The following is a 72,089-nucleotide window of genomic DNA, read 5'->3' on the forward strand; positions in this document are numbered from 1 at the left end:
GTGCTGAGGATCGAGCCCAGGGCCTCACACGTGCTAGGCAAGCAAGCACTCTACCGTTGAGCCACATCCCCAGCCCCAGAAAGTTCTTATGATAAGAAATATATCATAGAATATGCAGAATTATAAGAATAAGACAGAAAGATGGGTTTGAATTCTGAATTGCTACTTAAAAGCTTAGTAAACTTGGAGGGAAATATTCAATCTCTCTTTGTGCCTCAGTTTCTTTATGATAAAATGGTGTTGTAATTATCTTCATGTCATACAGATTTTGCAAGGATTAAGTAAATTAATACTGAGAATGTAATAAATGCTATCTTTTATTATGTGTCATAGAATAATAATAGACAGAAGTACAGTAGGACATTAGGGGACAGAATCTATCCCTTTCCAGCTGTGTGACCTTAGGTAAATTAATCTTGATAAATTTCAATTTACTCATGGGTACAGTGAGAATAATTAATCTTACTTCTGAGGGTGGTAGACAATATGGATAAAGCCAGTTCCTCACATGAAGCATTCAACAAATTGGAACTGTGTTTCTCTTCTTTAATGCCTGAAGATACAAACTTTAAGGCCTACTAACATGCAGTTGCTATAAAGGGGTAACCTTAACTTTATTCAACTCAATGTTCAAATATTTCTATTTAGAACTGAATTTTAAAAGCCTTATTTTCAGTCCTCCAATTTGAATTCACTTAGAAATGTGTTATATGATTCTGTAAGTGTCAAATGGAATTCAGCAGGATACCAGACCTGAAAGAGCCAGCATTCCTTTATTAGACTGCAGCAGTTGAATGAAGCAGGTGAAGCCCTCACAAGCTGTCTGACTTAATACAAATAAATGACAAATGGCAATACTCTTTCCTTTTCCTGAGAAATCTCAGCTAAACACGAAAAAGTGTTTGTTGGCTAAGTGTGGTGGTGTGCATCTGTAATCCTTGCAACTCCGGATGCTGAGGTAGGAGGATTGCAAATTCAAGGCCAGCCCCGGTTAAAAAAAAAAAGAAGTTATATGTTGGAATCCTCTGATCTGTAAATGAACCTAAGTTTTGTTGGTACTCTAGTGTCTATGTTGTGTCAGTAGAAATAAGGCCCCCAAAGCTAGAACTTGCAAAATTTAAATAGGTTGAATGGAATCAGACTTAGAGAAAGAAACTGTCAGAAGGACTTCTTAGAAATATAAAAGTTCAATGATTACTAAGCAGCAACCCCCCTGCACTTTGTGCCTGGGGTGAGGGCTTCTCCATCTGTCTCAGAGATGCTATACAACTGTTCCCCTGCACAGAAGTCTCTTCCCTCTAAAAACAAAGTTCATTTCTTGGTAGAATAAATTCCAAAAAATTAAACTGCAGTAATTTCTTCTAGTCTGTAGGTTGAGTTCCCAGATGGCCTCCAGGAATTAACACAACTTCCTAATTATCAAAAGCCATAAGAACTGCATACATTCCTGCTGTACAGATATCATCTAAGACAACTGAGAAAAATGCACTTTTATAAGTTCTAAAAAAATCTCCGAAGTATACACAATTTTAACAATTTATATGGGACCTAAAATCTAAGGTTTATAATGGTACCATTCATTACTCAAAGTAATGATACCAGGAGAATTGTGATTATTTTCTTAAGTCAGGTTATGCTAAAAATCGGTTTACTTGGGGAATTCTTCCTTTTGAAAATGGCCTGATTTAATCTTAGTCTCCATCAAATTTCACTAGAAAACCTTGGTGTAAGGGTCCCACTGAGATCTAAAAATTATACTTTGAATTTTCAATTGACTTCAAGGTTCTCATCTTTGAGCAATAGGGCAGTTGATTTCTCTCCAGAATCATGTAGATGAATCTGTCCCTTTTGACATTTGTGGCTCTCAACAATTAGAATGGTGGGAGGGAGCTGCAGGGATTTTCCCTCCATACATTGATCTCTGGGGCTCAGCATCTGCAACTTAACCCACTGCCCTGGCACAACTAGATTTGGGATATGACACAGTTCAGGCTCACTGGAAGGGTTAAAGTTCTGAACAATGATTGAAAAATTCTCTGCTACAATTTCAATGTAGTTTTTAAATTTTTTTAATTTGTTCTAATTAGTTATACATGACAACAGAATGCATTTTGATTCATTGTACACAAAAGGAGCACAATTTTTCATTTCTCTGGTTGTACATAGAGTCATACTATTTGTACAATCATACATGTACCTAGGGTAATGATGTCCATCTCATTCCACCATCTTTCCTACCCTACCCTCACTGCCTTCTTCTCAATCCAAAGTTCCTCCATTCTTCCCATGTCCCCTCCCTGCCAATAATGGATCATCATCCACATATCAGAGAAAACATTTGGCCTTTGTTTTTTGGGGAATGGCTTATTTTGCTTAGCATGATATTCTCCAACTTCATCCTCAGTGTATTTAGAAATAGGGCATCCTCTTCAATGTTTCTGTTAACACTGAAGTAGACTGAGGTGCTGTCATTGTGAAAAACACATAGACTTCTCAAACCATTTTGCAATCTTCAGCAAATGATTTTACTTCTCCAAGTGCTGGTTTTCTCATTTACAAAATGGAAGTAATGGCAGAAACCTTCTGGTGGCTGTGAGATTTCAACAAGACAATTGGTAGGAAGTCTACTACCTGATAACACAGTAGATGCTCAATACATGGTACTGTGCTATTTTCCATCATTTTTTTAATCAGTTGAGATCATCCTTATTTAGTACCATAGAAACAAAAGACAGCTGAGGGGCCCCCCAAAATAATGAGATGACTAGGAATGTGACCAAGATTGTCTTATTAGGTTTACCATTGCTTTTTTAGCTTTGTAAATTATCTATCTAATTTGAACTTTAATTCTCAAGGCTGTGTCATTTGGAAGACATTCAGGCTAAAAAGCGAACTGTGGACTGAGATGATCAAATCAAGTGAAAGATTTGGGAAAGAACAAAGATGAAGTTTCAGTTTGGCCTTGGGGGAAGCAGAGCAGAGCAGAGCAAGAACAAGAGAACTGAAGCAAGACCTCCTCCATGAGTTGGTCTGATCCCAGGTAATAAGCTAAGATCAGGTCAGTCTGTCCTGCAGGATCCCTTGTGATCACTCCCAAGATACAAAGGGTAATTAGCACTGTAGCTCTATAGAAGAGGATGGGAGAGTCTTCTGTCATTGACCAGGGGTCAAAGACCAGGATAGAAACAAGATCCCTAACTCTTCCCTTCTCAGAACAATCCAGATTCCTTTTTCAAAACAAACAAAAAATTACCTGCTCTCTTTTCATGTCACTCACCATGTCACTGATGCCAAAGGAGATAACTACAGCCAAGAAGCAAACTCCTTCAGAGGACGGTAACCAGCAAATCAGATACAACAATCAGATACAATAGGCATAATTCCCTTTTACCTCTAGACACAAATATGATATGTGACATTGAGGAAAGAACACAAGCCTTACCCATACACACACAGAATTGATACCAAGGGCCAGGCTAAGCAAAAGGATGGCTCATGGACTCTGACCATAACTAGCTGCATGGCCTTAAAAAGTTACTTAACCTACCTGTTCCTTGGTATTTCCAACTTTATTTACAATGTTTACAATACTTGTTCCTAAACAAATAAATGAGTCCATTCTTTTTCTTTTTCTTTTTTTTTTTTTTTTTTTTTTTAAGAGACAGGCACTGAGTTGCTTCAGACTAAGTTGCTGAGGCTGGCTTTCAACACTTGATCCTCCTGCCTCAGCCTCCTAAGCTGTTGGGATTACAGGTTTGTGCCACCTCACCTGGTCAATTCATGAGTGAGTCTATGCATAATGTGCTCAGTGTGCTATTGGTTGCTGTCACTATATATTCAATACTGAAAACCTCTATTTCACGTATCCATCTGCCTGAACCTTGTAATATTTTGAATTCTAATTCTGTCACTTACTAGCCAGTGTGCTCTGGGAAAAGTTACTTAATCTCTGTGAGCCTTGGTTTCCCTTTTTTAAAATTGGGAGCAATAAAGTTTACTCCCAAAAGTAATTGTGAGGATTAAATAAACATGTTTAAAATACCTACCATGTCAGTTAGTACATGGCCATTTTTATCATCTATAAACAACAACAACAACAAAATGGGATAGCAGCATCTGTCCTGTCTTAAAGATTGTTTTGAGAACAATGTACATGAAAAAGCAGTGTAAAGCATTATCCTAATGTTATTAACCAATTAGTCTGAATTGCAGTTGTCCTGAAATTTCAGAAAGTTAAACACTGAGGATAATAGTAGAGTGCAGGATGCAATTGTAAATAAGTTGCTACTTTTACCATTACAAAAATCCAACACTGGTTAATATAAACAAATCCTCAGGAAGTACTTCACACTGAATCCCATTGATGTTCCTACCCATATAAATAAAGAGCTCCATTTTATTGTTAAATCCAGTTTCTACTAGAAATGGCCCCACTGGATCCTGCTGTTCAGCTGTTTTTGTGTCTTTTGTCTTATTTCTGAATATTTCTTTAGACTTTTATTTTCTCAGCTTGCTCATAGCTTGCTCATATGGAGAACTGGTGCTGCACGGGTCATGTAGCACAATGCTATTCAAGTTTCCCAAGTAATAATCTTTCTACTAGAAGTTAACATACCTCTCCACAATAGGAACAATGTAAGGACATGTCTCTTCACTGCAACAGATGCTAAAATACTTATGTCTGACCTAGAAGTGAACAAAGTTAGACACAAAAGTGTTTAGATTTTCTCTGGGAAACATTTCCCTCCTTATTAGTACAATTCCGCTCCCTGTTTTCTCTCCTACATTAGACTTGGTATTTTTATTAGTCAGGGTTCTCTAGAAGAACAGAATTAACAGGAAGTATGATTATGAAAAGTGGACTTGTTAGATTGTCTTACATTACCAGAAGCTAGATAGTCAGTCCACAGACCGTCTGCAGGCTGGAGATCTCAAAACCAGTAGCTGTGCTGTCCAAGAGGCTGAAGCCCCAGAACAAGAGGGTTAACTGTGCTACCCTAGTCTGAGACTGAACACTTCTGGAAACTCCCTGGACAATCAGTGGCAGAGTCTGCTTTGGAAGAGTGAAGAATAAAAGTCCAATATCCTCAGGCGATCACAGCAGTAATCAAGAACATGTTCAAAAAGGATTGAGGGACACCAGCCCGCACAGGACCCAGACTCAAAGTAGGCCCTGGTCCATCCCTCCAGACACCTGCCAGGGCCTAGCCTCTGGCATAGGACCTCCCATTCAGTCCAGCAAACTACTGCAAGAGTCAGGCAGGACCAGATCTGTCCACACTGACTTGTGCAGAACCCAGGTCCAGGGTGGATCTGAGTTCATCCCCCCCACCCCCACCTGAGAGCCTAAGCCTAATCCACTTCCATCTTGGGACACTGCAGTCATCGCCACAGCCTTCCCCACATAGTAACCCCTAACTTTTGGACAACAGACAGGGCCTACAAGCAGCTGCATCTCAGAGCAGGCATCCCAAAGGGAGTGTGAGGCCCAGTCTTGCAGCCCCTTCTCTGTAAGACATTGCTTCCATCTTGGGGCACCTTAACTATTATCTTGAGTTACCTCTGCTATTGCCACCACCAACCTTAGATGCAGTAGCATATACTGAGGGACACCTGCAGGATCTGGAAGCCCAACATCAAAGTGCGGTAGAGACAATCTGCATGGGTACTATAAGAATATAGGAAAGAAACTGTAATATCTCATATCCACACTGCAAGAAAGGAAGACACTAGACAACATGAAAAAACAAGGGAAGAAAGTGCCCCAAACAAACCAGGATACTACAATAACAGAAGCCATGTATAGTGAAGTTGATGAAATGTCAGAGAAGGAGTTCAGAAGGTTCATAATTAAAATGATCTGTGAATTAAAGAATGACCTAAATGAACAAATACTGGCAAAAATTAATCATTCCAACAATGAGATAAGAGAGCAAATAAGGTAGTAAAAGATTACTTCAAGAGAGATATAGAGACTCTGAAAAAAAAAACAAATTCTTGAAATGAACCATACAATAAACCAAATAAAAAACTCAATAGAAAGCATAACCAACAGATTAGATCACTTGGAAGAAAGAATGTCAGATAATGAAGACAAAGTATACAACCTGGAAAATAAAGTTGATCAGTGCTGATAGTAAGAAACCATGAACAGAACATACAAGAATTATGGGACAGCATCAAAAGTCCAAATCTAAGAGTTATTAGGATAGAGGAAGGCACAGAGTTTCAAACCAAAGGAATGCACAATCTCTTCTATGAGATAATATCAGAAAATTTCCCAAGCATGAAGAATGAATTGGAAAACCAAATACAAGAGGCTTACAGGACACCAAATGTACAAAATTACAACAGATCTACACCAGGGCACATTGTAATGAAAATGAATAGCACACAGAATAAGGGTAGAATCTTAAAAGCCACAAGAGAGGAATCAGATCACGTATAGGGGGAGACCATATCTCAGCAGATTTTTCAACCCAGACTCTCAAAGCCAGGAGATCATGGAACAACATATACCAAGCTCTGAAAGGAAATGGATGCCAACCAAGAATCTTATATTCAGTAAAACTAAGCTTTAGATTTAATGATGAAATAAAAACTTTCCATGATAAACAAAAGTTAAAAGAATTTACAACTAGAAAGTCTGCACTATAGAACATCCTCAGCAAAATATTAAAGGATGTGGGGCTTTTGTACACTCATATGGTGCTGGTGGGACTGCAAACTGGTGCAGTCAATATGGAAAGCAGTATGGAGATTTCTTGGAAAATTGGGAATGAAACTACCATTTGACCCAACTATCCATCTCCTTGGTCAATTCCAAAAGGACTTATAAAAACCATACTACAGGGACACAGCCACATCAAAGTTTATAGCAGCACAATTCATAATAGCTAAACTGTGGAACCAACCTAGATGCTCTTCAATAGACGAACAGATAAAAAAAAAATGGGATCTATATACACAATGAAATTTTACTCAGCAATAAAAGAGAATGAAATCATGGCATTTGCAGGTTAAATGGATGAAGTTAGAGAAGATAATGCTAAGTGAAGTTAGCAATCTCAAATAACCAAATGTCCAATGTTTTCTTTGATACAAGGAGGCTGATTCATAGTGGGATAGGGAGAGGAACATGAGAGGAATAGATGAACTCTAGATAGGGCAGAGGGGCTGGAGGGGAAGGGGTGGTTAGAAATGATGGTGGAACGTGATGATCACTGTTATCCAAAGTACATGTATGAAAACATGAATTGGTGTGAATATACTTTATATGCAACCAGAGATACGAAAAATTGTGCTCTATATGTGTAATAAGAATTGTAATGTATAAATAAATAAAAACAAGACAAAAAAAGAAAGGATTGAGAGCTGGGGTTGTAGTTCAGTGGTAGAGTGCTTACATGTGAAAGGCACTGGGTTCAATCCTTAGCACCACATAAAAATAAAGGTATTGTGTCTTAAAAAAAAAAAATAAGAAGACGACTTGAGCTTGCATCTGCTGCTGCTTCCTTGTTCTTCCAACTTTTATTTTGTCCAAGTCACCATCCTCTGGGTCTCCGCTTCAGTTGGCTATTCCATATGCCAATCATACCTAGAAACACCCTCAATGACACACTCAGAAACCTCTTTATCATTGGCATCTCTTAATCTAATCAAGTTGACATTTCAAATTAACAAGTCCCCTCTTTGTCAACTTGATATCCAAATATGACTTTTTACATCATACTTAATCTCCAAATAAACAAAATAACAAGGTCATAATTCCACCTAGCATAACTATTCTGACAACAGAAAACACACTAGTTATTTTCCCAGAATAGAAAAAAAAGCAAAAACATTACTGATGTTAAGCCAATTAATATTACATTACATGATGAGTAACAGGAAAGTAACAATCAATTCCTCTTAATGCATGTGTAAGTATGCACAAACATATTCTTAATGGAATAGGAAAGAAATATCAATGGCAATTACAATCCTGGTTTCTGTAACTGGTCATATGGCCATAGTTGGTATTTATGACTCTTCTACTAGCCATTTTGTATTCTCTCTACCTTCAGCAAGCACCTCAGCAGGTCTTGGTTCTTTACCTGGAGGTGTGACCCATATCTTAATTCCTGAAAGGCCTGAGACATTTGTTGTCTTGCCTGGATTGGGTTATGGTAGTTTCCCATTGACAGGGTAATATAAAGAGACACCCTAAGGGATCTCTTGCACTCCGGGAGTATGCTTCCTTACCTCTATTGTGAAATAACAGTCCAATGTCCCCTTGGTAATCTGGCTCAATCACCAGTACCATAACTCCCTTATTAGCCTGTTGACTCAGAGACATGAGGAGCTCAAAGTGGCCAGGGGGGAAGTCTTAACTTCAGTTTAATGAAATCATTGTTGTATTTCCTGGCAGAAGCATTCCTTCTTCTGGAACTAAGACTTCTAGGCCCAAAGAGCAGGGACAGGAAGCAATAACTTTCCTAGTGGGTGACTCGGGTTAAGGGTGAGTAGTACCATTCCTGTCTCCACTCCTTGATTCCTGGACCCATGAATTCTAGCAATAGGAGAGACAGTACTATATAGTGGATGCTGATTCAGAGTACAGACAGCCTTCTGAAGAACCTTGCACCAGCCCTGCAATGTACTGCCACCTAGCTGGCACTGTAACTGCATCTTCAAGAGTCCATTCCATAGTTCTATCAAATCAGCTCCTTCAGGATGGTGGGGAACATGGCAAGACCAATGAATCCCATGAGCATGAGCCATTGCCTCATTCTTTGGATGTGAAGTAAGTTCCTTGGTCCAAAGCAATGCTATGTGGAATACCATGACTATGGATAGGCATTCTGTAAATCCACAGATGGTGGTTTTGGCTGAAGCACTACATGCAGGAAAGGCATAGCCATACCCAGAATAAGGACAACAGCTGCCCCTTCCATGATGGAAGTGGTCCAATATAATCAACCTGCCACCAGGTTGCTGGCTAATCTCCCCAGGGAATGATGCCATATTAGGGGTTTAGCATCAGTCTCTGCTGCTGGCAAATTGAACACTCAGAACCAGCCTTGGTGAGTGGAAGTCCATGCTGCTGAGCTGCCGCAGTCTGGCTGGGCACAATTCAGGAGCCACTTGTCAAAAGAAACTAACTTTATTTTTAGAACCACTCAAGATAAACAAAACAGCTCCTCAGGAAAAAACCCTCAGAGCCCAACTGCCACCACCGGCTTCCCACAAGCCACACACCCCAACAACCTCTTCCTCCCACAATCCTCCTGCTCTTGAGGCCGATTGGCTGGGTCGCATGGGCGGAGCCAAAAAAGTCCCCCAATGAGCAGCTCCGTGGTCTGAAAGGGCAGGGAAACAGCCCAATGAGCATCACCGCAGAGGAGCCAATCAGCTAGATGTTGCTAGATATTGCTGGGGCTGCTGTGAGCCAATCATCAGCTGGTAGTCTGAAAGTTTGCTGGAGCCCCTTCGGCTGTGGCTCTCAACATCTCCCCCTCTCTGTTTAAACAAGAAGCATGTGGCTTAGGGACCGTGTCTGCCTTAGGTTGTCCAATAGTACATATGGTCCTTACCCGTTATTGGATGAGCTGACCTCAAGGCGTCAGCCTCCTGTCTTAGGTTGGTACCATAGTAATTGGATCTTACCCGTCATTGACTACCAGTCCAGTATACAGCCACACCTGTGTAGAGGTCTTCGTACCAGCGGGGGGGTGAGGTTCTTTGCCTCACCTCTGTTGGCCCCCAAATTTTAGCTGAACGATCATGACAAACAGAAGGGAGGAAGATACACCAAGCCAGCTGACGGCTCCTTTTGGAAAAATTGTACCACCGATGACACCATCAGCATAAATACCCCAACACTACCAGAAGTTGCTGCACCAACAGATAGTTCACAATGCATACAAGTGAGTTCACAATGCATATAAGTGATATATAGTCCAGGCAAGTTCTGCAAGCAGTTCAGTGATGGCTATTGCAGAAGCTGTAGATTGGTTTTATCTTTGTCTTCATGCACTGGGATGAAGATAGGAATTCTGGCAATAATGGCTAAAGAAAAATTATATAACATTATATAACATTCCAGAAGGCACTAAAAGAAAACAATTTTCTTAACAATTTACATTGTCTTCACTGAAGATAGGAATTCTGGCAATAATGGCTAAAGAAAAAATTATGTAACGTTCCAGAAGGCATTAAAAGAAAACAATTTTCTTAACAATTTACATTATCTTTAAGAGAATTATTAAATATAGTGAAAAGGAAAGGTGAAAGTAAACAAACAGATCTGTTAACCTCCTTTTTTGTTCACATTTTAAAACAATCTTCAACAGCTGTTTACCCAATTTAAATTAAACCATTTAAATCACGTGAATAAAAAAAAAATTATTTGGATCCATTTTTTCATGAGCGCTCATCATATATGACATATGGACATACGTACGTTCAAACACAAAACACAAGTGTGCACACATAATACATATGACACATAACATAATAGTAAAGGCCTTATAACTTTTTACAGGTGAAATCTCCATTGCAATGTTTAAAAACTCTATAGTCAAAAAATAGAACTGATCAGCAAAACATTAACCTAGGTCTGTATGAGCTCAAAAAAAAAAAATATATGGGAAAGGGCAATAATAAAATAGATATTGAAAAAAGCATTCTGGTTCTGTCGTAGATGTAAGAATAACCAAACTGGAGTTCTGGATATCATATCTTCTTTTTGGTCTGTAGAAATCGCTTTAGTTAATCTGTCTGGAATCCAAATCAGCTGCTGTTCTCCCTGTGGAAACACATAAACAGACCCCCGATTCCAGGCAATCACTGGGTCAGGACCTTAGTTAATCTCTCTGGAATCCAAATCGGCTGCTGTTCTCCCTGTGGAAACACACAAACAGACCCCCGACTCCAGACAATTACTGGGTCAGGACCTTTCCATTGTCCTGTTAGAATATCCTTCCAAAGTACCTTGGGCTTATATACATTTTTTGGACACATGTGCCTTTCCGCAGCACTAAGCCCTGATGAATCCAAATTTAAAAAGTTTAGAGTAAAAAGGGTTATTTTTAAGTTTATCTTTGGGGAATATATACCCCTTCCCAATTCCTTCTTTTTGCTTTAATAAGTACATTTTAATAGTTTGATGAGCTCTTTCAACTATGCCTTGTCCCTGTGGATTGTATGGGATTCCTGTTATATGAGTAATGCCAAATGATGAGCAAAATTGTTTAAAAGAGGTAGAAGTATAACCAGGGGCATTATCTGTTTTTAACTGTTTTGGAACTCCCACAGTGGCAAAATTTTGTAAGCAATGAGCTATAACATCTTTAGTTTTTTCTCCGGCATGAAGGGAGCCCATCAAAAATCCAGAAGAAGTATCAACTGTAACATGCAAATATTTTAATTTTCCAAATTCTGGCAAGTGTGTGACGTCCATCTGCCAAATATGGTTAGGTATCAATCCTTTAGGATTGACTCCAAGATTAACTTGTGGTAAAAAGGTCACACAATTTTGACATTGTTTTATTATTTGTCTAGCTTGTTCCTTAGTTATTTTAAAACGCTTTTGTAAAGTATTAGCATTGACATGGAACTTTTTATGAAAATTTATAGCTTCTTCTAGTGTAGAGAAAATATGTATGTCATGTGTAGTTTTATCTGCTAAATCATTGCCCAAACTAAGGGCTCCAGGCAATCCTGTATGTGCCCTGATATGTCCTATAAAGAATGAATCTTTTCTGTCCCAGATTAGACTTTGTATAGTGGAAAGCAAAAAGAAAATAGTAGAGGAAGGGGAAATCCTACCAGCATCTTCAAGGGATACTATAGCATTAACTATATACTGACTATCGGAAAATAAATTAAATACAGAATTTTTAAACATCACAAAAGCCTGTAATACTGCCTTAAGCTCTACCTTTTGAGCTGATTGTTTGGGTACTAAAAATGTAAAAGTTTGATCAGTCCTACAGCCTCAGGATACCTAGTAAGAATAGTGTTAGGAGAATAAGATAAATGTATCCATAATAATGGGCCTTCTTGCCAAAATACTCCTGTAGGAATATTTTTTGTTGGTAGTACAATAAATAATAAAGGCAAACTTATATCAATTCTATCCAAATGCATATTTTCCATATATGTTTCAATGATTTTTAATGCCTTTCTTGCTTCAGGCGTTAACATTCGGGGTGAATTTGGATCTGATGGACCTTTTAGGATATCAAATAAAGGTCCCAACTCTCCTGTTGGTATACCTAGATAAGGCCTTATCCAATTTATGTCTCCTAATAACTTTTGAAAGTCATTAAGTGATTTGAGTTGATCTACTCGTATTTGAATTTTTGGTGGACGGACCATGGTTGAGGATAATAGAACTCCTAAATAATTAATTGGAAAATTTAATTGTACTTTATCTACTGCTATCTCTAGATTATAATTTTTTAATAAGTTTGTAAGTGTGGCATAACAGTCTAGCAATGTTTTTTTAGCTTTGTGTGCTAATAATACATCATCCATATAGTGAAATATTTGTAGTTCAGGATTTTGATTTCTGAGTGGCTGGATTGCTTTGTTAACATAAATTTGACACATAGTTGGGCTGTTAGCCATCCCTTGAGGGAGTACTTTCCATTCATATCTCTGATCAGGACCTTCATGATTCAGTGCAGGGATAGTAAATGCAAAACGTGGACTATCCTCAGGATGAATTGGAATTGAAAAAAACAATCTTTAATATCTATAACTAAAACATACCAAGTTTTTGGCAAAGCAGACAATTGAGGAATCCCCGATTGAGCAGGTCCCATAATAACCATCTCATTATTAATGGCTCTTAAATCTTGCAATAATCTCCATTTACCAGATTTCTTTTTGATGACAAAAATGGGAGTATTATGGGGAGATACAGAAGGTTGTATATGTCCTTCTGCTAATTGTTGTTTGACCAGATCATGGGCTGCTAGTATCTTTTCTTTAGTCAGGGGCCACTGAGGAACCCATACTGGTCTTTCTGATTTCCAAGTAATTTTTATTGTCTCAGTGGCCCTTTCTGAAAATCCAACCCATGTCTGTCTGTTCCTTGATCTATTTGTATTGGTGCTGCTATACCTTGTTCTTGTTTTCCTAATCTTTTTCCTTTCCTAAAACCTTGTCTAGTCATAATAGTGGGTGCATTTTGGTTGATGTTATTTGTTAATGTCAAACCTAATTGATCTAGGACATCTCGTCCCCATAAATTTATAGGAAGATGATCCAATACATATGGCTGTATAGTTCCTTCACATCCTTCAGGATCCTTCCAATCTAATACCATTGCACTTCATGGGGATTAATCGCCACTCCTAGGCCTCGAAGCGTTTGAGTGGCTTGTTGTAATGGCCAATGTTTTGGCCATTCTTGATGAGAGATGATGCTAAGGTCTGCACCTGTATCCAGTAGCCCATTAAATTCATGTCCTTGAATATTTAGTTTTAGCATGGGGCGAGAATCTAAATTTAAAGACAGCATAGCCCAATCTACACCTGTGGAGCCTAATCCCTTGGAACCTCTTTCTATAGCACGACTGGAAAATTTATCATGTAGGCTTGGTATTATTAGTAACTGTGCTATTCTATCTCCTGGTGAAATTACTGATATACCATTTGGAGAACTGGCTATAATTTTTATTTCACCTTCATAATCGGGATCAATTACCCCAGGACTTATCATAAGTCCTTTTAGAGTAGAAGAGCTGCGTCCCAATAATAAGCCTACTGTTCCTTTGGGAAGAGGTCCTTTCACCCCTGTGGGAATGATTTGAACTCCCATCTCTGGAGTTAGTACTGATCTGGCGGAGGCGCAGATGTCCAACCCTGCGCTCCCTCTGGTTTGTCTGATGAGGGATCTGATGGACAATGTGTCCTGGGCACTACCCTGATGGGGTTTCTGGGTTCCTCCAGTGCTCCGTATATTTGTGGTTTTGGGCCCCGGAGCATTGGGCCCCCCTGTCCATTTTTTGGCAATGGAGCCCAATGCCTTTCTCCACGATATCGTGGATAAACACTTGGTCCTTGTTCGTTTTTTGATAATGGAGTACCCTCTATGGTGGTTTGAGAACGGCATTCATTAGCCCAATGTCTCCCTCTACGGCATCGTGGGCAAATACCCGGTATTCTACTCCTTTGATACCTAGTTTTGTTAAACCCTCCTCCTATGGGGCAATTCCTTTTAAAATGTCCTGTTTGTTCACAATTGTAGCATGTTCTTGGCCTGGAATCTAAAGCCTGTTTTACTGCAGCTGCCACAATTTTCCCTTGTTCATTAATGTCTCTGGCATCTAAAGCCTGTTTTACTGCAGCTGCCACAATTTTCCCTTGTTCATTAATGTCTCTGGCATCTAAAGCCTGTTTTACTGCAGCTGCCATGACTTGCTCTTGTTCATTAATGTCTCTACATAATTTAATATATGTGTTTAAATCTTCATGTTTCCATGGTCTAATGATATCTCTGCACCAACGATTCGCTTGGTCATAAGCCAGTTGTTTTATTAATGGCATTGCTTGTTCTGTATTCCCAAAAACTCTGGTAGCTGTTTGAATAAGCCTATCTACAAATTCAGCATAAGATTCATTAGTTCCTTGTATTATCTTAGATAATTGACCTTGTAAACCTCCATGTCCTTGTAAAGTCTTCCATGCCTTAACTGCATCTACAGCAATTTGTAAATATACACCAGGATCATATGCAATTTGTTGCTGCTGATCCTCATAAGGTCCCTTTCCTAACAACATATCTAGATTTCTCTGAGGATAACCAGCTGCTGCATTTCGCCTAGCCGTCTCCTTGCAAAATTCCTCATTGGCAACCTTCCATAACAGGTATTGTCCTCCATTTAGCACAGCTTTACACATATTAGCCCAGTCTGCTGGCGTCATGTTCAAGTTGGTAATGGATTCGACCAAGCTTACAGTGAAGGGTGCTTGAGGACCATAGGTTGTTACAGCCTCTTTTAGCTGCTTCACTGTTTTGAAATTTAAAGTATGGTAAATTCGCTGCCCTCCTACCTCAAATACAGGGCATGTTAACACTTGAGATCCTGTCTCAGGATCTGAACTATCCACTGCAGGGGTTGGGGGCCTCTCAGCATATGAAGGTGGCCTTGTCAGTTGGACACTTACGTCCTCTGGTGATAGAAAGGTGTTAGTAGCAGTCTCCTGTAGAGGTGGTGCTGTTGGTTGGACACTTAAGCCCTCTGGTGATAGAAAGGTTTTAGTAGCAGTCTCCTTTTGTAACTTTCCCCCTGATGGCTTTTTCTGTTCTAAACTTTCTTTCTCTGTCTGATTAGCTCGAAAGACCTTCTCTTTTACTTGAATCTTTTCCTCTTTCTGACTAACTTGAGAGACCTCCTCATTTACTTGAATCAATATGTCTTCTCCTTCCTCTACCTTTGTCTGAATTGAAGGTTTTGGACTAAGAAAACCAGATACCAATGCCCACAATGCCAATGTGCCAGCTGGCAGAGTTCCTGGGCTGTTCTTTTCTATTCTTTTTAAATCTTCACCATGATGGTTCCATTGTGATATATTTAACAATTCCACCTTAAAAAGCCATGGGCTACATTTTTGCATTGTATCAACGTATGCCCTGACTGCTCTTGATTTTACTGGGATGCCTTCTTCCTCTAACAATTTACTTAACACTCTTTCAGTTTGTTTTTTACTAGTTTCTGATCCCGTATTTCTACTATAATACAACCCAACAAGATGACGCCAAACAAAACCGAGACAGAATGAAATAAAAATGGAACAACAAAAATTCATTATAGCCTTTCTATCCTCCTGACATGTGCATCCGTCCTTTCTCCCTATCTGTTCCTCAGACGTAAATAGTTTTTCCTCAGAAGTGAGCGGTTTTTCTTCCGTCTCACTCATCTCCAGGGACAGGCAACTTAAAACAAAAATGAAGCAAAACAAAAGAGGAATCTTAAAATGGCTCCCCATCTTCTCACCCTGCCCTCAGGGGCGAGCGGTTTACTTACCCTCAGTCGCTCCCCGTGCGAGCCACCAAATGCCGCAGTCTGGCTGGGCACAATTCAGGAGCCACTTGTCAAAAGAAACTAACTCTATTTTTAGAACCACTCAAGATAAACAAAACAGCTCCTCAGGAAAAAACCCTCAGAGCCCAACTGCCACCACCAGCTTCCCACAAGCCACACACCCCAACAACCTCTTCCTCCCACAATCCTCCTGCTCTTGAGGCCGATTGGCTGGGTCGCATGGGCGGAGCCAAAAAAGTCCCCCAATGAGCAGCTCCGTGGTCTGAAAGGGCAGGGAAACAGCCCAATGAGCATCACCGCAGAGGAGCCAATCAGCTAGATGTTGCTAGATATTGCTGGGGCTGCTGTGAGCCAATCATCAGCTGGTAGTCTGAAAGTTTGCTGGAGCCCCTTCGGCTGTGGCTCTCAACACTGAGCCTATGCATAACTGCCACATCTGAAGATGATGGCAGGGCCTTGTTCCAAAATCCCAATGGCCTCTTCTGTGATTCACCGATGTGGGCCTGACAAAGGTTCCAGACAATGCCACTGACACTTCAAATACCATTGAGTCAGCTGGGTCATATGGTCTAAGTGGCAGAGCAGCCTGCATAGGAGTCTGGTCCTGTTCTGGACCCCAGTCAAAACAAGAAGTTTTTCTAGTCACTTGGTAGATGGGCTGAAATAACACCCATGTATGGAATCTGCTGCTTCCCAAATCTACCAGGTGTTGTGCTTCTTTTTTATTTGTAGGAGAGGCCAGATGCAATAACTTATCCTCTACCTTAGAAAAAATATCTCGGTAGGCCCCACCACTGGACTCCTAGAAACTTTACTGAAGTTGAAGGCCCTTGAATTTTAGTGGGATTTATTTCCCACCCTCTGATACACAAATGCTCCACTAGCAAGTTCAAAGTGATTGCTACCTCCTGCTCAGTAATCAACATAATGTCATCGATATAATGGACCAGTGTAATAGTGGAAGAGAAAGATGAACAAGTCTCTGTGAACTAAGCTGTGACACAGTGCTGGAGCTGACATACCCCTGAGGAAGGACAGTTGAAGGTGTATTGCTGGCCTTGCCAGCTGAAAGCAAATCATTTCTTGTGGTCCTTATGCACTGAGATGGAGGAAAAAAGCACATGCCAAATCAATAGCCACATACCAGGTACCAGGAGATGTATTAATCTGCTCAAGTGAAGAAACCACATCTGGTACGGCAGCTGCAACTGGAGTCACCACCTGATTAAGCTTATGATAATCAACTGTCTCCAAGACCCATCTATCTTCTGCACAGGCCAAACAGGAGAGTTACATGGGGATGTTGTGGGAATCACCAGCCCCGCATCCTTCAAGTCCTTGATGGTGGCACCAATCTCTGCAATCCCTCCAGTGATGCGATGTTGCTTTTGATTCACTATTTTCCCAGGTATAGGAAACTCCAGAGGCTTCCATTTAGCTTTTTCCACCATAACAGTCCTCACTCCACAGGTTAGAGAACCAGTGTGGGAGTTTTGCCAAGTGCTAAGAATATCTATCCTGATTACACATTCTGGGACTAGGAAATAAACACAGGATGAGTTTGGGGGCCCACTGGACCCATTGTGAGTCAGACCTTGGCCAAAACGCCATTGATCACCTGACCTCCATAAGCCCCTACTTTTATTGGAGAGCCACAATGATGTTTTGGATCTCCTGAAATCAATTCAGAGCTGTCTAGTAGTCCCTGAAAGTTCTGATCATTGCCTTTTCCCCAATACACAGTTACCCTGGTAAAAGGCCTTAGGTCCCTTTGGGGAAGGATGGGAGAAAGATTAACAGTAAAAAACCAGATTTTTGGTACTATACCAGGGTCCTTCCACAAGGGGACCTGGCCTCCCCTTAATTCAAGGGGTTCTAAATCTGTAATTGACTCATATCTGGGAAGTGGTTGAGGGGTCATGATTCTCTGTTGTTATGATCTAGGGCAGACTTTTGTAAATTTGCCCTGGAATTTTCCTCCTTATATTAGTCAAGTAAGAATTTGGTGGGTTTTCCATCTATTTGGCTTCTAGAGACACTATGATTAATTAGACAATGCCAGAGATCTATACTATACAAGTCAGAACATTGCATCCACTTCTTCCCCTTTGCTGTCCATTATGGTAACTATGATCACCCTGTCTTTGGCAACTGAGGGCTGCCACTTGGCCCCTTCCTCCCCGAGACCACAGTTCCCACAGTAATGTCTGGCATGCAAAGAAAAGCAACCACAGAGCTCTTCAAGGATGCTGATGACACCTCACAAATTTGTTTCTTATAGTTTTGATGAAGGGTACAACTTCTGGACCCTCCAAGTATGGGGAGAAAGGTTGTACATGACAGATTTATTCTAGCATTCCAATCTCTCTGAGCCTCTGAATTCCCTCATTAACAGTAAATCAAAGGATGTCAGGCATTTCCAGCTCGTTTATAATAGGCCATCTTTGAACCCATACTTCAGCCAACCAGCCACACAAACTATTAGTACCCTTTTAAACACTGAGCTATTACTTTACATCTAGAATCTCTGCTAAATGGGCCAATATCAATAATTTAGCCTGATCTAAGTTTATGTTCCTTCCATTCAGAACTCTTTTAATCATTGGCATCTCTTAATCCAATCAAGTTGACAATTCAAATTAACCATTCATCATAACCTGGAATGTGCTTTTAAGTATTTTGGTTTTCCATGCAATGTATATAGCCCAATAGTACCCTGTACAATACCAGGGGTTAATAGTGGTTTTAAATAAATTTATTAAGCCTTTTGAATGCTGTTTATGTGGAGACATTTCAGCTAAAGACCTCTATTCAAGAGTTGCTTCATTGTCCATAAGAAGATTGGAAGGTGTTTTCCTTCTTTCTGGCATAATAAAATCGGCTTGTCCTGGTGAAAGCTGAGGAAACGTATAATCGATGTATTTTTGAAATGCTGCTCTGGTTTCCTGTAGTTCCTCCTCCAGAAAATCTTTCCAGTTTGTCATGATTCCCAGTTGGTTTACTATGGACAGCAGCTCCCCCTGAGTGTTAACCAGCTTATCCATCACATTACCAAGAGTGGCCTGGTGTGTTTTCTCAGCTTCTTGAAGCACTTCCTGTGCCTCTTCTTGCTTTTGTTTCTGAGCTATGCCATAGTAGATGTTCATTTCATGTTCCTTTTCTCTTATTATCTGGTTAAAGTTCATCCTCTGGTCCTTAATGATGGATGCACCAGTATTCAGGAGTTCATCCATGGCCTTGCTACAAAAAAAATGATACAGTTTATTATTAATTAGATAGATTACCTACTAAAAACAGACTGATTTTCACTATATCCACAGATGTATAAGAAATCATTACATTACTGAGATGAGACAGGCTGCTGTAGAGAGCATTAGCAATGAATCAAAAAAAAATTTCATAACAAGGAGGCTATTCAGCTTCTTTGCTGTGGGATAGAGCAAGGCCTCTAGTCTAATGTCTCATGGTACATTTGGGGACCTGCATTCACTTTAGCCAGAAAAAATATGAATGAGTTTTGCTTAAAAATGAAGAAATAGTGACTGGGGTTGTGGCTCAGTGGTAGAGCGCTTGCCTAGCATGTGTGAGGCACTGGGTTTAATTCTAAGGACAATAAATAAATAAACAAATAAATAAATATCCTTCGACAAATAAAAAATAATAATTTTTTAAATGAAGAAATAGTTTCAAACTTACATACCCCTAGAGAAAATATATCAACCCAGCTACTTGATTTTAGCCAAAGGGAAGAAAACTCTATACCTATGGGCTAGATTTAGCTTTAACCCTGATTTTATCTGAGAGGTGTTCAAGGACAGCCATTTTAGATTTATTTGGTCTCAGGATCCTTTTTATACTCAGTTACATTTTTACACTTGAAGTTACTAAGGGCCCAGAGATCTTTTGTTTATATGAGTTGTATCTATTGACAGTACTAGAAGCTAAATGTAGACATTTAAAAATATTTATTAATGTAAAAATAACAAATCAATTACAAATGAACTTAAATATTTTTGTGAAAACCATCTCTTCTAAAACAATAAAATATTTGGTGAGAAGAGTGGCATAATTTTTTTAACATTGTTTAAAGTCTGGCTACATCAAAGCTACGCTTTCATATTATTTCAATCTATTGTGATATATTACACCATAAAACCTCTGGAAAATTTCACTAAACACTCATTAAAAAATGAGAGTGAAAAAAGCAGAATCATCAAGAAAGTATTGTTGATTTCATGGATACTCCCCAAATGTCTCAAAGACCCTGAGGGTCCTTGGACTATGTTTTCAGAAGCACTGTTGAATGATTCAGATGTCTGGTTATAATATATATAGTTATATATAATTTATAGCAGCCAACCCTTTGATCTCTTACCAGGTGCCAAACTTTTGTGCATGTCAACTCACTGACTTCTCAAAAACAATTCTGTGAGATAGTTCTGTTATTATGTTCAATTTAAATAACTTGTCCATCTTTACTTTTAGTAAAAGTGGCAAAATCAGCATCACAACCCATGCAGTCTGAATTCAGGGCAAAAACTCGAAGTCACTGTTATACATCTCTAGTGGATTTCTATAGTTTACCTAGTCTGAGAAGAACCTCTGAAGATCTGAGAATAAATAAATCTGCAAATGTTGGATTCAAATACTTACAATTGTTAATAAAATCCCTCCTGCTTCCCAATTTAACATAGCCTTTCCAAGATTTACCACTTACTCTATTGTCCAAATTCCTTCCTCCAAGATGCAATTAATCCTCTTATCTCTTATTGTTCCATCTTGACTTTTAAATTTGACAGACTTGAACTAAACATCATTTGTCCTTAGCCTCTCTAGTTACTAGACTATTTTTCTTCCTTTTCCCACCAACTAAGCTATATCCATTATTGATAGCAAGTGCTATCATTGGGCACTAACTGTGTCCCAGGGACTTTGCTAAGCATTTTATATTTATTATATCTCATTTAATTTTCATAAGAACACAATGAAGCTGGTATTATTTTATTTATTATTATTCACATGTGATAGGTGAGAAAATTGAGCCTTAGAGAGATTAAGTTATTTTTCAATGTCACACAATTGAGCAAGGGGAAGAGATCCTACCCTTAACCAATACCTGCTTCAATCTCATGAGACATCACTATAAATTTTTCATTGAGAGGGTAATACAGTGAATGTAACATTTTAGGATTGTTATTCCAGTAACAACGAGTGAACTAAATATTAGTGGGGTGAGTCAGAGAGACCAAACAGTACCATTTTGTAACATTCTGGAGGTGCAATGACAAGAGAGAGGGAGAGGAGACATAAACAAAGAAATATCAGAGTCACAACTGCTAGCAATCAACTACTGCTAGGATATAAGGAATGCACAAAAAAGAGGAATTTAACCCAACTTCCTGGCTTTCAACTCGGGCCCCAGTGGAATGGAGGTGGCATTAGTAGAAGTGACATTGTACGTACAGTTGAAATTGCACATCCACACACATCCTTAGGGTTTAGTCTGATATTTTATAAAATCCTTGGGTTGTTGGTAAGACTGTGAACGTGATGACAGGAGCCATGGAGCTTAGTTCAGAAAGAGCCAGAAGGAGCCTTCCTCGATCAGGTTTTAAGTCCCCAAGGAAGAAACTCTGCTCTTCTAAAGTCACAGCTCTGTAACAGGCAGGGTGATTTTCTTTCTGGGTTGCCCCCACACAGGAGGTGTTCAGGGGGGTGCCACTGCAAGTCTCCATAGAGCTGACTTTAGGTAAATCTGGTTTCAATGAAGTCTATATTAGATGACTCCTAATTTCACCTTCAATATTTTTTATTTTTATTTTATTTTTTAGAATTTTTTGTTGTAGATGGACACAATACCTTTTTATTTATTTATTTGTATGTGGTTCTGAGGATCGAACCCAGTGCCTCACAACTGGTAGGCAAGCGCTCCACCACTGAACTACAGCCCCAGGCATGAACATTTTTTTGTTGTTGTTGTTTTTGTTTTTTAAACTCCCTGAAATCAAAGTCTCTTCTCAGAAAGTTCTGGTATTTTCTGAATGTCCTTTCCAACTTCTTCTAGCCTACCTCAGGGCCCAGATTTTTTACCTTTGGGATTTACTCCTTTTTATTTTAGTCAGGATGTCTCTGAATTTTATTCTGATGATTTCCTGAAGGTATGGAGTTGAAGCCAGGAATGGGGTGGGGCATAGTGCATAGAGGCTGTGATCTACAGTGCCATTCATCTTTATGTTTTCGCTCTTTAACGTGGTAGTTGGAGTGGATATATTTTTGTGTGTGTGCCAAATAATATCGAATTTTAAAATAGCTAAGTTGAAGTATTGCAAAAGCTTAAAAGAATTTATGCTTTAAAATTTTTCTAAACATAAGCAAATCATTTGCCAGAAAAATAGTCAATTCTTATGATTATATATATAAAATATGTTTCCTCTAAAAGAGAGGCCTAGAAAGCACATTATATAAGGACTGAAGGAAATGGGCATATTAGTGCTCTCTGGTTTTTTTCCTTTCCTTCTTCAAAGTAAATCTTGGAATAATCTCTCCACAAATAATTTTTTTTAGCTTTTTACAATATTCTTCTTTATTTGTAATTATAAAACTTTACAATGATGTTATTGTAATTTTTTTTCTCCACAAATATTTTGAAGGATTGCTATGCAGAGTGGAGGACGGAGCCAGAAGCCAAGGGTGGAAATGAAGGTGAGGCTTAACATTTTGGATCAACGTTAGGAAAAACAAGACAAGTGGCAATGTTTAACGCTTGAACCAACAGCCTCCAATAGCACGTAACACTCCTGTCACTGGAGGAGATGGCTCACCAGCTGCTGGTTCAGCTCCATAACCTCCAATATCCATTCTGATTAAATGAATATCTATGCTCCTTCTCTAAGCAGTGAGGTCCATTTCCGTCTTTATCTCATAGACTCATAGTCTCATAGACTATAGACTTGAAATTCTGAAATTCACACATTTCAGAATGGTGCTGGTTAGAAACGTATTTTCAAAACAGTTGCAGTAAGTGTCCACACATCTGTAGAATTCAGTTTGATGTTTTATTTATTTATTTTTTTTAATTAATTTTTATTGTTGGTTGTTCAAAACATTACATAGTTCTTGATATATCATATTTCACACTTTGATTCAAGTGGGATATGAACTCCCATTTTTACCCCGTATACAGATTGCAGAATCACATCAGTTGCACAACCATTGATTTACATATTGCCATTCTGGTGTCTGTTGTATTCTGCTGCCTTTCCTATCCTCTACTATCCCTCAGTTTGATGTTTTAAAGATATCTCTCTCTCTCTCTCTCTCTCTCTCTCTCTCAAGAATGGACTCTTGAAGAATGAAAAAAAAAGTTATTTCTTTAAATTGATAAACACAAAGTCTTTATTTGTTTATTTTTATGTGGTGCTGAGGATTAAACCCAGTGCCTCACGTGTGCTAGTAAGTGCTTTACCACTGAGCTACCCCGGCCCTGAAAAAATAAAAATATAATAATTCAAACTTACTAAGCTATTGGGGAAAAAATAAAGCATAGAAAATTTGTAATAACAATTTATTTGTCTTCTGCTCTCTTTAGGGTCTCTTTTAGTTCTCTTCATTATTTTTAGAAGGCTGTTGACATGGTACAAGATATTTTGCTCATACATTTAAAGAAATATATCAATAAGCATTTCTTCTCTTCTACTCATTAAGCAAATTTTTAAAAAACTTTTCTTATACATGTTTTTGTTATGGTTTTGATCTGGATTGTTCCCCAAAGTTTCATGTGTTGAAGCTTGGTCCCCAGTGTAGCAGTGTTCATAAATGGGTCCACTTGGGAAATGACTGAATCATGAGGGCTCTGACCTCATCTGTAGATTAATCCACTGAGAGATTCAGAATTTGAATGTACTATTCAGAAGTGGTAGGAAGTGGGGCTGGGGTGGTGGCTCAGTGGTAGAGCACTTGCCTAGCGTGTGTGAGGCACTGGGTTCAATTCTCAGCACTGTGTATAAATAAATAAAATAAAGGTCAATTGACAATTAAAAGATATTTTGAAGAAGAAGAAGGGGGGGGGGGGGGAGAAAGCACAGAACCTAGTAGAAGGGAGTGGATCCTTGGGGGCATGCCCTTGGGAACTATATCTTGTCCCTGGTTCCAATCTCTCTCTCTCTCTTCCCCCACGCACTCCCTGGCACCCTCTGGTTCCAGGCTGCCATGAGCTGAGAAGCTTCCTTTGCCTTGTTCTTCTGCCATGATATTCTGCCTTACCTCAGCCCAAAGCAATGGAGTCAACTAAGCATGGACTTGAAATCTCTGAAACTTTGAACCAAAATAAACTTTTCCCAGCTGGGGATATAGCTCAGTTGATAGAGTGCTTGCCTCACATGCAAAAGACTCTGGGCTCAATCCTCAACACCACCAAAACAAAACAACAAAAAACAAACAAACAAACAAAAACAAGCAAAATAAACTTTTCCTGCTTTAAGTTGTTTTATGTCAGGTTTTTGGGTCACAGTGATGAAAAGCTGACTAACACATTTCTACTGTTCAACCTCCTTTCTACATCTACCAGTAAAAATCCTGGATCTTATTTTTTTTTTTAATATTTATTTTTCAGTTTTCGGCGGACACAACATCTTTTGTTTTGTATGTGGTGCTGAGGATCGAACCTGGGTCGCACGCATGCCAGGCGAGCGTGCTACTGCTTGAGCCACATCCCCAGCCCCAAAATCCTGGATCTTAAAACACTAAGAACCAGTATTTCATTTCCCCCATAGGGTATTTCTAAATTATGATGAGATTTGTTCCCAAAAGTCATTTGTACATATAATAGTAGAGCAAAGTATAACATATTAGATAATTTGCCTAATTAGGCAATGAATCCATTTTTCATTTGAACTACAACTTTTAACTCTACTTCAATCAAGTATAAAAATTGTGCTTGCAATTTTTCAATTCTGATTTTCTACCCTGGACATAAGGAACCTATGGCTTTCTGGTTTGATAGGAGAATTAATGATACCCTCAAGCTGGTGCTTTAGGTATTATAGAAGATATGGGCAGGTGGGGAACGTCTCTAGAGGCCAGCCTTCTGCAGCACATTTGGATCTTAGGGTTATTAATACCCTTGAACTTTTCCATTGGCTCTGCCTCATTATACACCAAACCTTCTCCTTCCATGTTTTTGTTCTTTCTGTTCTTATTCTTTTGCTTCTCTCAAAGTGGGATCTTCCATCTTCTAAGGACCAACCCAAGACCAACTTTCTCAAAAAAAAACCTACCTTTCTACTACCCCATCCACACTTTATCTTTCCAGGACTTCAAACTCTTCCAGAATCTAAACGTTACCTATGCCAGTACATCCAGGCTTGCTCATCTAATTACTTCACCTAATGTGCCAGAACTTCAGTGCCACATCCACAGAAAGCATCTAACTAGCTCTGAAGAAGAATACAAATCCCCTAGATAACTCATATAACTTCATGTAGATCAAGGTAGCCTAATGGAAGGTCACAAACTTTGGCCTCATACAGGCCAGGGTTCAAATCAGGCCCTATCATCTCCTCTCCATGTGACCTTTGGGAGTTTGCTTAGTTTCTTTGTAAGACTTGGGGATCTTAATCTGATGATATACAGGATGACAGAATCCCCCAGGAAGGGATATGAGAATTCAATGAGAAGTACACAAAGGGCTTTTGTATACTGAGTACTGAATAAAGGGTAGCTGTCACTAGGAATTACATGACCACAAAAATTCCTGAGCAGTTCCTTCATTCATGTCTTGCCTTAGATTATAATATAATTAGAAACTACCCACGCTGAGATATTAAAAAAAAAAAACTTTAAAAGTCTCATGTCTCCTGAGTAATATGTTTAGAATCTAATCACCGTAATTCACAAAAAAAGTTGTCTGTGCATTTAACAAATTTCTCAAAATATGTATGTGTTCTGAATCCTTAAGTCTTACATGAAAATTTATAGTCAAATAAAGAATCTATGATAGAATTCTAATTAGTGGTCTCTTTACATACATTAATTTCTATAAATGTTTTAAACAACACTGGAATCCAACAATATCTAGAAATTAGATCTGGTATGGATGCAGGGTTCATTTGAGCAGAACAAATTTGAATAATTTGTTAAATAAATATTTAAAGAATACTAGCCATTTATCAGGTTTTCTTTCAGACACTTGGAAAACACCAGTGAACAAAACAGACATTTCAGTTGGATATAAACAACAGATATAGCAGTTCCCTAGGCTCAGTCTATTAATTCAGTAGAAGATGGACACTGAAAATCTTATTTCAGTTAAACACAGGAAAGTGGTGGAAAGAGGCAAAAGCAATAGAGCAAGGGAGAGATCAGGAGACTGCAGGTGTGTATATGTGTGTGAGGAGTGGACCCAGAGGCTCCTCAGGAGGAAAACCCCCCGCACATGGAAAGGGAACAGAAAAGAGGAGAAGAGAGTCCATTTTCCACTGCATTGGACCACAACTCATTCTCTAACTCCCTCCTCAAATCCTTTCTCACTCTCCTCTTCTACATCCACAATGATTTACAATCTATGCAGAAAGGGAGATACCCCTGAAACTGCACAACTGTATCCCTCATTCTTGTTTATCTGTCCCTCCTTCAGGATTTTACCTTTAGTGCTGTTCTAATAGTTCTAATGCAAAAGATTTCACTGATCAACTATATACAAATGCATGTGCTTGTTAACTCAAATGGCAAAACAAAAGTGACAGGCCACAGTCTAGGAGGCCATACAGGGAGGTCTCAGTCTCAGTTCTATGCTGCAGCTCTATGATCTTGGGCAGGTCACTTGTATCCGGAAACTGTTTTTCACTTGACAATTCCTGTGCTCCTCACTGCTGTCCTATTTCACCAAATGTTCATTATGTACCTAGAAAGGTTCCCTTGATGCACATTCATACACAAACACATGCACACATATATTGTGATGGGTATAAAATGATTTTTATTATGTACATATATGTGATTATCACAAGCATGTGATTATATACATATTTACATCAAGAGGGTATGGAAGGATACAAAGTATAATTTAAAATGATTTTCTCTGTAAGGAGGGATGAGGAAGCATTAAGCTGGGATATGCAAATTTTGCTCTATACAGGTCCACAAAGTCAATTTTTTTTTTTTTTTTTTTTTTTTTTTGCTAAAGCAAGAAGTAATATAACCACATAGGAACTAGGATAGAGGATGTAAAGATTGACTTAGGTATTTAAGGGGAAATGTTTCTTGATTTCCTCTCCTCAGCTTCTTAAAACTGGAGATCCAGAGTGAAAAACATAATATTTAAGTGTAGTTATCTCTTGAGAAGGGAGATGGATATGGAGAACATATGGAAGCTTCTTAAGTGTTGGTGATTTTCAGTCCCTTTATAAGATGGGTAACAGGTCCTTCAGTATTTGTTTCTACTTTGCTTTAAAACACACACACACACACACACACACACACACACACACCCCTTCTGTAAGATATGTTTGCTATATTTCATAATAAAAATGTAAAAATTCCCCAAATGGGGAACATCCACCCATGTACCTTAACCTTATCCCTTTCTTCAGGTAGATTTTTGATAACAGTCAAATACTAATTTGCAAATGTAATCAGTGGAATACCTTTTTTGGGCTTCTAAAAGATCCTGAGCGATCCGTCTTTCTTCTTCCCTGGCTTTCTCCACAGCCTCCATCTTCTCCCTGTGGCACTCCATCATAATTCTTTGGATTCTGTGCACCATGCGTTGTTCTGCAGCCATGTTTTCTCTCTTCATTTCGTTACTCATGTTTCGAAACATTTCTGTCTTGGTTTTAGCTTCCATGTCCTTAAGCAATAGAATGCTTGGTTTAGATGTTACAGCCTTGATGTTTTAAAATATTTTAACTTTTTTTTTTTTTTTTTTTTTGTGTGTGTGTGTGTGTGTTTTAAAGTGCTAGGGATTGAACGGGGTTCTCACACAAGTTAAAAAAGTGTTCTACCTCTGAGTTATAATCCCCAATCCCTTAAAATGAATCCTAAGAGGTAATCTAAATCATAGATTTATCCACCTGAAGAAGTGTGCACCTGTTAACACTGATAATTTAAAAGAATATGGTGCATGATATGTAAAACTTTCATTTATGTGATGTTAAATAAAATCAGGAAACTATAAACTATGTACATAGATACATATACTGTGAACATATTGAAATGGAATATGCAAAAAGGAGGGGTGAGAATAAAGGTCTTTTTTTCTTAACTGTCATATTTTCATTACAACTTTTTAGAAAGACAATAAACAATTCTGCTTTAGTAAGTCCTGGGAAATGGTGCAATAATTATTGTACTCAGTGACTTCTGTGTAGGAGAAAACCTGAGACTCAAGCAGAAAACAGTTGTACATTACTGTAGTCAAAGGAACCTGCCTTCCAGTCCCCACTGCTGTTGGAATATTCAAGCTCATTTGTGTTGGGAGGTACTTTCTCTTTCATAAAGGAGACAGAAACAAGTGTTTCATTACTCTGTGGTTAGGAGAACTTGTGAATGGCTTTCAGACAAACAAAGAAAGGAAGCACTAGTCAAACCAAGATTTGTGGGGAAAAAATAAAACCTCATATATAGTTATAGAGGAAAATTCTGTTAGTAGACATTTTAGAAATGTGGCCGAATATTATGGTTTGGATATGAGGTCTCCCCAAAAGTTCCTGTATTAATTCAGGAATATTCAGAGGTAAAATGATTGGATTATGAGAGCTGTAACCTAAGCAGTCCATACTTGTTTGAATAAACTGACTGGATGGTAACTATATGCGGTAGAATGTGGATGGAGGAGATGGGGGCAGGTAGGGTATGTCCTGGAAATGTACAGCTTCTCTGCAGTCCCTACACTCTCTTTCTTTCTGCTTCTTGGCCCCACCAAAAACTGAACAGCTTTCCTTGGGCCCTTCTCCTAAAGATGCGTTGCCTCACTTAAGGCCAACAACAATGGAGTCAGCCATCTATGGACTGAGATCTCTGAAACTGTGTTCCCCAAATAAATTTTTCCTCCTCTAAGTTGTTCTTGTCGGGTATTCTGGTCACAGTGATGAAAAGCTGAGTAAAACACTTGTTCTCAGAGTATTCACTATCAGTGGAAGAGACCAACAAACTAATTTTGCAATGAGTCTTGTAGTAGGAATACATGCAAGAAAGGAGCAGTTGGTTCTGTCCAAGAGTTTCAAAACTTTCATTTAATGGTAAACTTTTATCTCTACTTTAGGGAAGATATCAAGAGAACATAAATAAAATTATTTCACACAAGTCAGTGGAAGAATTAGGAATGAAAACCAAGGTTCTCAATGACCAGTTTCTCCCTTGCTGGTTATATTGGACTTTTTCAAGAAATTTATCCGTTTATTCATTCAAGAAACACTGCAAAATCTTATGATATAGTAGCCTCCCTGTCTCCACCTGCCTATCTGGCCGCCTGCCTTCTTTCCTTCCTCACTTTTCTTTACTGCAGAATATCTTCTCCAAATGAAATATCACCCAAAGTTGAAAGGAATAAAACCAATAAAGTTTTCCTGGTTCACTTTTGCCTAACACCCTTCAAAACACTTTCTGTAGGGGGCTCCTAGGAAGCTGGTTCCATTTACTATGTATCCAGACAGAATCCTCAGCAGAAGTTGAAAGTTTTCAGAAAAACGAAATTCCTCTTAGTTTATTAGAAAATATTTTAACAATTAACATATTTGTTAGACAACAGCTTTTTCAAGAGAAGAAAAGTTTTCAACTTCTTACTTTGGCTACTCCAAGGTGAATATTTTTAAGAGAAAAGAAAAACCAACTTGAAGAATTTCTCCTGAGTGACCTTAGTTGATGGATTTTGAAAAATCTTTATAGGGAAATATTGGCCACTTAGGAATGTAAGCTACATTTTCTATATAGCAAAAGGCTTTGTCTCTAAAACTGCTTGAAAATTAAATATTTTGAGTGAAAATGTCTTTAACCACTCAGTTTACTCATAAAAAGACTATAATAAAACACTAATGTTTTCTTGGTCATCTGGGCTCAGTAGACAAAGATGAATGATTGTACTAGGGTAAAAATTTCATATGGTACTCAATAATTGTTCAAGTTCATAGAGCCATTTGTCTCTGCCATAAATGACTTCAGAATGAACTGCTGTTTGAGACTTGATAACTGCTCTTTGTAATTTTTCTTACTCTTCTCATGCCTCCTTGGGTTGAGGACTGTCTGTTCTAACTATCGGTGAGCCCCCTTTTGTCTAGTTTCCAGCATTTAATCTATTTTGGGTTTAAAATAGCAAACCACCAAGGTTGTTGGGTTCAGGATGTCAAGTAAGTATAATGACATCTGAATGAGGATGGAGGAGTTCTACTACAGGAAATAAGCCTGAGTTTTTCTCTTGTTGTTAGGGGTGTTATTAAACTTGTAGAGGATATCTTAACTTATTTCTTTGTTTTCAAGTATGTGTGTGTGTGTGTGTGTATATATATATATATATATTATTTATTTATTTATTTATGATACCAGGGATTGAACTCAGGGGTACTTGACCACTGAGCCACATCCCTGACCCTGTTTTGTATTTTATTTATTTTTGTGGTATGGAGGATTGAGCCTAGGGCTTGTGCATGCAAGGCAAGCACTCTACCAACTAAGCTATATCCCCCCAGCCCTTAAGTATATTTTCAATAATTGAGACTGCAAGATGGTAGAGCTTTAAATAGGTGAGCTATCATATTACCATAACATATTTCTCCTTAAATCACTGAATTTAAAAAATAACATCTCAGCCCTTTATTTTGGCTGAGTTCTGAACTAGGATTTGGAGAATTAAGCCTCAGTCTCTCTTTTATGTAATGACCTAGAAAAATCCAAATCATTGTCAGTAAGCCCCCTTTTGTCTAGTTTCCAGCATTTAATCTATTTGCTACTGCCTCACTTAGCATATAGAGTACATATTATGTACTATTGTTTCATTCAGCAACCTATTGTTTGACAGTGTTCTTATCCAGTGTAAGATTTCCAGATAAAACTGCTTTTACTGAAATATATCTTGAATGAGTCAGCCCACATTTTGAAGATATTATAGGAAACAAACTTCATGAATCCCACTGTGTTTACAGTACAAATATCTGTTTATGTACAAATATCTGACAAGCATTTTTACACAGTGTCTCTCAGAAACTTCCTCAGGTTTCATGACAATGAATATCTGGGCCTCTCTTGAGTGTCTGATTTGTTTTTACCTTATGGACATGGTGGTCCATGGCATTTTCCTATTTGAACTGGGCATGGGCAGTGAGATGTTGCAGCCCGTGCCAAGACTGGTGGTATTGGGCCACTGGAGCCAAACAGAGAGCATTCTATTATTAGAACCCAGGGGAAGAGCTCTTTTCTCTGTTAGCCCCCTGAGGGCAAGGACAGTCCATTTAATCTCAACTAGTACAGAGATAACATTTGGTAGATGCTCACTGTCAGATCAATGAAAACATGGGCCCACAGACCTTGAACTGTTCATATGTTATGTTTTTTCTTTTCTTTTTTGGTGTGTGTGTATGTGTGGGGAATCAGGGGTTGAACTCAGGGGCACTTGACCACTGAGCCACATCCCCAGCCCTATTTTGTATTTTATTTAGAGCCAGGGTCTCACTGAGTTGCTTAGCACCTCACTTTTGGCTAAGGCTGGCTTTGAACTTGCAATCCTCCTGTTTCAGCCTCCCAAATTACTGGGATTACAGCCGTGTGCCATTGTACCAGAGTTAGCTATAGTTCTTATTAAGTTAGTCCATACCTAGGGCTAAGTGTCTGCCACTTTCCTCCAGCTTTTGCCCATGTACCTTGTCCTTCTTTGTTTCTCCCTTGGCCAAATGTGAAAATATTTCTACATTCATATCAGATGTAAACAACATACAGAACTAAATAATGAATCCCAGGACCTCTGCCTGGAAAGTTTACTAGTTATCTAGAATCATGTGTTTGAACAGATTGCAGGTTAAAAAGAGTTCCCTCTCATCTTGTAATGACAGATTTGTGGGACCCCAATAGACCTCAATGAAAAACCAGCCTCTACCTCAGAGCAAAGCCTGTCCAAGGAAGGGGGAGTGACCCTTGTCCTTGGAAAGACCCACAGAGCACTCCTAGGCACATACCCACCCTGTTGAGTTGTTTATCTATAAATAACAGGAGAGATCTGCTGCACCAGGTATCCTGACTCAGTCAGGCTAGGTGGGGACCAATAGCAACCCCCTAGCAGCCACCAATCAGCATGAGACAGGGAAATACCTGGGATGCCAGATGATCCTCCCAGTAGTTTATGGTGGTTGATAATGGGTTGGGAAACCTTTAGCACAACACCCCTCTTGGCTTAAACCAATCAGTTCAAAGGAATCCCCCTTTCGCACTAACCAATCACCCTTACCCAACTTGTTCTCGCCAGTGAATGTGCTAATCATGTTTTAGAGTTGTTTTATGATTTTCCCGTGGTGTGTGATGATTTGCTAAGAGATCCTATGATGTATGTAGGGTCCCTGCCTTCCCCAAAGAGTGTATGAAACTGCTGCAAACCCTGGGCTTGGGGCCTCTCAGCGTCACCAGTTGCTGTGTGTGCGTGGAGTACCGAGCTAGCTTGCAATAAACACCTCTTTGCTGCTTACATGGATCTTGGTCTCTGGTGGTCTTTTGGGGGTCCCGAATTCGAGCATAACACTCCAGGAGCCGAATCTGATGCAATCACACAAGAGTCTTTATTGCAAGCTCAAGCCTGGACTCACAACCATTTCTGACGCAGCGATCCCGAGGAGTGAATCCTGACCCTTAGTTCAATGATGATTTATAGGTTTTTTAGAGGGATACTCTATGTATCACAACATCATACAGAAAATCATTTCACACCGCAGGAAAATCAAACAACTCTTAACATTGATTAGCACATTCATGGGCCAGAACAAGTGAGTAAGTGTGATTGGTTAATTCAAGTGGTGGATACATTTGAACTGATTGGTTTAGGCTGCAAGGGGTTGCAAGAGTGTATATGCTAAACTTGCAGGGTTGCCTAGTCATGTTATCAATCATCAAAACTACTGGGAGGGCCCTTGGTATTTCAGGTATCTTCCCTGTCTCACTCCGATTGGTTGTTGCTATGGTCCGAATTAGGGCTCAGGCATTCTTTTGGTCTTTTAACTCTTGCATTTGCTGAGTCAAGGACATCTGGTACAACAAATGACTCAGCAAGGTAGCTATGTGCTTAGGTTTTTCAAGGACAAGGGTCACCTCCCGCGTTGGACAGGCCCTGCTGAGGTAGAGGCTGGTTTTTCAAAAATGGAGTCACATTAGTTCCTCAATCTTGTGACTGCTGTTCTTATAGAAAATACTTCAGAGACAACTCAGATGTCTGTTGGGGTGCCTAGGAAAGCTGAAAGTGACTCTAAGGAATATGATAATGAAGGAAATGGAGAGGAGAAGCTGGCCACTTCCCTTATCTCCCTAATTTTTTTTTTTTTTTTTTTTTTTTTGTGCTGGTGAGGTAAGCACTACCAACTGAGCTGTATCCTCAGCCCCTTATCTCCAATCTTTAGGCAAGGATCAAAACAGGATGACCTTGGTTGTAAAGTAAAAGAATGTACTTGCAAAACATTTGAAGAGGGCTGGGGTTGTGGCTCAGTAGTAGTACACTTGCCTGGCATGTATGAGGCACTGGGTTCGAGTCTCAGCATATATAAATACATAAAATAAGGTCTACCAACAACTAAAAAGTCTTTTAAAAAAATCTGAAGAAATCCACCTGCACAGTGGGCATGCAACCTACTGTATACATTCCCTCTGCTTGTAGGGATGGTGCAGCATTCCACAATACCCTGGCCTGCTACCACTGAGGAGTACATAAGTTATAAAATGTTCAAACCTCTCTGTTGAGTCCTCTAAGTTCTTTGGGATCAATAAACAGTACACTGGGGCATTTGCAGCCCCAGGCTGAACCATGTCCCTCTTGGCAGTATAGCACATGCAAATTTAGGAAAAAGTAAGTCCAGGAGAAAGAACAGAATAGCCTGTTTCATTCATTCAGTGCTATAAGGTTTTCCTTCACATATATATCACTGCTCCATAGAGCTCAGCATCTCTTCTGTGAATCTCCAGGGCTTCTCTCCATAATTCTATGTAACACCACACAGACTTTACATATTATGGTATTTGCTTTCATTCTTTTGTCAACTTAAGTAATTTTTTTTTTACTAACTTCAGCATTTCTTTTTCTTTTTTTTAGTGCCCTTTCCAGTCAACTACAAATATATCACATTAAGATATAATTTTATGCTACTATTTTATAAATATCTGCACCCTTATAAAATGCCAAAATAGTAAACATAAGTAAGGTTGAGTTATCATTTGATTTTTTTTGTAACTTCAGCATTTATTAAAAGACAACAACAAAACCACTCTAACAAACCTGTAAATCTTTCTGATGTTTCTCTTCCAGAACCTGGATTTCAAATTTATGTTTGGCAGTTAGATCTTCAAATACTTTATCCACTGCTTGTTTTTGGAGTTCATTAGCCTTTGAAAGAAATAGTCTAATTATTTATTAAGACATCAAGATGAAAATAGGGTAAACTATCACTATATGGGATGCTGGTCAATCTGATTTTCACGTTTACTAAAAATTAGCAACACCATGGGGCCCTATTACTTACTCTATTCCCATCTCAAACTTCCCATAGTGCCCTGGCTGTCTTCACCAGAGATCCTAACACATACCAATACTACAGCTTTATTGTATATATGCTGCTGCACTGTCTTTTCTCCTTGGCACTCTATCTCTTACTTGCTTAATTAGCAAAGTAACTTATGCTTATCGTAGAAAATGTGGGAACAGAGACCAGACATGCAAAGCTACAAAATGAGTAGGGAGACTGAATACTATCCAGATCCCCTGCTTCAGGGGTTCAGAAAGAAGTTTTGTTAGTATTTTGAAGAGAATATCCAGACAACTAGATAAACTTATTTTCAAACAGTAGACTATTTACAAAAGCATCCACTTATATTAGAATGCATAAGTAACTGATGACTAATAATCAATTCAAATTTTATTACTAGTAAAAAAAAGACAAGTACTTAAATTTGATATGTTACTCTTTGCATTGCTTTTTTATGTTCAAAATATATTCAAACAAAACTTTTGCTGGCACTAATATTGGGCAATTCTAATACTATTAGCTATAATGTCTATTTTATGAAGAAATCAAAAAATAATATTCTAAGAATTGTGATTTGTTTTGTCCTCAAGGAGTTTTAACTCTCTTTAATAAGTCATGTATATTATTCTACCTATGACTTGAAGAAGTGGGGGCTGCAGGATTGAGACTTTGTTCAATTACCTCTGTGAGTCCCAACATTCAAACTGCCTCTATGATACTCAGCAATCATATGAATGAGGTATCAAGAATTTGGGGTTTCATTTGTTTAAGATGGGGGTCTCAATTTTGTTGCCTAGGCTGGTCTTGAACTTGTGGGCTCAAGCAATTCTCCCACCTCGGCCTCATAGATAGGTAGGACTACTGGCATGTAGCACTGTGCCTGGCAGTATGAAGATTTTTCCCTTGATGAAGAGGAGTAGGCCAAGATGAAGCATTTGAAAAAAATGGACATTATTTCAGGTGTGTTGTACACCACACAAAAGGATGATATATATTAAATACAAGACTATAATAATCACTTTACAAGTATTCCCTTTTCCTCTTGAGGTTTAAACAAATGAGAATAAAGGAGGCAGGAGTCATCCACACAAAGAGGGCAAGTTAAAAAGAAGGAAGCTTCTGATAGGGCCCTCTTCTTATAAAGCACCCACATATGTGCTAGGCACATTATTTCATTGAGCTCTCATTCCTAAAGAATAGGCATTATTATTATCTCTCTTTTATTTATGAAGAAGCCAAGTTGAAGAACTTGCCTAAGTTCCCATAGCTAGCCAGGACTCAGGCCTTTCTAGCTGACTCTGTAGACTATGCTCTTGCCTACTGAGCTATATAGTATTGTTTCAGACAATTCTGAAAAGAATTGTCTGCCAAAGAACTAGAAAGATGTATTTTAGGTTGACTTCTACTTCTTTTACCTGATTCCATACTTTAGCTTCTGCTTTTACAATCCTTTCTTTGAATGAGATCTCTTGATACCTCTCTTCTTTATTCAGAATATTTGCCCCAATATCTGTGTATTTAAAGAGAAATGATCATAAAACCTCCATAGATTGTTTCTTGGATTTCCCTTCCATCATTATCTAGTTATTTATGTGAGCCATCTAGGAGTTATAGCCTTTTAGGAGAAGTCAATTCTCTCTTTTGTGTGTGTGTGTGTGTGTGTGCGCACGCGCACGTGCACTATTAAATCCAGCATGCTAAGCATATGCTCTACCACTAAGCTACACCCCTAGCCAACAACATTTTTTTAAGTATTAATCATAGATTTTTTAAAATTTTTAATTGAATTTTTAAAAAAATAAATGACAGAATGCATTACATTTTTTATTACACATATAGAGCACAATTTTTCATATTTCTGGTATATAAAGTATGTTCACACCAATTCATGTCTTCAAACATGTACTTTGGATAATAATGCCTATCACATTCCTCCATCCTTGCTAACCCCCTGCTCCTTCCCTTCCCCTCCCACCCCTGTCCTATCTAGAGTTAGTCTTTTCCTACCATGCTCCCCCTCCCTACCCAACTATAAGTCAGTCACCTTATATCAGAGAAAACATTCAGCATTTGTTTATTTTTATTTTTTTGATTGGCTAACTTCACTGAGCATTATTTTCTCCAACGCCATCCATTTATCTGCAATTGCCATGATTTTATTCTCTTTTATTGCTGAATAATATTCCATTGTGTATATATACCACATTTTTTTTATCCATTTACCGAAGGGTATCTAGATTGGTTCCACAGTTTAGCTATTGTGAATTGTGCTGCTATAAACATTGATGTCACTGCCAACAACATTTTCTTTAAAGATTCCTATTGAGGGGGCAAGTTTTTCCCTAACTGATCAGGAGAGAACTCAGCACTATTAGGCCTAAGTAGACAGTCATTCCCCTCATCATGCCCAGACCACACAGTAGGCAACTAGGGAAGCAAAGTGAAATAAATGCCATTCCACATTTTACAAAGTAGAATGGTGAATGAATATCCAAGATATATTAGTATATCAGTACATTTTCAATTCCTCTCTCCTTGATCCTATCTGGGTACTGGTGCTATTTCCATCAGGAGAGTAAAAGCCAAATGTCTTCCTTACATTATATACATGCCTTTCTTCAGTATGGGTTTACCTATTTCAGATGTAAAGTGAGCTAAGGAGTGGTTTATTATTTCTCTGTCAATGATCTAACTTTATTTCCAAATAACAAAAACCCCAAAATAATACCCTTTCTACCCAGAAAAGATCATAAGTCTAGAGGTTAGAGAACATGTAATATCAGATAGGTAAGAACAGAGCTGGACCTGGAGCATGAGTCCTTCAAGCTGGTCACAGGGTTTGCCCACTTTCTCACAACTGAGTGATTGTCAGAGGTGGCCAACAAGCTGTTACAGGAGTAATAACCTTTAGGTGCTGAAATTGTTGTACACAGTGATTTTTCTTTCTAAATTCTTATAGTACTTACTCTTCATTCCATTCATTCTCACATCTTAGATAAGTTGAATTACTAACTTTTCATGTGATTATGTTTTGATGATCAGCCTCCTAAAATTACAAAACACACTTTATAGTGCATTGTATCTCTTGTGGTGCCTAGCTTGGCAATACGAGTGGACATGCGTGTTTATCTGCTTAGCACCTCTTCTCTCCCTCTGGTAATAGGACCCACTTCTCTCAAGAAATTCCCTCCCTCACTTGAGATCATTCCGGTAAGACTGCCAATTGCAGCATCCAAACTTCTGGTCTTTCTTCCACCCCTCTCTAGGTCAGAAAAATTAGCCCAGGATTGAGCATGTGCTGAAGCCTGGCTATCTATGCTCTTCATATAAGGATTTAAGGAGAACATATCTCTTTTCCCTCTGAGATTTCTAAGATGGAGATAACAGATACTTAGAGCTATTTGAGTCCACACCCCTCCTTTCCCAGGTGCATAAGCCTGGCTGCAGTAGTGAACAATTAAGCCAACTCACTAAGAAAGTAAGCATGACAGATTGAAAGCCTAAAGTCAAGTTTCTCTATCAAAGGGTCAAGAATTTCATTTTATTCAGTATAATCTAAGTTGTGTTTCTGTCACCAGCAACTGAAAATGCATGTGTGGAAATATAGTCTTCGCCACTAGATCATCAGTGAGTTTTAAAACATAGGGCAAATACTATGGTAGAGATGGACACACTATGAAAAATCTCAACACTGTGTAGCTAGTTATGAAAGACCTAGGAAGAAAAGTGACTAATTGTGGACCACTGAAGTGTGGAATTTCATAAAAATGCGATACAAATATAGGTTGCTATTACCTTTTTTAATGCTTAAATTTCCTTACTTTATATTTGTTATTCTCAACTCCCATCATACAATAGGTTACCTGCAGAGCTTTTTAATAATGCATATGCTGAGAAACTGCATACAAACAACTTGTATGAATCTAAAAGTCATTATGTTGAGTGAAAAAAGTCAATTTCAAAAGGTTATATACTGTGGGATTGTTTGGTAGCAAACTCAATCATGACAAAACTATAGTGACAGCACCCTCACAGTGATAAAACTGTGGTGGTGACAGAGAACAGATTAATGGTTTCCAAAGTTTGAGTTAGAGGAAATGAAAGAGTTTGTTACATAAATAGACACATGCAATCAATGTCATAAAAATACACACTATGGAAAAAGTGCATATAAAGTCTCTGAGTTAATATTAATAGCATTTTTCCAATGATAATTTCCTGGTTTTGACAAAGTACCAGGATTGTGTGAAATACCAATGGAAGAAGCTGGATCATAATGTCATCAAAATGCTCTACCTATTTTTGCAACTTTGAGTCAAACTATTTCAAAATAAAAAGTAATTAAAAGGTAAGAAAAAAATATATATGCTGAGTTCTGACCCTGGAAACAGACTGAGAGGCTAAATACCTTACCTAATGAGTACAATTGGTAAGTGGAGTTGCTAAATTCCAACACATATTCTTTCATGGTAGACAAGCAACTTTGAACAGGGAAAAGCTGATAAAAGCCTACATAACAGAAAGAATAATATATGACGCTTAGAACAAAGGAAAACTAATAGTCACTTACCCAGTATATCTTTATGAGTGTAAAAGCGTGTCTTGAACGGCTTGTAATCATGGATTCGTTTGAAGGTTTCTCCAAAAGGAGCTGGTGGAATTATTTTATTACAAAAAGCACAGCAAACAAAGTTTGTATAATCTGTATTTCTGATCATAGTTAAAATTTCAGATGTCTTCTATTATTTCCAGTTAAAATAATCTTAGGATCAGGAAAATTATTTTTAAGAGAAGCTAGAATTTTAAGAAAGCTGCAAGACATTCAGGGTTTTAGGATAAAACTAGAGGCTGGTGAGGACTAAATGATTTACCATGATTATGTAGTTATGTGCCTAATTTAAAGAATGGTACTAAAAGCCTCTGCCATACAAAGTATGGGCACTGGATTTGGGAGGATTTAAAAGTAGTTGCTCCCTTCCAGCCTTTAGCATAAGTTGTTAACACACTTAGCAACTGTTGCCAGGTAAGACAAGCTTTGCTCATAAAAGCAACTTGAAATAATGACAAAAGGGAACATAATGCAGCCACTGATTTTCCTGATAGTTTCTGTATTAGTTTCCTGTTGGTGCTGGACTAAATTAACACAATCTTTATGGCTAAATACAACATAAATTTATTCTCTTGAATTCTGGAGGTCAGAGTCCAAAATGAGTCTTTTAGGGACATTTCTGGTTCCTTCTGGAGGCATTAGGGGAGAATCTCTTTCCTTGCTTTTTCTAGCTTCTGAAAGCCATCCACATTCCTTGGGCCCATGACTTTGGATTATATTGCCTTTTTCCTCCAGCTTCCCTGGTGATATTGATTCCTCCTCTGATCTTCTGCCTCCCTCTAAGGACCTTGGAGATTACAATAGTCCCATTGAGGTAATCTAGGATGATTTCCGCATCTCAAAATTCAAAGCTTGATCACATCTGCAAAGTCCCTATATATAGTAACATATTCACAAAAGGCATCAGAGATTAGAATCTGAACATCCTTACAAAGGAGGAGAACATTATTCAGCTGACCACACTTTGTTTAAATTTTTTTTTAAAGAATGAATTTTTAGGGGCTGGGAATGTGGCTCAAGCGGTAGCATGCTCGCCTGGCATGCGTGCAGCTCGGGTTCGATCCTCAGCCCCACATACAAACAAAGATGTTGTGTCCGCCGATAACTAAAAAAAATAAATATTAAAAAAATAAAAAGAATGAATTTTTAGCCAGTTGTAGTGGCACAAGTCTGTAATCCCAGTGGCCCAGGAAGCTGAGGCAGGAAAATTGTCAAGTTGAAAGCCAGTGTTAGCAATTTAGTAAGACTCTGTCTTAAATTAAAAAAATTTAAAAAGGGTGGGGATGTGACTTGGTGTAAAGAGTCTTTGGGTTCAATCTCCAGTATCCACTCCCCCAAACAAACAAACAAAAAAGAATGAATTTCTTTCAAGACCAAGGTAGTTTCTTATTTTTTTCAGGTTATTTATAAATGTGATGCTTTGGTGACCTGGCAATAAAACATAAATATCACAATATCTTAAAGGAAAAATTAGTCCATAAGTCAGTATTCAAAATGACTAAGCCTGGTTTTTAAAATAACCTAGCTAATTAATTTGTACCTATAATTTTAGAAAAACATTCTTAGAAATTCTGACTATTACAAACATCTGTGCAACCTGATTATACTAAGTGACTAAATTTTTAAAAGTTGTCCAACAAAGTAGTACACAGCATCTACCAGGCAGGACTGATCTTGAATTGATGCCATCAATGAAATTAATTTCAACAATAGAACTCCCATAGAACCCTGGTGAGAACTAAATGATTTACCTCGGACTAAGTTTGTCACAAAAGTTACTGTGGAGAAAAGGTTCTGCTCTGCTCTGAGTTATCCATGATGTATAGAATAGCAGTTTTCAAGCTGTGCTTAAGACTGTGTTCCTCCATTTTATTGTATGTGTTCTCGTCACTCGGCTACCTCAGTCCTGGGGAGTAGAGGCATGGAGTCAACACACAGACACTGGGAGTTTAGTGAGAGCTGGCAGGTGACAATCAGTTGAGTCCAACCAGCTCGTTTAATGCAGAAGTGATTACAATTGATATAGAATGCATCTTCCAATCATACATAAGAAAGCAGGTTATATAATACCTAGAAACCAATCATCTTATGATTAATGTAGCTGCACTATGAGGAAGTTCTAAATATTGCTATGCAGTGGAAGGCAGATTGGAAGGATCATTTTCCCTAGGGGAGGGGACCTTATGAGTTGGGGGTTTCATGCCCTGAAGCACCTAACTCTGAGTTTCCTGGCCTTGTAGCTTGGCAATGCTAACTTCAAGCACTGAGGATGTGGTTACTGAAGGCTCACTAGAACAGAGTGCCCCTGCAAGTATTCCTGTCAGGCCTGTATGAGCGTAGGTTTTCCTAGCACTCCGAGCTGCTCATAGCTGCTAGCTGCAAACTGAAAGTTATTCCAACATTTTATAAAGCAGCAGTTTGCTATAAACCATTCCATTTTGAATTTCAGTGCTAAGGTGGAATGACTTTACACCTTGTTTGTGTAAGTAAGCAACCACCATTTGCTCAGCACAACCATAAGACACAAACTGATATGTTAATTGTGCCAATAAAAATGACTACCTGTGAATTTTTAAAATTTATCAGAAGTACATAGATGCATAGGCATACTGAGCTCATACAGAAAAAAACAGGCCCATGAGCTTATCAAACACAGCAGACCACTGAACAATGAAACCTCACTTGAGACCCATAAAAACAGGAGCCCCCCGCAAAACTGAACATGATGGTACCCTGACTCTGTTACTCACTCATCATGAGCCTTGCTCAGGAAAATTGCCAGAGTGAAGAATGTCCAAAGCTCTGTGCTCTGGCTTTAGCAGAGTGTGGTTTCTCCTGCCTGTGTGGACCATGAATACTCCAAGCTTACATCTCAAACTGACACTGTGAAACTGCCTTCATCGAGACCTTGACATAGAATAAGTTCCTGTGCATTGACATGTATGTGCCCTGAACAAGTTATTTGGCTGGTTCATTTTCTTATCTACCTATAGTAACTCTTTGCATTCATATTTTCTGCTCTGCCTTTGCTTTCAGTTCAGCTTCTGGCCTTAAAAAAAAAAATTATATATATATATATATACACACACACACACACACACACACACATATACATATATGTATATACACACACATATACATACATATATATGTAAATTATGTAAAATTAAGACTGGGCCAGGCTCTATGGCACACGCCTGTAATCCCAGTGGCTGGGGAGGCTGAGACAGGAGGATCAGGAGTTCAAGCAATGGTGAGGTGCTAAGCAACTCAGTGAGACCCTGTCTCTAAATAAAATAAAAAATAGGGCTAAGGATGTGACTCGGTGGTAGAGTACCCCTAAATTCAATCCCTGGTACCACAAAAAAAAAAAGGAAGAAAGAAAAAAATTAAGACTGGAATAAAAGAAGCTGGGATTGCCCAGTTTATGACTACCAGGTGATCCACAAGTGTTCAGTGATTTGCCACTGATGAAATTGACAAAACTGGACTAGGTGAAGTCCAATGTTCAAAATCCTATGACTATTTCAAAGGGTACTTTATTTGGGGTTGTTATGCCCATTCAACAGAAAATGAATAAAAACATCAATACATTGCCTTTGACACTTTGCTCACACAAAGAATGATATAACCTGTAACCAGCCTGTAGGAAGTCTTATGATTAGATATTCATTCCTAAAACTCAGTGTGATTCTTCCCTCACAATAATTTTCACAGCTTTGTGCTTGACTGTATCTGTTGCTACCCTGTTTCCTTCACACAGACATGGCTTAAGGCTGCATAATATACAGTTTTGTGGCCCTTCTGGACTGCGATAATTGTTCACCCAAGTAATAGCTCCCCTTATACTGAATGTGAACTTATTTTCTTGAATCATAAAAGACTTCTAAAAGATGGCAACATGACAATAAGTACATAAGCTAAAGACAGAAGAATCCTAGTTCTATGACAATCAAAATACACAGAAAATCAAAAGCAAAAGGTATTTAAATTAAAAGGCATTTGTACCATATAAGTGCATTTTAAATGATACAAAGTATACTATATGGAGAGGTATAGCAAAGAAATATTTAGGGCTTAGTGATAAAGATTTAATTAGATCCATGTAGATAAACACAAATGACTATGTTCTTTAACCCTACAAATTCAGACATAACTGCATCTTTACATACCTTGCAAAACCTGAAGTGCTAGAAATTAAAACCAATGTGATAAAGACAAACTGCCTGTGCTATTATTATTACTTGGTAATAACAAAAGAAACAAAACGTCAGGGATGAGATTTACTGCTGAGCCCCAACTACAGTAATTTGAAGAAAGGGGCAAATATCTAACAATGAAACAGGTACAGAACCTTATCAGGAAGATTAAAATTATATAAGGAAGCCTAGTATAGTAAGAAAACCTTGTCTATTTCTCATCTATTGAGTAGTTCTAGTTTTAAATAACTAGAAGAATACTTGGTCTTGTGCTTATAACATCATAGAAACTAAACAAGTAGCATCTAGTTATAGTCAAATAAATACCTCATAACCTTTTTTTGAAAAGAAAAATTTCAATTACTTGGTATTATTCTCTCAATCATTATTTTAGTAACTGAGGGGGATATCTTTTTAATTTAAATACAATTCTGAACCAAAAACAGTTGAAAATAAAACCAAAATACAGGAGCCATCTGTGATTGTGAGAACTATTTGTCAGAGTCAAACTCAGTTTTCATTTCTCATACCTTAATGTTGACTTCAGGATTTAAAGTTATGATTTCTCCTTCCTTACAAATACAGCTTCTATGCCATGTAGAACATGCACATTTTCTTTGCATGCAACAGAACAAAACAAAACTCTCATAATAGCTACAAAGCACGACTCAACTTAAAACATTAAAACATCCATGCACATTTAACAGCACTGAGTACTTTTATCACACAGAGCTCAATAATTAACAAAAATGACTCTATCCTCAAGTCTTTTTTTAAAAAGAGGATTTAATAAAAGAGAAATACTCAGATGCTCTTTCTGTGGAAAGAAAATAAGACAGTGGCTGCAGCTGTATAGGGACAAAATTTACTGTAGTCATTTGGCTACAACTGCTCCCTTCTCTTCTCATTAACATATTCTAAAATAAGAAATATGATTCTGTACACTCGCAAAATTTTCATTTGAAGATTTCAGAGCCTTTAATAAAGTTTCACTGCAGTAACCAGCCCTTTAATCCCATTTAGAAGTTTTTCTCCTCATATAACTGTGCCCTTCACTATCAATTGCTTCATAGAGGTCCTTTTTATTCTCTTGTGTTGCATGTAGATAACCAATATAAGCCACACAAAGTGACAGGGTGACCAATCCAAAAGCCATTACAGGTTTGTTCTGTCAAAGAAAAAAAAATATAAAGTCTCATTAAGACAATCATTTGAGGAGATTCAGCTGTCTCTTGCACTCTCCTCTTGACACACCAAGTCTTTGTTACCAGGCTAGCATTCCTATGGCAATATTTCAATTATCATTTACTCAATTATTTATTCAATTAGCTTGACTCTTGTTTACAGATTATAGAAGATTCCTGCTTCTCCTCTCTATAGCCTGGACATCTTAGATCTCCACCCTCAGGAAGGTGACACGTGAGAGAGGAGTGAGGCATGGACATTGGTCTGGTATGGAGTCTTCAGTGGTATCTATGTGATGCAAAGAAGTTGCTTAATTTATCTTGTCCAAGTCTTTCCACTTGCAAATCTCATAGTAGCTTATTTAATTAGAAAGTGAGGAATGAAGAACACAAGGTGTTTTTCTTGCCCAAGACATGTATAACTGTCAAAAAGCCTTTTATAACCTATTTTAGGCATAGAAGTAATAATAATGTGCACACTTTTCTGGGAGCCTAAATTTAGTGACTGGAACAGATATTATGCTGTTATAATAACTTTGACGTACTAGTGGAAGACCCAAAACCATAGAAGCAAAGCAATGTAACCTTGAATAAAATAAAATTAAATTAAAAACTTTTAAATACAGGAGTTTCCGGAATAATGTTTTGTCTATTAATATTTTGGGCCCATGGCTGACAGTATATAACTGAAATTCTGAAAAGCAAAAACTCAGATAAGGGGTAAGGGGTGACTATTGCACTACTTCAAATCGTAATTGCTAAAGAATAAGAGTTAAAGTTTTTGACTTGAATGAATATCTTTAAGAAAGCTACAAGCTCAGAGCAGTTTAAATTTGCAATTCTTGAAATTCTATTGGCAATTTAAAAAACACATTAGTTTGGTCTTTAAAACAATCTATCTTAATTTAATTAAGTTGACCTATTTAGCTTTAAAACAGCTTCCACTAGCAACTGCTATTAAAATTCTAATCAGATTTAATATAATTTGATTTCATTTACTTATAAAATAGAATTTACATTTATTTAAAAATAAAATTCATCAATCAAATATATTCATTAATTTACAGAAGAATATAAAAGTTTTTCTATCTCCACAACAGCATGCAAATGTATGATTTGAATTTTTTTCACAAAATGTAATATTGCTTAAATAATGATTTAAAAAAGCTGGAAATGCAGTAAGAACAATAAATTTCTATTTTTGTCTGTTTCAAAGGAAGGTCTTATTTACCAAATAGTACATGATCAAACCATAAGAATTACCTTCAGGCTGGGGTTGTGGTTCAGTGGTAGAGTGCTCGCCTAGTACAGGCGAGACCCTGGGTTCAAACCCCGACACCACATAAAAATAAATAAATAAAGATATTGTGTCCAACTACAACTTTTAAAAAAATAAATATTTTTTTAAAAAAAGAATTACCTTAAAAATAGTGCAATAATTAAACTAGTATGTTATCTTGAGAAGCTGATCCATTAAAATAATCATTTTCCATTATAATTCTCAAATGCCCTCAAAATACTTCATTTTATCTGTGTATTTATACATGAAACAGGATTTAAAATTTTTTTTCACTTGCTTTTATTCATAGAGAGGACTTACTAATTGATAGAAAAATTTCCATGATAAAATCAAATGCTACAGAAAAAGAACTTTCCATTTCAGATAGCCTAATTAAACATAAAGTCTTATCCTGGATTATGTATTATCTTACAGGCTTAATGAAGAGCTCTGGATTCACAGCTCGAAATAAGGTCGTCGTGCGTACCCCTCTGAGCCCTGGATTTGGAAAGTCTTTCTCTTTGGGTGATTCCTTTTTAAGTGTTGGTGGCTCAGGTGCTGAAGACATCTTGACTAATGCGATTTATTACCTAAAAATAAAGTAATACATTATTCCTTCATACTTGTTTCTTTGATAAATCTCTTTTTTAAAATATTTCTTATATAAGCAACAATAAATGTTGGCAAGGATGTGGAGAAAAAGGTACACTCATACATTGCCAGTGAACTGCAAATTGGGGCAACCACTATGGAAAGCAGCAAGGGGATTCCTCAGAAAACTTGGAATGGAACCACCACTTGATCCAGTTATCCCACTCCTGAGCATATACCCAAAGGACTTAAAATCAGTATATTATAGTGACACAGCCACATCAATGTTTATAGCAGCTCAATTCACAATAGCTAAACTATGGAACCAACTGATGTGCCCTTCAATAGATGAATGGATCAAGAAATTGTGGTATATATATACACAATGCAATATTACTCAGCCTTAAAGGATAATGAAATTATGGCATTTACTGATAAATAGATGGAACTGGAGAATATTATGCTAAGCAAAATAAGCCAATCCCAAAGAATCAAAGGATGAATATTTTCTCTAATATGTGGATGGTAACTCATAATAAGGGCCAGGGAAAAATAGAGGTAATTTGGACTAGACAAAGGAGAGTGAAGGGAGAAAAAGGGGCACGGCAATAGGAGCAGAATGAATTGTACATTACCCTGTGTGAATATATTACATGATCTGTGTAACTTTACATCATGTACAACAAGAAGAATGAGAAGTTATACTCCATTTGTATGTGATGTGTCAAAAATGCATTCTACTGTCATGTATGGCTAGTTAGAACAAATTTAAAAGATCTTTCTTATACTCATTTAAATTTTTTTTTATAGTTGTAGATGGACAGCATGCCTTTATTTATTTTTTTATGCAGTGCTGAGGATCAAACCCAGTGCCTCACACATGCTAGGCAAACACTCTGCCACTGAGCTACAGCCCCAGCCCTACTCATTCTTTTTTTTTTTTTTTTGAATTCCAGGTATGCATCAAAAGTGATTGTAAGTGGCACTTTAAGTTTGGTTTGCTAAAATGGTTATTACTATTATTTTTTCATCTCTTAAACCCCAGTAAAGTGGGCAGAAGTCTGGAGAATGGTTTGTTGGTCTGAGTCAGATTGTTATTACCTGTTATAAGAAGTCAGGGCTGGGGCTGGGGCTCAGTGGTAGAGCACTTGCCTAGCATGTGTGAGGTACTGGGTTCGAGTCTCAGCACCACATATAAAATAAAGGCATTGTGTCCATCTATAACTAGTTAAAAAAAGAAGAAGAAAAAGAAGAAGTCAGGGCTAAGGGAAAGAGAGGCCAGTGGGTAATCCATTCCTTTATTTACTCTTCTTTTCATTTTTTCTCACCTTCCAACAGTCCTTCCACAGCTGAGGGAAGTACTATACCATTCCTTTGCTTAATCTGAGGGAAGTACTATACCATTCCTTTGCTTAATATCTCCTACAGCTTTACCCCTGGCCTACTTTCCCCTCATCCTCTGCCTTTTTCCACTGGCCCACCCAAGCAGAAGAGGAAGCAGCTGTTTTTATTCACTCCCCCTCTGCCTATTAGCAACTCCCTGGAAGGACATTCTCTGCTATGTCCTTAATCTAAATATCCCTTCATCTCTTGGTTATTCTAAATTTATCCTATTAAATTGAAGTGTGTCTTTTGTCCTAGCTGGAATAGTCAACAATTTGAGAATGTTTTTCTCTTCCAGGTATCATTCCTGCCATCTAATACTGGGATAGTGGTGGTGGTGGGAGTGGGGGTTTGAAAGGGAGGTTAAAAAAAAAAAAAAAACCTTCCCAAAACTGAAATTAATGACAACAAAAGTCAATAAGAGTCAAACATTCACATTTAAGTTGGGCGTAGTGGCCCATACCAGCTCGGGAGGCTGAGATAGGAGGATCCTGAGTTCAAAGCCAGCCTCTACAAAGGCAAAACGCTAAGCAACTTAGTGAGAGCCTGTATCTAAATAAAATACAAAAACATAGGGTTGGGGATGTGGCTCAGTGGTTGAGTGCCCCTGAGTTCAATCCCTGGTACCTAAAATAAAAATAAAATTCACATTTAAACATTAATTGTTGCTTTGTACAAATATTCTTTATTAAGTCTTCTATTTTATACACTTTAAAAGCAACATTTTTTGCAACTTAACAGTCTTGGAGGAAATCAGGTGCTTAGCTTTTCAAAACACTTTATGCTGCAATGCTCCTAAAACATTAATCTATACCACTTAATAGGGTAAATACCTCATAGAAACATCTGCCTGAAGGGAAGGGATTCTCCACTTTCTATATTTGCAAAGGCTTTAGGTCATTGTTGGCTGTTCTATCTCTTGGTCCCCATACATGTTATAGTTATCATTGCTGATGTCATCATCTTCTCACCATCATGGCTTTCTGGTTCCATTTTTAAATAACTGAGAATCCCTGTAGCAATTTCATGTACTGCAAACACTTGGGAAATAAATTGCTATTTGTAGCCATGAAGTCTTCAAAATATAGCTGTTTGGGGATACCAGAATCAGTAGCAATTTAGAACTAGGATTCGTTCAAATACCATGTTGAGTTGGTATCTTTTTCCAGGTGTACCTCAGAGGTTTCCACAGGAATTATGCCTGTTAGTTGCCAACATATTACTATTGTACACGATTTTACAGACCACTGGGTCTCAACAACCACGTCAATGGTTTGCTTCATGTTGATGTTCTCAGCCTTTTTCTTCCTTGTCTAAATTTAATTATTCCTGCAACTGGCTCCAGTAGCAAGCTTTTGCTGTGTGAATAATCCCAGATTTGAAGGCTGAAGAATGGCTGTGCAATTCAATGGGAAAAACTCAACTTATATGCAATCCAAGCATGGAAATATGTTGTAGGCAAAGCGATTTCTTGCCAGCAAGAGGATACCGCATTTTGTTCCTTTCATTCTCTTGTCAACTTAACTCAGCTATTCCCTACTCAGCCATTCCCTAAAAAAATGTTATCATTTAGGCATGTGTGTTGGCTTGTCAATTACAGGAGAATAAATGAACAATTCTGAAGCAATGGGGGTTAGCTGACTTGCCAATGATGAGTGGTCCAAAACACTCTAGAGCATTATATAGCGATTACCAATCTTTTTACTTCCTTTTAAAAGACTGTCTCTGTCATGAAGCACAAAAGAAAGTCACAAACTGGTAGAGTATACCTGTTTCATCAGCATTTAAAACACCATTCAAGCTGTAACCAGCAATTGTTTGGTATTTGTTTTTAAAATTTCTCCTACACACAAATTACTAATTTTCTGGAACACTGTTTTCTTCACTACAGACAACTTCTGAAGCAATTCCATAAAGCGCCTAAAATTTGTTCAGTCAGCTGAAACTTACTATGGCCAAGTTAGTAAAAACCTGAGGCATTATGTTGCAGAAATAGTACAATTAAATGCTCATTTCCTGCATGAACTTCTTGGTTACTACCCAAAAAGGACCCACATTCAACTCTGCTTTAGTCTTAAAATACTTTTTAAACTTTCTCTTCAATCTTGGCTCAATCTTTAAAAATAATGGACAATGTAGGGGGAATGATGCTAAATACCTTGCCATTTCTCCTGTCTTGTGACAGCAATCTACTGTTTCCACTATCATCACTCTTCTCTTCTAATGAAAACTAATGAAGTGTTTCGTTTGACCCCTTTGAACCTTCCTATCATGATGATAGGATGGAAGATGTGACAAATGTGTTTAGAATTTAAGTAACAAATACTGGCCACCAAGTGCTGAAGCCAGATATCAATGATGTTTCTCCTTGTATTAAAAAGTACACTTGAATAGGAATGTTGGGGAAAGAGAAAATTCAAAAGAAAGAAATTAGTGAAGTGTAAACAGCATTTCAGTCCACCAACAGGATATATCTATAAGAAATATTAGGCAGGAAATGATTGACATATGGCCATACTGTTAGGATAGAATCAACAGGCTCAGTTTACTACTACTAGGACATTAGATAAAAATACTAGGAGAGGGGATGCAGTTGTGACTCAGTGGCAGAGTGCTTGCCTAACATGTGTGAGGCAGGTTTGATCCTCAGCATCACATGAAAATATATTGTGTCCACCTACAACTAAAAAAAACTAAAAATACTAGGATGGTCTAAAAAGGCAAATTTACAAAGGCAAGGCTTTCTAATCAGAAACTGACACAATGGGATGAAAACAGCTCCATGTCATTAAAACAAAGATATCCTATAAAAATGGATTAAAGTTGTTCATGGGGAAGAAAAACAAGGTAATAGGGGAATAGGTATGGAGAGCACATTATTATAGAGCACAGAAGAGTCCTCAGAGCATAGTTTATCGTGAACACTGTGTGGATGGCAAAGACAATGGGTCAGGAATTCAGAGGGGAAAATACACATACACACACACACACACACACACACACACACACACACGTTACAGCCAACAAAAATTTTACTACAAGTTGAATATCCCTTATCTGAAATGCTTGGGACCAGATGTGTCTCTGAATTTTTCTAAATTTTGGAGTGTTTGTATACTTAATGAGATAGGGGATAAAACTCAAGCCTAACCACAAAACTCATTTAATACTTCATATGTACCTTATCACAGACTGAAGGTAATTCACATAATACTTTAAATAATTTTATACATGAAAAAGTCTGTGTACACTGACCCATGAGAAAGCAAAGGTGCCACTATCTCAATTACCCATATGGACAATTTGTGGCTATTTGGCATCACCATCATTCCACTCTGAATTCACGTGCTACTAGAGAGCAATCATTTTAATATATTCATTCACACATAAGTGCTTAACAGGAAAAAACAGGACATACAATTAATATAGTGAAGAAGTAATACGTTCAAGGTAACTAAGCAGCACAGTGGCACCATTTGTTAAACAATAGCAGCTTTCAGTTTCCACCTGCAACATTGTTTGAATAAAAGGCTGTTGTACTCTATTTATTTAGGTGAGAAGAATCATCAGAAGCTGTCGAGGGGCCAGGAAGTGGCTCCTCTAGGGATGAGGAGGCATTGTGCTGGGTGGCTTTTTTAAAAGTTTTCTCCAGGGTTGTCTGCCTCATTAGCAGCAGTTTTTGTCTAAGAAGTCTCTCTTTGATTTTATAAACTGACATGATTTCTTGTTCTGTTATGAATGCACGCTGCTCTAGTCCTTTAATAAGCCCATCACACAGTCTGACCATGTTTTCCACAGGCACTTTCTCTGCAGTGTTAACATCCCCTTTGTCATCACTATTATCACGTTCACCTTGATGCAGTACCATTTCAGGTATTTCACCATTGGTCAATGAATGAACAACTGGAGCTTGATTACTGATATGAAAAACTTTTTTGATATCCACTTTTTCAATAAATTTCTCTGTTGCTTTGTTATTAGCAGCTGTTTTATCACCACAAATCTTTAAAAATGTAATACCATGTCTTTTCTTAAATTTCTGCAACCAGCCTGTTGAATATTCACAGTTTCCTTGAATTTTCAATTCATCATGATAGATCTTTGCTTGTTTCATGATTAGCATACCATTCAGTGGCATATGTTCATTGCGACGCTGACGGATCCACTCTTTCAACACACGATCAAGATCTTCATTCTTAGCTTTATGCAATGTTTTTCTATTTTTCATTAACTTTGGTTCATCACTTTCAGCATAGAACTTCAGCAGTTTATCTTTCTGTTTCTTCAGGTCATATATGGTGGTCATTCCAACACCATACTCTTCTGTAAGTCGTTTCACACTAATACCACTGTCCAGTTTTTCCAATAGCTTGACTTTCTGTGCTATAGATAAACATAAATGCTTCCTCTTTTTCTTATCATTGTTACTCACAGGGACATCTGCAGGCCTTTTTGACATTTTCAATAATATTTTTACACTGTAGAGCAAAGAATATGCAAAAAACTACTGCTAATAATGCATGTATGTCTTGGCCCCATGTGGAACATGCTGGGGAATCTGCTGTTGGCACAATGGGCCTGCACACAGTGTGCTTCTGTGAGAGAATCTGGGTGTATGGAGAAAAGATATATTGCAGCTGAAGATAAGGAGGGTCATATTTTCCTTGGGGATGCTGAATAAGCTGTGTTGTATACCTGTGTCTTGACTGCAAGCTGTCATATGAGATTAAGTGTGGAATTTCCCACTTGAGGCATCATGTTGGCACTCAAAAAGTTTTGAATTTTGGAGTATTTCAGACTTTCAGATTAGGATGTCAACCTGTATTTTAAAATTAAAGGGATGCAGTAATGTTTAATATCATGAAATTCAACCAATATGAGATGTGTCTATTAAAAAATTATCTGGGGTTCTAACTTGAATTGTAATGGCTAAATTTCAGTTACAAGATTACTTGATCTTTTTCCCTTAGAAGAACCTAGTTTTCCTTCATAAAGAATCAAGGAAATAAGCAATCAAGGTAGCCCTTATATTGCAACATCCATATCCAAATTCTTGTTAATAATATATCATTTATGTTAAATTAAACTCTTCACTAGAAATAACAAAGAATATGTGGACTGGGGCTGGAGGATAGCTCAGTGGTAGAGCACTTGCTTAGCAGGAGTGAGAGGTTAGGTTTGATCCCCAGCAACCCACACACACACACACACACACACACACACACACACAACACCTGGACTGGAAACCCACATGTATATTTTTAAAAATTTAATGCTACAATTTCCATTGTTTTTGATATTTTCTGGAGTTTATGAAAGTAACATTTTTCATTTTTAGCATTCTTCAGTAAGAAGTAAGACATCTCAGTTTTATGGTCCTTTCTCTTGTTATGAGCCAGAAACTGAAGATGTTATAATTGTTCTCCCAAAGTTTTCTAAACTTATTTACACATCAAATACATAATTAGATGTTTAAAATACATTAGATTATTTTTAAAATGTCCTGAACTTATTTATACATCTAATACAGAATTCTTTTTTTTTAAAAAAATATTTTTTAGTTGTAGGTGGACACAATACCTTTTTTAATTTTATTTTTGTGATGCTGAGGATTGAACCCAGGGCTTCACACATGCGAGACGAGTGCTCTACCACTGAGCCCAAGCCCCAGCTCCTAATACAGAATTCTTAACACTCAGATTACTGAGGTCAAGAATTTGTTATATGTAGTTACAAAAAATTAAAAGAAAAAATATTTTCCCATAAGAGAAAGTTATTCTGTATTTCTGCATGTGCCTGGCCCACAGAAGTGTATATATGTGGGAATTCGAGATGTACTGGTTGAATAAACAAGTGTGTAGCATGAAAAATCTCAGTTGACTCTTCACAGATGTATAAATCACCAGGATTTGGGGGAAAAACAAAGTTCTATATCAACAAGCAAACTTTTAATCTTGAAGTAAAAGCAGATTTGCTATTTTCAAATGCAGAGCTAATGTTAAGTTCCACTGCAAAAAGTTGCACAAATTGTAAGCTAAGACCAGGTGCAGTGACACACATCTGTAATTCCAGCAGCTTAGGAGGCTGACGAAGGACAGAGACTTCAAAGCCAGCCTCAGCAACTTAGCAAGCCCTAAGAAACTTAGGAAGACCCTGTATCAAAATTAAAAAAAAAAAAAAAAAAAAAACATAAAAAGGGCTGGGGATATGGTTTAGTGGGTTAAGTGCCCTGAGTTCATTCTCTGGTACCAAAAAAATAAAATAATTGTAAATTAAAAGCACACCAATAACTGATATTACCACTCAAGTGAACTATACCTAAGACAAAGTCAGTTAACATCAGGCACACTTCCATCAGAACTTTCTAAGTCTTCCCATCACTTTCTCCAACTTGCCCCCAACACACACACGTAATTAGCACTATTTGCATATAACCTTAACAAATATTTAGTTATACTCCCTTTTATAATCTGTTTATTTTGAACCTAGATTTAAATGAGGGAATCATAAAACACACACACACACACACACACAGGATAGCAGGAATGATAGAAATTTGACACTGCACCACTCCTAATTAATTTGGTGTGCAGGACCACTTGCAAAATAATAAATCAGGCACTACTGACTGCACAATCTATTCAGGTGCACATATTCTTATTCCTTTTAGAAGAATAAGGACATTTTAAAATGGACAAAATATTTTATTGGGAGTATAAATATATTTTAGTTTCATATACCACAGTATCTTAATACTTAAATAACTTGATGATTAGTAAACATGAGGAACTGTATTGTAAAAAAAAGGAGGTAAGACGATATCTTGATATTTGGGTCAGAACAACTTAAAAAATAATTTCAATTAGTACAAACAGGTTTGAGACAATCAGAGGACTTTATGGCTTGAGGGAATTTAGCACAGCCTCAAATTTCAACTTTACCACTTCTAAACTGTGATTTTGAGTAGGTTTCACTTCTGATTTCCAGACTTCACCTTTATGAAAGCAGTAATACTGTCTATTGCACAGAACAGATGCGAATTAAATGTATATGAATTAAATGAAAACATTTTTTAAAGCATACTAGATTTTAGATTTCCAGAAAAAGTTACTACTGTCATCTTATCCTCCATCCTCCTTTAAACAAAGAGAAACCCAAACTCAAAGTGATTGCCTCTTTGCTAGGAGGGTGGGATTATCCAGGTCACCCAACTTCCAGCCCACTCCTTACTCCATTACCTCATACCATCTCACTTTAGACTTGAAAGAAAACATGGACTTTGCATCTGTGAGTTATTAAAACAACATTTGTAATAATAAAAAATGGGTCCTATATGTTCTTTGCAATGTAATTTTTTTTTAAAACCTCTTTCCATTTCTTGAATTTACTGTACCTGAAAAAAGGAGAAATATTTTGTCAAGGGCTTGTTGCAGATATCCTGAAAAACCTATTTGGCTTCCCCGCAAAGTAGTACCTACACTTCCGTTAATTACTTAGGATCTACTCAAAGATAGGTGCATTTGAAGCCTCCAGGAGAAACTGCAGTTAATTAAGTTCCAGACTCTGTACTAGGGGGTTGAAAACGCACCGCTACAAAAGAAAAGGGAATCTTGTGAAATTACAAAACCACACTCCCCTAAATGAGAGAGCCTGGTGAGCGGGGGCCTCAAACAGCAGAGAAAGTCGCAAAGGTCTGGGAAATGGGCTTCTCTGCGGCCGCGTATTTCCGAGACTCGGCGTGCGGGCTCACATAGTACCGGAGCGGAAGGGTCGGGTTGCCTGAACCAACGCAACCAAGTACGCGGCACCTGACAGTAACACTGGAAAGGAGCAGCGTCCCTGCCCACTCCCAGCCAGCGTCCCTCCACCCGGAAACCCACCGCCACCGCTTACCTGCTGCGGGGTCACCCTTTCTCCGCGCTTGCGACTGCTCGGCCGCCTGCAAGAGAGAGAAGCCAAGCGCGCTCCACCCGGCCCACGCTACAGCGCCACCTACATCTCGGAGGCTGCAGTGCTGAAGCGCAGGGATAACTAGGTTCCACCTGCCCATGCCTCTTCCTCCTGAGATTGACCGTGCCACAGCGGAGTTTGTGGGCTGGAGTTTTGCAAAGGACATTTCCCCCTCCCCACTTTTCGCCTGTTGACCTGTCTTCAGCCTTCCAGCTTCAAATAACCTTTCCGTTTCATATTCATGTTTTCTACAAATAATAGGAGACCATCGCCAAGAAATATGTGTTTATTCAATGAAAATGGGGAGTATTACAAATTAGAAAAGAAGACTTAGGTCTAGGCTCTGTCTACCCTTACTTTAAGGACAGAGTAATTTAAGTGTACAGTTAATCCTCTGCCGTTTCTGTTAGGGCCTTCAGATTCTTAAACATACAAGATTATGCAGTAATGATTAAGATAACAAGATGGATAGGGATGCTGGTTTGCTCATCCTTGTTAATGCTTACATTTGTTAAATTTTGTTTTAGTTGTAGATGACGCAATACCTTTATTTTATTTATTTATTTTATATGGTGCTGAGGATCAAACCCAGTGTCTCACATGTGCTTAAGCAAGCACTTTACCACTGAGCCACAACCCCAGACCACATTACAGGTACAGAGTAACAGGTACACAGATTTTTGGCATGAGTTTATGTAAAGCTTTGTCAATTGGATTTTGAATATAAAATTTGTTCTTTTAAGTAAAATTAAATGTACATTTGATGTGAGGCTTACTTTTTCAATGTTCATTGATATCGGGTATTACTGGGCAATCTTTTGACAAAATAAGTTAAATTTCCATGGAAGAGCTGCCCAGAAGCTGAGAACAATATGCAAGGATACAAAGCATTGTGCTGTATCATCAACAGACCTAACTTTCTCCTCATCCTTGGGGTTCTCCTCACTAATATACAACTTGCCAAATATCCATATGGAAATAAAACTGCTATTACAATCATGACCAATCCAAAGGAATCAGATGAAAAAATAAATGAGACATAAGAAAATACAAGGAAAAAGCATCAACTGTGGTAAAGACAACAGAGAAAAGCCTAACTTGTAAATTTCATGGATACAAATACAATTCAAATGATCTGAGTAAACAATAATTCATTCCATTTTATGATGCTTTCAAGAAATTACTTTGAAGAGTGATGCTGGTCTGGTTACTTTCATAATCTTCATTTTGGACACAACCATAAATATTTAATAATACTGAACAGAAGATTTTTATATTTAATGGGATTGCATAAAGCAGAGGTTTGTCTATGTGAAAACATTAAAATTGATCAAAGATAGCTGTTGTAATAATTAGTGGTTCCTAAATGTCCCCTGAGATGACTGTAATGGTCTGGGATCCTTCCCAAGAGATCTCAAGTGACACAGGTGATTTTTTTTTCCAGGCAAGCATTAATGGTTGACTTATAATATCTAATAAAAATCACATATGATCAGTGTTTTGTCAAAGGCAGATTTTTTAAAAAATATATAAATGCTGCCTTTTTTAAAACCATCTTTCAGAAAGCTGAATCAAAGTAGATGATTTATTAATGTGAGCCAAAGATATCTAATTCCCTTGAATAAATTAGTTGACAAATGTAAAAATCAAGCATGTTGTGGTAATTTGAAAAAGATAATCCCAGTTCTCCCCACTGTCTGTGTCCACACTCTCCATACCCTTACCCATGCCCTCCCACTCTGACTCTGGGTTCAGACTTATATGGCTAATACAATATTAGCAAATGTGATCCAAAAGAAGCTATAAAAGCACTTGAACTGGTAAGTATGCTCCAACAAACCTAATGAAGATGAAAGATACACAGACCAAAGTCAAGATCCCATTCCCCAAGCCTCTGATTCTGCCAGTCTGGATTGGAGCCTGAGAATTTCCATTTTTATCAAGTTCTTGGGTAATGTTGCTGCTCCTAGTCCTCAAACTGCATGTTGAGAACCATTAGCCTACATAATAGGGCATTTTTTTTCCATTTTCCAGATAAGATATTACTTGTTATTAAATAATTTCTACTTTGAGGAGAGGGATGTAGAATATTTTAACTCATCATAAGAAAATCCTCTGAAAATTTAAATTTAGGATCCAATGACGCTTCTAACAAAAGAGACAAAACAATCATTTCTGATGATTGAGATTTAAATACAAATGGTATTAATAATAAATCCATGGATTATTATCAGTGTAAAGACAATTGATTAGGACAATTTTATTTGAATATCTTGCTATTTATTCTGAGAAGGCATTTTCCAAGAATCACCAAAAAATACAGATATTTTAGGAAAATTAGAAGATGTATTCTAATTATTTCTAACTCCATTCATTCAGGGTACAAAACAAATAGTTTAGTTACTGAGCGGCATAAATTATAAGAAAGTTCTTTAAAAGTTCTAAAAGAGGGTCACATAATGCCTCAAACAAAGCTACAAAGTCTCAAGTTCAAATAATAATAATAATAATAATAATAATAATAATAATAATAATAATAATTTCCTTGTCTTCTCCCTGTCTTCTTCATGGGGCTTTCCTCAAGTCATTTGGAAGTTGTTATACAACAGTTGACATATAAGGCATGGGTATTTGTAGCTTGCAGTGTTTTTATTCACAGCAAAGCTGTGAATACACCACACTCAGGTAAAATGGGTAGTAAGCTTTTGTGCCAAATTAAAGTAAGCTGATAAGTTAAGTGCTTTTCTTGATTAGTGTCAACATTTGTTAAAAATTCACAATGAAAAGACTGAAATCTCTGGAGGAAAACAGTCTCACATGCTAACAAGACTTGCCAAACTTCTGCCTCTCTCTCTAAGCCACTAGGGATGCCCTGTCTCTCTTCCAGTCATATCTAATTATTTTGCACAGTTTCTTTCGGTAAGAAGTAGAACTCTGACAGACAGACAGGCAAAAAATGCTTTTCCATTAGCCCAAGAAAGCCTGATGAAATAAGATAAACTGGCGCAGGTACATTATAATGGAAAGTAAGTGAATCAGACAAAAAAGGTAGTAGAATTACTCAATTGTGAGGGATGATTTTCTTTAATATTGTTGATGCATTTATTTTCAATAACTATATGATATAAACTGGTATGCTGTCCTGCATGTTAATCAACTTTTTGTTACAGTAGGAAATATTTATTTGCTCACAGTTTCAAAGGTATCAGTCCACGGTGAGTCAGTTCCACTGCTTTTGGGCTGGTGGTGAGGCAGAACTTCACAACAGGGAGCTCATGGTGGGTCAAAGCTGCTCAATTCATGGTGGCTGGGAAACAAAAAGAGAGGGGAAGGGGTGAGCGGGTTGAATACCCCCAGTAACCTAATTGCCTTTCCTGATTTCCACCTCTTACAGGTACCACCCCCTCCAGATAACACCACAGACTGGGGACTAAGACTTTAATGCATGGGCTATTTGGGGATATTCCATATATAAACTATAACACCTATTAACCATTTTTTTTTACTTCGATTACCATGTATTGGTTCTTTTCAACTTTATGTTTCACAATTCATCGATATCAATGCATTTCAGTCAGTTGTTTGTTTCCTTTGCTATATAATATTCTATTGTATTGAGAATTGAAATGACCTGCATCAATATAAATTTAACTGATGGGACTAAGAACTGAAACCACTTATGTCAATGTTACTGCTTTTATTCCCCAGGAAATTCTTTCCAATGAAGATATGATTGAAGACCAATAAAATGCTTTAGTGTTTGCACCAGGAAAATTTTGCAAGCCAATTTTTACAGGCAATCAGTTTGCTTATCTGGGTAAACAATTTACTTATATGTTCTTTATAAACTCTTCTCTAGACTGTTGTCTTGCATGCCCATCAGACCTAAAATATTATATCATGAACTTCACTTAATTTCAATCACTTCCTCACCTTGCAAGATATGCCTTAAGCTTTATGAATCCAGAATCCTAAACTTCATAAATACTCTTCTCTAACTTACCCCTTTAGAGACACTGATAAGGCTCTAAAAAGTTTATTTGATTAACAGAATTTTCTGTGGTCTTATGAAGTCTTTGACAAGGTGAATACAGCCTTCCCTTGATTCCAGGACCCTTGCAAAATCTGCAATGCTCAAGTCCCTCATGTGAATTGGTATAGTATTTGTATATAATATATGCATATCCTCTCATATACCACCCTTTAAATCATCTCTATATTATTTATAATACCTAATACAATGTAAATGCTGAGTTGTTATACAATATTGCTTAAAGGGTGATGACAATAACAAAAGCCTGTACATATTCAGTACAAATGCATTCTTTTCAGAATATTTACAATGTGGTCGAATTCACACATGCAAAACCTGTGGGTATGGAGGGTTGGTGGCATCTTCCTATTACCCATCCTAGTCAGAAGCATGTAAGAAAGGGAATTCTGGAAATGTGGTTCAGGCTAGTCAAGTGGACATGTCACAATATCCATTACAGATTATTCATAATGACTTTGACTTTTCTGGGAGGAAAGAAAGATGTGTTTCTTTTAAAATTATTGTTATTCGGGTATAAAATTTTAGGTTGTCATTTCTTTTCTTTTTAGAGCTTCATATATGTCATAATATTGTTTCCCAAAGTTCTTCACATCTGTTAACTGATTAACAATTAGACTTATTTTGTTCCCTTGAAAGTAGTGTATATTTTTATCTGATCGCTTTTAAGGTTTCCTGTGTCTTTGATTTTTAGTAGTCTTACTATGATTTACCAAGTACATTTTTCTTTGTATTAATCTGCTTGGGATTCATAAAGCTTTTTGAATTGGTATCTTAATAACTTTCATATAATTTAAAAGATTCTTGGCCAATAATCAAATATTATTTCTTCCCATTTTCTCTTCTCTGCTAGCAGGACTTTATTTCCACATTAAGCTTTTCATTCTGTTCCAAATGTCTTTTACTTTCATTTAAACACTATCTTTTCAATGAATTTTCAGATTATTTTCTACTGATTATATTCTCTCTTTAACTTCTGTTGAAAGTCAGTTATTCTACTCTTAATTTTAGTTATTGGACATTAATTAGAATTTTAATTGATTTTTGATGTATTTTAGTTCTTTGATAAAATTCTCCATTTGGGGATGGAGCTGGAGAGTATCATGCTAAGCGAAGTAAGCCAATCCCCAAATACCAAAGGCCAAATGTTTTTTCTGTTAACTGGATGCTAATTCATAATGGCTGGGGTGGGGTGGGGCATGGGATGAGTGGAGAAACTTTGGACTGGGCAAAGGGGAGGGAGAGAGGGAAAGGAGGTATAGGGTAGGAAAGATGGTAGAATGAACTGAACATCATTACCCTAGGTACATGTATGATTGCACAAATGATATGACCCTACTTCATGTATAACCAGAGAAGTGAAAACTTGTGCTCTATTTGTGTACAGTGAATCAAACAGCATTCCACGATCACGTATAACTGATTAGAATAAAACATATTTTAAAAAATTCTCCATTTTGTCATTTATTTTCTTGAACACATGAATACCTATTTTAAAGTCTATATCTATAACATCAGTGCCCAGATACTTGTGTGTCTGTTTCTGTATTCTGTTTTTTCTTAGTCCAGTCTTCTTGTATGTCTGGTAATTTTTGTTCAAATTCATGGAATTATCCACCTAGCACTATAGAAGTTCTAGAGCTTTATTATTGTTTTGTTTTGTTTCTGAGACAGAATAGGAGCATGTCATCTAATTCAACTAATAAGTAATCAATCAGATTGAGAGTGGGAACTCAGCCTTTTTAAGGCCTGGTCTACTTCCTGTTTATCTTACTCAAAGTCTAGGGTATATACCAGGGTCTCTAAATTTTGGAAACTTCTAAAGATGAATTTTAACTCTGTAGCACCATGAGATGCCATTAACTCTGCTGAGATTCTCAGTCTGACTGTGTCCACTTTTTTCTTAGTTCTCCTCTTCTTGACCTGTTCTTTTATATTAGTGAATACTTAAGAGAAACAGATTGGTTGAATACTGGGCAAAATCCACCAATTTCCTTTCTCTTGGTGATCTTGGCTCCACAAGTCTTGATTACATTGGTGGCTCTCTGATGCCTCAAACAAATTCGTTTTGTTTTGTTTTTACATTATATTCAGGTTTTCTGGTTGTTCTCAGCTAGAGGACTGATTTGCCACCTATTAATCTGTCATTGCTAATGAGAAGAGTTCTCCTCCATTTCCTTTGATATTGTCTCTGACTCCAGCCAATACCTGCTTTCAAGGACCAGAAACTTTCACTTACTATGGATTGATCAAAACCTCTTTAATTCTGGCAATAAAGTTGTACAAACTCTTATCTCCTTCTCTTGTTCAAGACTACCCCTTCTCCAGAGAATGTTCATAAGAAAACTAGATGAATAGAAGAAATGGCTCCATATTCCAGGGTCAACTGCCTCCACAAAATCCTTTAATTTTTAAATCCAGTCTCCTCATCTGCTCCCAATGCCTTCTTTTCAGGAGGAATGAGGTCCACCATTGTCTTGTGCTCAGCCACTAGAAACTCCTGCCGGGCTACACTGTGTTTTTGTATGTAAGCTTGGGAATACTTCTAACTTTTATTAGACTTAGTTCATTAAGGATTTTATTGTCTGCCTCTTCATATGATGATAAATTTGATAAACTTTCTCTAAAGAATAAACTATTAGGACTGGGGTTGTGGCTCAGTGGTAGAGCACTTGCTTAGTCTGTGTAAGGGCTCGATTTTCAGAGCCACATATTAATTAATTAATTAAAGGTCCACTGACAACCAAAAAATAAATTAAAAAAGAATAAGCAATTATAATTCAATAATTTTTCTGGTAGAATTTTCTTTTAATTGTTAATAATTTAAAATTTTTGATTATTTTCTGGTAATCAAAATTTTTCTCACTTTCTGCTAATCACATATAAATAGGGGATTACTATTAGTTTGAGGAAATCTCCATTGAGTTTCTTCATATTTGGAAAAATTTTCCACAAATTAAAATCGGCCTTGATAGATTTCAAATCTTTGTCTCCTCCTTAACACACATCCTTTTTATGCTGGGTGTTATTGGACACCTTTAAATTGCAATGAGACCTTGATCTCTGCACCTTTGGTTACAACATTGAGTAAGTTACTACAGTGGGAGGTAGAACCATTTTTGGAGCAATCCCCAAACCAGAACATGTAGCAGGAACTTAATTCTTACCGTGAATGAATGTGAGCCACAAATATACCTCACTAAACCAAAACTAAACCCAAATTGTTCTACCCATACCCTTAGTTGGATCCTGGACCACTCCATCTGCAGAAGTGAAGTGCAATGAGGGAGAAATTGGAATTGAAAGAGAATGCTATCTCAACTAATTATAGTTTAAATATATATTCAGATTTTAGAGAAACATGTTACTATGAAAACATACTGCTGGGGGCACACCAATGGTCTTGGAGGGGCCATGAAATTTAAGCTTCATGATTTTCAGGGTAAATATACCTTGTATTTAAATACAATTAAAGACCACCTCCCTTTAAGAAATAATCACAGACCAGGAAAGAAGAGCTCAGACCTTGAGCTTCATAAAATGCACACAAGTCCTGGAGAGATTCAGTACTGCTTCAACCCCTTTCACCCCAACAATCTCACTGTAGTAGGACTTCCAGGGGGAGGGAGAAGAGATAGTTATTCCCCAAATTCCTTCTCTCTTTCTCTGAATGTTTTCAGTCCAGTTTACTCACATTGGTTTATTTTATCTGCCATATAAAATACCACAGACTGGGTGACTTAAAACAATAGAAATTTATTCTGGAAGTTGAAAGTCCAAGATCAAGTTCCCAGCAGGAAGGTTTCCTCTGAGGTCTCTCTCTCAGCTTGCAGGTAGTCATCCTCTGTGCACACACACACCTATTTCTTTTTGTGTATTCTAACTTTTTTTTTCTTAATAAGGTCCTTTTTTATTTTTTTCTGTTTAGATATACATGACAGTAGAGTATATTTTGACATATTATACATACATGGAGTACAACTTCCCATTTTTTAAAAAAAAATTTTTAGTTGTAAATGAACACAATACCTTTATTTATTTATGTGGTGCTGAGGACCAAACCCAGTGCCCGACACATGCAAGGCAAGCATGCTTCCACTGAGCCACAACCTCAGCCCTAACTTCCCATTCTTGAGGTTATACCCGATGTGGAGTTACACTGGTTGTATTCACGAGCATAGGAAAGTTATGTCTGATTCATTCTACTATCTTTTCTAATCCCTTCTCCCTCCCTTTCCTTCATTTCCCTTTATCTAATCCAATGAATTTCTATTCTTCCCTTCCCCTCCTTATTTTTTGTTAGCATCCACATATCAGAGAGAACATTTGCCTTTGGTTTTTTTGGGACTGGCTTATTTCACTTAGCATGATAATCTCCAGATCATTCATTTACTGGCAAATCCTGTAATTTCAGTTGGCAGAGTGCTTGTCTTGCAAACACAAGGCCTTGGGTTAAATCCCCACCACCAAAAAAAAAAAAAAAAAAAAGAATCTCTTTCTTTTAAGGGCAACAGATAGATACTTTAGTCTACTGAAAAGGCCTAATTTAAACATAATCATCTTTTTTTAAAAAAATCAGGGATTGAAGCCAGGAATACTTAACTACTGAGCCACATCCTTAGCCCATTTTGTTTGTTTGTTTATTTGTTTGATGGTTGATACAGGGTCTAAGTTGCTTAGGGTCTCACTAAGTTGCTGAGGCTAGCTTTGAACTTGTGATCCTCTGTAAGCTGCTGGGCTTATAGGAGTGCACTACTGTGCTGAGCTTAATGTAACCTTATCTCCAAATATAGTCACTTTATTAAGGTACTGAGGATTAGCTCTTCAACACTTTAAGCTTTTATAAGAGACACAATTCACCCTGTGATGATGCTGCTTCTAGCTACTCCGTTTTCTCCCAAAGTTCTCCGATACCAAAAGTGGTGAAATGTATTATTCTCACAGAAGACTAGAATGAACAAAGCTTTGCCTTCCTCTGCTCCCCACTCCTCCTCTCAAACACACTGAAATATCTTTAATCCTTCTTCTTTCTCTCAAATGCTTAGTAGGAGACCTTTATACATCCTGTGTTTACTTCTACTCAGCTTGTCCAATAGTCCAAGGATGTCAGTGGTCTCTATGATTCAGGGCATGGCTAAGAAGCACAGTGACATGGTCTGGGTGCTATGGTCTGGATTCTATGACTATCTTATACAGGTTGAGTGTATATTGTCTGTGTTAATCATACTGCAAGGAGAAAAATGCAAGCATACTTGGCCATCAACCCTCAGTGTTAGACCAGGACACAAGAAAAGACCACGGACTCCAATTAAAATCAAATTAAAGCAAGCTTATTATTTTGACCGGCCGGGCTGCCTCTCCCACCCCAAACTGCAGAAACAAGACAGCACGGCAGCTTTCTTTATAGCCCAGAAAGTTACACAAAGGAGGGTTACAGATAACAAAACTTTGATGAGCATAACATTTTTGCTGGCCCTGGCATCAGAATCTATGAAAGTCATTAGAGCCTCAGAGAGGGTCAGTATCTGGCCAGGGAAGGCCAAGATTGATGAGGCATCACGGAAGTTTCAGAGAGGGCTGCTATCTGGTCAGAGAGCCAGGCATGGGTGAGTTCAAGGCACGGGCAGGCATTCCAAGTAGTTTCAGAATTTGTAGTAATTTATAGTAAAACTGAAATTAGCTTTTCATGGCTTTGTATCGAGATGGCTCCCAATTTGAAGAGAAAATCAGATTGGGTCTATCACTCAGAAGAAAGGATAGCTATTTTATGTCCATGTTTGCCTTATGGAATACCATCTGCTAAGCTGTTATGGCAATATACAGAGTGACATAACTGACAGACCTCAAATCCTGAATAGGGTTTGAAGTATGTGCTTCTCATCAGAACCAAATAACAACAAAATGTTTTAAACTACTCTTTTTCATCTAGGTTTTTTTTTTAAGCTTAGTCAAATACTGGAGGAAGTACTTGACCTAGTTATTTCATTTTCTATAAATTGTGCATTAACATTTTCACTAGTCTGTCCCATTGGAATAAAAAATGAACTGAAAAAATAATGCTCCTAACTTTAACATTTTGAGATCCTCTTACTTTTTAAAAAATATTTTTAAAAATTTTTTTTAGTTGTTGATGGACATCTATTTTATTTATTTATTTATATGTGGTCCTGAGAATTGAACCCAGTGCCTCACACATGCTACGTAAGCACTCGGTACCACTGAGCCACAGCCCTAGCCCTTGAGATCCTCTTTCATATAGTAATCTCAAATTGTTTCATCAATATTATTTACTACTTTGGCTTTTCAACTTAAATTGAACTAGCATTCATCAAATGCCTATTACACATCAGACACTGTTACCCAACACTTTTTTATTTCTGCTTTATAATCAGCAATTCCTGAGGACATAATGAAATTATAGTTGCAATGAGTCTATTCCAACCACACTGGACTGGGAGGGCCTTGCTTATGTATTTATTTGTTTCATATTAATTTTTAGTTTACATTTAAGACATATAGATTTATTTATTCTATGAGGAACAGGACTTTACTGTCTGCATCAATGTCTACATCTGAAATTTAACTATGAAAACAGTATTCTTTGAGGATTATAAGAGAGTGATTCAATTAAGAACTGTTTGTTTGGCAATAATTGGTAGAGAATGTTTTCCAATATCTGCATTAACATCTATGTACACACAAAGCCATTCAAATTACTGTGCATTTAACAAATTCTAATATGGAAAAAGTAAGATAATATCCTAGGCTTACCTATTATACAAGTGTTATAATTGTTGAACCATATATACAATGAGCACTTTAGTTGGCTGTAAATATTTCTGATACTGCACACTTGTTTTCATAAGATTCACAAACTGCTGACAAGTGAAATATGGCCTTTCATTGTTGATTCAACAACTACAAAAAAACTAATTAGGGCTGGAGGCACATGCATCCATCAACTTAGACCCTTGTCAAACGCTGAAAGGTCTGAATCAGTGGTAGCTAAATTGATGTAAATGGATGTTAGGTAATGGGTGAGTTATTCTTTCTTAGAAAAAATAAGATCTCAAAACATTTCTTAGATGTGGAAATTGCCTAGAAAATATCTGATGCTCTAAGTGTGAATACGGAAATACAAATCTTTTTAATTACTGGGAGGAAAGCTGGTGTCTGGCCTGGCCTGGAGCTGTGGAGTGGGGAAAGCCCCTTCATGCCTCTGTGCTGCCAGGAAGGACTCAATAATTAAAATCAAGAGGACAAGTCTTACATTTTCACTTGAAAAGTTTTGAAAACTTATTTTAGGCTTAGAAATGATACTTAAATATGACATTCCTATGCCCTTCCTATATTTTGTATCTACGGAATATTTCCCCTCAATCCTTTCCTACATCAGTCAGAAGATGGATGAATCATCTTGGCACTGAAAGAGGCACAGAGACCCTCAATGCATTTTTACCAGAAAAGGAAATATAAAAAGCATTTGTAATTTGGCAGACTTGATGTCACAAATATCAGTCATTATTAAAAAATGTTCATTGAGTTCCTGGAATTGCTTTAGCTGCTACAAATCTCCCACAAGCTTCTGATAAACTTCTTTCTAAGTGTTGGTATCTTGTGTTTGCAAATTGTACCAAAAAGCTATTACTCTGACATGGGGGGGCAAGTACTCCCCATAAGTGTTTGGTTGCCCAGAACAACAGGTTTGTTATGCTTTGTGTTTTCAAATCTATGCATACTTCTCTCATCTTTTGTGTCATTTTTTTTTGGGGGGGGGGCAGTATGTTTCACAACTCAAGGTGAGTACTGCTTTCAAAGATAATGATAGCTGTATCATTGACTGAGTGGCTATTGTTTCATTTAACCATTATGAAGACCCCATGAAGTATGGAGTGCCTTTCTCATTTTGCAGAGAAGAAAATGGAGAATCAGAGAAGTCAATCATCTTGAGCAAGATGAAAAAGTTAAGAAAGAGAGATCTAGGATTTTTGCACTGGTCTGAACTCAGAGCCTATTGCATCTCTATTGCAAAAAATAAAATAAAATCTTGGAATAAAATGCCATCAAATTCTAGTAAGTAACTACCTTGTACCTTGCTTCTCCAGGCTAACCATCTTCAGCTACTAAAGCCAGATTTAAAGATAGGTAGTCAGTATAGATAGGTAAATTGAGTCAGGTCGGATCTAGGAAGCCAATTTTGTGTGAGTCTGGGAAGTTGGAGACTGTCCCCTGAAGGATCTTATCAAGAACCTGCTCCTGCTCCAACCTGTTGCCAAGGTAACTGTCTTAGGAATGTCCTCTCCCTCCCGGGAGCTATAAAGTTGTTAATGTGTCCTTGTCTACTCCACTCTGCCCTTCCCTCTTTAGCCCACCTATTTCCCACCTTTTGACCACCCCACTGAGCATTTCCTGGGCCTAGTCAACGCATACAGGAAGGAGAGAGATAAGTGGGGAAAGACCGGAGAACAAAGGAATCCTAGGACATTTAAAAGAGCAGAACACCTTGCCTCTTGGGATACCAGGGTACCAGCTATGGCCCCCTTCTCCCTCGTGAGAGAAGTCGATGTTACCCCTTTTAAAATAAACCCTGCTTCATATGCTTGCCTCGGAGTGCTCCTCTGATATTCAAACTTCAACATGTGGGGAAGCAGGACTCTTCACCGATAACCAGCAGTATCACTACTCCCATTCTTCTTTTTATGATATAGTTAGAGACTTCCTGATTATCCTGGTCACCATCTTCTAGAGCTACTTGAGTTTGTCAAAGGCCCTTTTAAAATCAGAATGAAGCACAATGCTCCAACTGCCTCTAACTAGAACAAAACATATCAGAATCCTAATGTCTCTTGATGGGGACAGAATGGTGAGAAAGCACAAAGGTCAAGTTCAGAGCACAGTGTGATGCTTGTATGGTTCCAAGTGTATGTAGTGCTTATCCTTCCATCACTGAAATTGGTTGTGGTGCTAATGCTTAGAACCTTGGTGATGTTTTCCTGTGGCACTTGCATTCAACACAACTCTAGTCCTTCTTTACAGAGTGATCACTAACACGGCTCTTCCTCAGTCCTATGTTATGCTCGAATTTGGGACCCCCAAAAGACCACCAGAGACTAAGATCGATGTAAGCAGCAAAGAGGCGTTTATTGCGAGCTAGCTCGGTCCTCTTCGCACACATGGCAACTGGTGATCCTGAGAGGCTCCAAGCCCAGGGTTTTCAGCAGTTTTATACACTCTTTGGGGAAGGCAGGGACTTCACATGCATCATAGCATCTCTTAGTAAATCATCACACGCTGTGGGAAAATCAAACAACTCTTAACATTGATTAGCACAATCACTGGTGGGAACAAGTTGGGTAAGGGTGATTGGTTAGTACAAGAAGGGGATTCTTTTGAACTGATTGGTTTAGGCCATGAGGGGTGTACTGCTAAACTACTTGGTTTCCCAACATGTTATCAACCACCATAAATTACTGAGGGTCATCTGGCATCCCAGGTATTTTCCCCGTCTCATGCTGATTGGTGGTTGCTAGGGGGTTCCCATGGGTCCTCACCTAGCCTGGCTGAGTCAGGGACACCTGGTGCTGCAGATCTCTCCTGTTATTTGTAGATAAACAACTCAACAGGGTGGGTATGTGCCTAGGAGTGCTCTGTGGGTCTTTCCAAGGACAAAGGTCACTCCCCCTTCCTTGGATAGGCTTTGCTCTGAGGTAGAGGCTGGTTTTTCACCTGGTCGTGTGTATTTCCTCCAGGGAGACACATTGTTCATTCCAAGGCACTGGCTTATACTGCCTCATTCTGCTTCTGGCAGTGCTCTTACTAATTATCTTGTAGGGCCACATTCTCACACTGAAGAGGCAGGTATCAAAATAAAATCTACTAAGCACCTCAAAACAGACAAACTGAAATCAGAAAGAAGTGGTTTAACAAGTTTGTATTATTCTTACCATCCTTTTTCCTGTTCTGTTTTTCTTAATTCTGGCCACTCTTAGCTTTCTGACTTCAAAGTGATATCATTTATATTACAGTACTCCACTCATTTTGCAGTCTTAATTATATTTGTTTCTCCCAAACAAAAAACGGAGGTGGAAGTTTCAAATCTGTGTCAAAAGTATATCAGAGACACTCTACAGAGAACACTTCATTCTATAAAGATGGAACTTGAACTCCATCTGTCTATAGAGCCTCTCCCAACTGCATTCTGCCCCTGCCAATTTCTCCTTCCTCCAGCTTCTGCGCAAAGATCCCTTTCCCTGGAGGGATCTTTGACTAGAAAATGACACTTCTGCAATATTGAATTGCTACATTCTTCCTTTATTTGTTCGATGCTGACATTATTGGAAGGCTTGCATCCTCTGAATCATCAGTGCTCAGGGATTCAATAAGGTCACCTTCAAGGTTGTCCTAACAACAAACTACTTCAGCCCAACTGTTCCCAGCAGGTGTCTCAGCACAAACAGGTAATGGTGTAAGGTCATGGATAAAGTTTGGCAAGTGCTAACTATAAACAAGCGTGGAAACTGAAAGGGATGAAGAATTCTAGAGATGAGGCTTTGGGGTTTCCCCATGATAGTAACCCTCTGGGAACTGGACAATATTCTGGAATCCTTAGATCTCTGTAAAAACAAAACAAAACAAAATTGCTTTATTGGCTATGGAGAAAGTTTATCCAGTAATATAACTAGTTATTAAATGATGAGTTTTAAAAATAAACTATACCATTTTGAATTTTGGATTGAATATATGGACATTTGGAGACACTTTTGAAGGTTGTGAACATAAGGAGCCACCAGAACCTGCACTGAAACTCATGTCTATGATGTGAATAGCAGAGTAAAGAGCATCCCCTGCTCTTTTCTTTCTTCTTCTTCTTTTTCTTTTTTTGGTACTGGGGTTGAACCCAGGGGTGCTTAACCACTGAGCCACATCCCTACCCCTTAATATTTTAAATATTAAATAAATAATATTTATTTAAGGCGCTGTCTTATACTGCCTCATTCTGCCTCTGGCTCTTCTCTTACTGATTATCTTGTAGGCCCGCATTCTCGTACCGAAGAGGCAAATATCAAAATGAAATCTACCAAGCACCTCAAAACAAACAAACTGAAATCAGAAAGAAGTGGTTAAATAAGTTGCTGAGGCTGGGTTTCAACTCCTGAATCTCCTACTTCAGCCTCCCAAGCCCCTGGGATTACAGGCATACACCACCCCGCCTAGCCCACAGCTCTTTTCTATACTGGCCTGAGACATAAAGCAAGCAACTTTCTCTGTGGTTGTGTGTTTATTTTTTGTTTTGTTTTGTTTTGTTTTGTTTAATGAAGGCATTAAATTTCTTGACATCTACAATATCATTTCCAACTGTAAAATTCTGTTTCTAAGCTCTTCTGTTTCTAAGGGGAAATCATGTCACTTTCATTTTTTATATATTTTTAATTTTAGATAAATTGATTTTGACAAACATTTCCAGGCAAAGATTAAATATTTTAGCAGGGTGCAGTGACATACACACCCATATTTTCAGCTACTTGAGAAACCAAGGCAGGATGATCCAAGTTTGAGGCCAGCCTTGGCAAGTTAGTCCACCTCAAAATAAAATGAAAAGGACTAAGCATGTAGTTCAGTGGTAGAATGCCCTGGGTTTAACCCCCAGTAACCAGGGCAGGTGAGGGTGGGACTGGGGGTGGGGAGAGATAAAGTACTATAAAATGCCCCCTATATCTGTTCATTATATACACAGAAAATATTTGTTATCAATGATTCCTGTGTTTGGGAAAATGCTTTTCACTTTTCTTTCTATTCTTAGTTTTTCCCTCTGTAGTAGTCTGCTTTACACTTATACAAATGTTAACAAAAAAACTACTTTCTGAATTTCTAAGATTAGCACATATGCAGTTAAACTAAACTCATTAAAGATAGATTAACTAAAATTGTTATTTCACCTATTGAGTTTTTGTAGATAGCTTTTGATAAAACCTTGGAAAATCATTTGGAGAGATGAGATACTCTCATTGTTTTAGCTTCTTTGTTTGGATAATGGCAAGGTTTTATAATAAAGAATATTCAATGAACTGACTACATGAGCGACTTTGAATTCTTATTTCCAGTTTCA

The 72,089-nt window shown here is 37.7% G+C and overlaps 2 protein-coding genes and 1 pseudogene across 3 annotated transcripts; all 3 read right to left on the bottom strand.

The window, feature by feature from the left end:
* Nucleotides 1-8,439: 8,439 nt before the first annotated feature.
* LOC143401896 (uncharacterized) lies at nt 8,440-17,960 on the bottom strand (annotated as a pseudogene).
* Nucleotides 17,961-18,778: 818 nt separating this feature from the next.
* Nucleotides 18,779-39,455, bottom strand: C6H6orf163 (chromosome 6 C6orf163 homolog). Its single transcript, XM_076859475.1, has 5 exons — nt 39,308-39,455; nt 36,153-36,247; nt 34,491-34,598; nt 27,682-27,884; nt 18,779-19,279 (listed from the first exon to the last, which is right to left on the bottom strand). Exons 1-5 carry the CDS (start codon nt 39,453-39,455, stop codon nt 18,847-18,849), a joined length of 987 nt encoding a protein of 328 aa, XP_076715590.1. The 3' UTR covers nt 18,779-18,846.
* Nucleotides 39,456-44,498: 5,043 nt separating this feature from the next.
* Smim8 (small integral membrane protein 8) lies at nt 44,499-55,927 on the bottom strand. 2 transcript variants are annotated; one of them, XM_076858440.2, is made up of 3 exons: nt 55,876-55,927; nt 46,442-46,598; nt 44,499-44,713 (listed from the first exon to the last, which is right to left on the bottom strand). In XM_076858440.2, exons 2-3 carry the CDS (start codon nt 46,574-46,576, stop codon nt 44,555-44,557), a joined length of 294 nt encoding a protein of 97 aa, XP_076714555.2. In that variant the 5' UTR covers nt 46,577-46,598; nt 55,876-55,927; the 3' UTR covers nt 44,499-44,554. The 2 variants fall into 2 exon arrangements, with proteins under 2 accessions (XP_076714555.2, XP_076714554.1); XM_076858439.1 differs by lacking the exons at nt 44,499-44,713; nt 46,442-46,598 and adding an exon at nt 51,332-52,801 and having other exon boundaries at nt 55,876-55,922.
* Nucleotides 55,928-72,089: the final 16,162 nt, after the last annotated feature.

Source organism: Callospermophilus lateralis, chromosome 6 (genome assembly GCF_048772815.1).
Source record: "Callospermophilus lateralis isolate mCalLat2 chromosome 6, mCalLat2.hap1, whole genome shotgun sequence".
Classification (NCBI taxonomy): domain Eukaryota; kingdom Metazoa; phylum Chordata; class Mammalia; order Rodentia; family Sciuridae; genus Callospermophilus; species Callospermophilus lateralis.

Coding starts and splice junctions, on each gene's coding strand:
- C6H6orf163 (XM_076859475.1), bottom strand. CDS start 39,455: ATGATCAGAAATACAGATTATACAAACTTTGTTTGCTGTGCTTTTTGT. Junction 36,248..39,307: donor CACTCATAAAGATATACTGG/GTAAGTGACTAT, acceptor TTAAATACACAG/ATATTGGGGCAAATATTCTG. Junction 27,885..34,490: donor AACATCAGAAAGATTTACAG/GTTTGTTAGAGT, acceptor CTATTGCTTAAG/GACATGGAAGCTAAAACCAA.
- Smim8 (XM_076858439.1), bottom strand. CDS start 52,441: ATGTCAAAAAGGCCTGCAGATGTCCCTGTGAGTAACAATGATAAGAAA.